The 72,089-nt window shown below is 40.3% G+C and overlaps 2 protein-coding genes across 2 annotated transcripts; one reads left to right on the top strand and one right to left on the bottom strand.

The window, feature by feature from the left end:
- Positions 1-12,468: 12,468 nt before the first annotated feature.
- eve1 (even-skipped-like1) lies at positions 12,469-60,924 on the bottom strand. Its single transcript, XM_039826018.1, is given in 6 exon segments — positions 12,469-14,921; positions 18,139-18,356; positions 18,359-18,380; positions 28,092-28,262; positions 59,317-59,437; positions 60,827-60,924. Coding segments are annotated over 6 exon segments (1,116 nt in total). The 3' UTR covers positions 12,469-14,435.
- Positions 60,925-61,121: 197 nt separating this feature from the next.
- hoxb13a (homeobox B13a) lies at positions 61,122-64,124 on the top strand. The gene is made up of 2 exons (XM_039823895.1): positions 61,122-62,101; positions 63,086-64,124. The coding sequence occupies exons 1-2, from the start codon at positions 61,387-61,389 to the stop codon at positions 63,331-63,333; spliced, it is 963 nt and encodes a 320-aa protein (XP_039679829.1). The 5' UTR covers positions 61,122-61,386; the 3' UTR covers positions 63,334-64,124.
- The last annotated feature ends 7,965 nt before the right edge of the window (positions 64,125-72,089 follow it).

Below are 72,089 nucleotides of genomic sequence, written 5' to 3'. Positions count from 1 at the left end.
TATTGTTCGAGGCTAATGCAGTTCACCACAGGATGTTTTTATGTTGGTTGAGGGCGGTCAGCTCTGGAGTGAACCAGGGACTGTATCTACTAGTATATGTTAGTAGCATACTCACTCACTCTAAAAGGCTGCCTGGCTCCTGATGGCAAGATGGCTAAAGGTTGAGGGTGGAGCATGGCTGTCATAAAGATATCTTGTATCGTAAACAAGTGACAAGTCTGAAAGTTAAACTAAAGCTGCATTTTGTACACAGTATGCAGCTTATATTAGTGGAATGTGGATAAATCAGAAAGTTATAGTACTATGTTTTCAAGTGCCTGGTGGGGGCGGGACTTAACCTTTGTAATGTGTTAGAAAGCTGCACAGATGTTTTGTGTAAATTTTACCTCATAGTTAACTTATTATGTATTCATTTAAATGTAAACACTTAATACTTAAATGTTATTTTTTGGCACCATGGACCTTTGATCTTAAAGTATACCACTCGTTTTTAACTTAAAAACTTAAAAGGTTTAAATTCACTCAATATATTTCCAATAATGAAGACAATGGGTAATTATGTTATCTGACTATAATAGACTAATATTAGAACGCACCTATAAAATTATTTGCATGTGGGTTTTTTTAACTTAATATTATAAACCATAAACCAGTTGTTAGCATCCAGTGTTTTGTCAATCTCCATCTAACAAACACCCTTCCGTGTTTGTCGTCGGATCCTCTCAACAGATGGCAGTATGAACAGCTCAAATGCTGTCTTGATGTCTTGGACATGTGATACAGCATATCTAGTAGGCCCCGGGGTCATACTGATGTCTCAGTTGGTGCTCCATCTTGGGTGTAATAAGGGATCGATGACCATTTTGATTTGTATATCGTTCATGCCACCCCCGTAAAGATGATACTAACTTGTGAGAAAAAAAGTGTTTGTGTGGTAGGGGGGTGTTAACATTCAAATTCATTTTTAATAAAAAAATTATCAATATCCTGCGAGAAAGCCTGTTTTCCCGGTATTTCGGGGTAGGGTGCGTTATGTGTGTGGTTGGGGACCTTTGAGACAAAGCAGCCCACAACCGCCAATATTCTCAGACCTGTAACACCACATATGTTACTTTTTTTTAAAGAGACATTTATAATTTACAACATTTCTCACAATTTTTGTTTTGTTAGAATAGCCATGTCTGAGGATATCATGAAGCCTTGTTCCAATAAAAAAAGTAAATGGTATTTTTAGGATATCTGAATTTGAAAACGGATCAAATTTGACCCTAACACAATATAAGGGAAAATACAAACATTGTAAAATAATGTTGGTCAAAACCCATAATTTTCTACACAAACAACCCCCCCTCCATCTGTACAGTACTTGACGTAAAGTGTTTAAACCATAGCACTTTATCATGGACATTGCATCACATGAACACCAGGAAGCTGACCCCCCTGTCATCCAAAAATTATTAAAAACACTGCTATTTGTGCTACGTTTGTGCCGTAAAAATGATCGTTTGTGCTGTTAAGGGTTTTAAGTAATTAAACTTTACATTTTCACTCCGCCCCCCATACGTTAAAAGAAACATTTGTGCTACTTCGGTTTTTACGTTATCAGGCTTTATTTGTTACATGCGTGACGTCACCCAGCCCCCCGTCAATGTCTAAATCTCACCGAAATGGTTTCAATCGTTTGTGCTATGTTTGTGCTGATTTGTGTTGTTAAAAGAAACATTTGTGCTACTTCGGTTTTTACGTTATCAGGCTTTATTTGTTACACAGCTACTATTTGCGGTGCAAATGGATGTTAAGCGGGGGCGGGGGACGGAGGTTGCAGGGTGGCGTTGGTTTGAGCAGAATACAAACAGTTTTACCAGTCGACCAGTCATGTGCGGGTTGTATTTCCGAAACCAGGGGATAGCCAGAACCAGGGGGTATCTGAGTGCAGTCAATTATGTGCAACTTGATCTTCTCCTAATGAAATCCGGAGTAACACAGGGACAGTCTGATGAGTCGCTCGAGCCAGTAATAATCCGTTAAGGGCCTCAGCCTGCAGTGGACAGTCAAGGGGAACAGTTTCAATGTCCATTTGTTGGGCCAATTCACGAACCAAAAAAGTCTCATCAGCACCAGAATCAATAAGCGCTTATTTCCCTAACTCCGGGACTGCCACTGGAGGGAGGCCTGGAGTTGAATATGGGGGGAAGTGGGAGAACTCGCCTCACCAAAACTTCTCCCATTAAAGGTGCTCTAAGAGATGTGACGCGTTTTTTAGGCTACAACATTTTTTGTCACATACAGCAAACATCTCACTATCTGCTAGTTGCCTGTCCACTGAACACACTGTAAACAAAAATCAGTCTCTGTAGACAGCCCAGGTTCCAAAAAAGGCAACAAAAACAAACTGGCCAACCTGCACCACTAAACATAACAAAGAGTGTTCCAGACAATGTATTAGGATGTATTAGTGCGCGGAAGGGAGGGGGAGGGGATGGGATGAGGAGGAGGGACGGGCAAGCTTGTTTGACAATACTTCAAACGTCAACAAGAAGTAACATCACCCAACATCGCTTAGAGCACCTTTAATGATGAGCCTATTGTTCGATAATAGGCTCATCATTAAAGGTGCTCTTATCGAACAAGCTGGGCAGAAAGAGACAAAATGACCAGCCTCACCACAGTAAAGACAAGATCGAGCATTAATGCGGCGTGCACGCTCTTCATAGGACAATCGTGCACGGTCCACCTCCATGCCTTCAGGTTCGGCAGTCTCAGCCACTTCCGGAGCGAAACGGCGGGGAGGAGTTGATAGGTGACAGACAGGTAACCTGGGGCTGGCTGTCTTCTCATGGCAGCGCTGCTGAATGTGGTTATCCAACCTGATGGCTAGAGACATTTTTAAAAGTTTATCCAGCGTAGCAGATTCATCATGTGACACCAGTTCATCCTTCAAAGTCTCAGACAAAGCATTAATAAACACTCCTTGCAACGCCTCATCATTCCCGGCACTCACCACTGCCAGAGTCCGGAACTCCACCGCCATCTCCACCACGCTGCGTGATCCCTGCCGCAAAGACAACAAACACTTAGCAGCCTCCTTACCCTGTACTGGGTGACTGAAAACCTTCCTCATCTCTGTGGTGAAGGCCAGATAGGAATCGCTCACAGCCAACTGACTCTCCCATATCGCAGATTCACAGGAACGGACGGAACCAATGGTAGAGTTAATCAGGTAAGCGATACGGGATCTATCAGTGGCATAGGAGAGTGGCTGTTGCTCAAAAACTAAAGAACACTGTGTAAGAAAATCACCACAGGTTCCCATGTTACAACCATAACGCTCGGGAGCAAGAACAAAAGGCTCTCTAATTTGCGCTGGCAGAGCAAGCAAAGCAGGCAGACTGGAGGGAGAGAGGGCTTGCATGCCATGAACGGGGGGTGTAGAGTTGACTTGAGTGGTTAGGGCCGATACTTGGTTTATGAGTTGGACCTGATTGAGCAACATCTGACTGTTATCGGAGATAGTTTTGAATAGTGTTGAATCGTGTTGGCCTATTAAAATGCCCTTGTTTGCTGTGGCAGTCCGAATCTGGGTTATTTCAGGGGTGGGCTCTACGTATGGGTCTGCTGGGTTCATTTTGAGGTCAGATCATACTGTTAGGCTTGAATGATAAACAGAATCCAAATGCAGACAGACGCAGAGCCAGGAGCCAGGAGCCGGCTAATGGCGGGGTCCAATGGCAGCTGGAGGCACAAGAAAAGGAAGCAGGACAGGCAAACATAAAGTACAAATAGACTTAAACAGATAGGCAAAGGTTTGTCTGGAGCAAGACTATGATCTGACGCAGAGTGAAGGAATGAAGCAGGGGTATATGAACCGGAGGCTCGCTGGTTCAAGTCCCTGTACGGACAGAAGTATGCCGTGTGGACTGGTAGCTAGAGAGATGCCAGTTCACCACCTGCCACGGTGCTTTTGAGCAAGGCATTGAACACCCTCCACCACTCAGATCGCCTGTTCAGCAGTCGCAGCCCACTCACTCTGACATCTCTCCATTAGTGCATGTAAAGGACCTGAGCATGTGTGTGCGTATTTCAGGCCTGTGTTTAGTGTGTAATAACACTAACCCATTGGGGTTCAATAAAGAGTATAAATTAATTAAATTCATTACAGGTCAAAATACAATCTGACCCAAATACATGAAGTGAACCAAAAACTTTTTACTAGCCTGCAGTTTCAACCTGGCACAATATAATTTAAGTGATGATGACTTTCAGATCCATAAGATGATCTGAGCACACATCGCTGGTTGACTATGTGAGAACACATCATCATATCTCTCTCTCCTTCACTCTCTATCTGTCAGTAGCTGTTTGCCTTTTTCTAACATATATGAAAAATTAAAGCAGAACCAGAAAACCCAACATGTTATAAATTTAGTGCTCCATTATTTCTGACACCAGAAGTGCCGGCGAGTTTCGGATCTTCTGTCCAATGAACAAGTGACCGCCTCGATCGTGTGACGAGTGTTTACAGTTTTTGCTGCGTTTAACAAAATGCAGTGTAAAGGAAACTGAACTGAACCATATAAAAAATGCACCACCGAATCCACCGAACTATAGGTGTGAAAGCGCCCTTACGTTAAGATCTTTCTTTTTTGTATTAAAGTTTTCTGATATATTTATGTTCAAAATGCAAATTATGCATTATCTTACGCAAATAGACAACATGTAGTACACTGTCTTGAACTTTTCGACCTTTTGCCACATTTCAGGCTTCAAACATAAAGATATAAAACTGTAATTTTTTGTGAAGAATCAACAACAAGTGGGACACAATCATGAAGTGGAACGAAATTTATTGGATATTTCAAACTTTTTTAACAAATAAAAAACTGAAAAATTGGGCGTGCAAAATTATTCAGCCCCCTTACTTTCAGTGCAGCAATCTCTCTCCAGAAGTTCAGTGAGGATCTCTGAATGATCCAATGTTGACCTAAATGACTAATGATGATAAATAGAATCCACCTGTGTGTAATCAAGTCTCCTTATAAATGCACCTGCTCTGTGATAGTCTCAGAGGTCCGTTTAAAGCGCACAGAGCATCATGAAGAACAAGGAACACACCAGGCAGTTCCGAGATACTGTTGTGGAGAAGTTTAAAGCTGGATTTGGATACAAAAAGATTTCCCAACTTTAAACATCCCAAGGAGCACTATGCAAGCAATAATATTGAAATGGAAGGAGTATCAGACCACTGCAAATCTACTAAGACCCGGCCGTCCCTCTAAACTTTCAGCTCATACAAGGAGAAGACTGATCAGAGATGCAGCCAAGAGGCCCATGATCACTCTGGATGAACTGCAGAGATCTACAGCTGAGGTGGGAGACTCTGTCCATAGGACAACAATCCTAGTCGTATACTGCACAAATCCTGCCTTTATGGAAGAGTGGCAAGAAGAAAGCCATTTCTTAAAGATATCCATAAAAACTGTTGTTTAAAGTTTGCCACAAGCCACCTGGGAGACACACCAAACATGTGGAAGAAAGTGCTCTGGTCAGATGAAACCAAAATCAAACTTTTTGGCAACAATGCAAAACGTTATGTTTGGCGTAAAAGCAACACAGCTCATCACCCTGAACACACCATCCCCACTGTCAAACATGGTTGTGGCAGCATCATGGTTTGGGCCTGCTTTTCTTCAGGAGGGACAGGGAAGATGGTTAAAATTGATGGGAAGATGGATGGAGCCAAATACAGGACCATTCTGGAAGAAAACCTGATGGAGTCTGCAAAAGACCTGAGACTGGGACGGAGATTTGTCTTCCAACAAGACAATGATCCAAAACATAAAGCAAAATCTACAATGGAATGGTTCACAAATAAACATATCCAGGTATTAGAATGGCAAAGTCAAAGTCCAGACCTGAATCCAATCGAGAATCTGTGGAAAGAACTGAAAACTGCTGTTCACAATCGTTCTCCATCCAACCTCACTGAGCTCGAGCTGTTTTGCAAGGAGGAATGGGCAAAAATGTCAGTCTCTCGATGTGCAAAACTGATAGAGACATACCCCAAGCGACTTACAGCTGTAATCGCAGCAAAAGGTGGCGCTACAGAGTATTAACTTAAGGGGGCTGAATAATTTTGCACGCCCAATTGTTCAGTTTTTTTATTTGTTAAAAAGGTTTGAAATATCCAATAAATTTCGTTCCACTTCATGATTGTGTCCCACTTGTTGATTCTTCACAAAAAATTACAGTTTTATATCTTTGTTTGAAGCCTGAAATGTGGCAAAAGGTCGAAAAGTTCAAGGGGGCCGAATACTTTCGCAAGGCACTGTAAGCAAGGAATTGGGTCCTTTACCACTGCGGCCACATCTCGTAGTTGATTATTCCTCTCTGGACTGCCAAGGAATGAACATTGTATGCATGAATCATATAAGCTAATGATAAAGCACTGACACTAATGCTAAAGCGCTAATGCACTAATGCTAAGTGCTAATGCTTATCCGTGAGTGTAGCGTGTTAAAGATGCAGTAGGTAAGTCTTATAAAACTAACTTTCTGTCATGCTATCTGGTGTTAATGTGGCAGTTTGTATTGATTTGACGATTTTATTGTCATATTGACTCACAATTGTTTCGTGTGAGTCGTTGTTTCGATGGCGTTGGCTCACTGAACATCTGATGTGGTGTGCACATTTAAACACAGGATCCAGTGGTGCCGTTCCAACATGTTATTGTCCTCAAGGCAGATAAATGGTATACCCTTGGTTGCAGGTGGATGATGGATGATTTTGTCTAAACAAATGAATATTTAAAGAAAATGTCAGATCTGAATAGCGTTAAACAATCAATAACTCATCTTGACTTACATCATTAATGCATCCACTATCTGCACTTCATTTTCTCTTTACTTTGAACAGGATTGAACTCTGCAATCCAGCATAAACAAAACAATATACTGTATCAAACTTTCTGGCATAACATTCAATGTGGCCAAAATATAAGTGTTAAACAGGTGAAAAGGTCCATTAGACTCCCATCAATCCTTTTTTCGTTCTGCCTGGTGTGGTTTGGTTTGTAGGCAAAAGAGTATCACAGGCCTGAAGGGCAGAGTAATATAACATTGGAGAGCGGAGTGGTTTTAGTCATTATTGACAGTCCATGGATTATGTAGGTGAGGTAGAGACTGGATATTTAACAGCCGCCCCTATTTGAATTTGCTAAACAAATCCCAAGTTAGTCTTTATGATCAGATTCAACTGGTGAAAGAATGACCAGTCGGGCCACTGGTCTCATAAACCTCTTATCTTTGGATGTGACCTCCACGGTTCAGATCCTTCCATCCTGATCGGGTATGAGGCGTGACACTTCACCTACGGGCCATAGTCTTCTAGGTAGTTGGGGGGGGTTGGGAAAGTAGTTTTTGATGAAGCAGGACTAAAAGCGATCGGCAGGGGTCAGGATCTGCTATGTCAGAGGATGCATATCCAAGTGGTTTGGAATTTAGCAATCTCCACTAGCACTGTGTAAGACTTACTCAAAAACAAGAAACAGTTGTTTTTGAAACAGAAAGGAGCTCATATGGACATCCTTTCGGGCCATAAAATGCCTGAGGGACATAAGGAAACTTTATGAATCAAGACTTTTCAATATTTAAATATGACTGCATCTGATGGTCATACACTTAAACAGTATTGCCCATCATTTCTCTACCGGCACCCCACTTTAATGGTAAGGGGACCAAAGCAGTCCACTCCTGTAGACCAAAAGGGGGGGTTTCCTTAGCCTGACTGATTAGCTAGCTGACTGATTCTTGTTGCAAAGTCTAACTTTGACTACTTTAAGTAATACTTTGGGTGACGTACTCTGTGGGTTCATGTACAACACTCTAGATGCGGTTTTATTTCTATTCACATCATGTAATATGCATAAGTGCTGGCCGTTACATTTGGGGCAAGGTTTTCTCAGAGTGCAATCTGCTGCTTTTTGGGTTCTACATTTCCAACATCTGTTGTGTTCCTTCAACCATTTGACCACTTTACTTTACTTTAGATAGTGGGAGGTCGACTGAGAGTATAAACATGGGTACCTCATCTGGGATTGTGGCTGATGTCCCGATCCAGTATTTCCATTTGCAGACTTTCGTTCTGCAGGGAGTTTACTCAATAACTGCTGAACATGTGAAGCACAGGCAAGTTCTGCAGCACCTTCTCCTGACCTGAGGGACTGTAGCATGCCCACTAATGACCTCACTCTAACTGCAATGTTTTGAAAACCTTCTGCATCTCCATGAGCCAGTTTAGGGAGATTAATGAAGCTCAGCGCAAATTCTTTCAGGAAGACGTCATTAACCCAAGCACTACTCATTCTTAAATCAAATCAGCTGTTTAGAAGTGATGCTTTCAGTTAAACCAATCAGACTTGGCCACAAAATTCTTGGGCCAATCACGCCTTGCAACTCTGCTTTAAATCTGTTCTCTCCCTGTGCTGTCAGCTGTCATTTCAGGCAAAGCGCTCGACCCTCCTCCTCCCCTGACACCTCCGGTCTTCGTGTTTCTCCCGGCTGGCCGCTCTGTTGCCTCTTCGGTCCGGTCTCTTTCTCCGCTGCCGCCAGTGTCTAGGCTCCATCGGGGGTTATGTTCCTGTTCTCTACCCCATTGAAAAATAGTATTGATTCGATGGAGTCTAATCTCCAAAAGACTTTGTACATTTCATATTATACAGTTGTACAATAAATAATTTTTGCATATCTGCAAACGAAGTCTCTCCTGATTGAAATATGGTCTGGATCTCTCTTAGGGTCAATTGATAGGGTTGGCCATATTGCCGCTCCAAGGCTGCCAGTGCCAAAGAGAAAGGTCATGGATTATGGGCATATGAAAGGGCAATATGGCGAGCAGAGGGAAGGTGTAGATGGTCCAGTAGGATATGAAATTTGTATAGTTCAGGTTCATGTTGCAGAAGGTTTGTGAAAGCCATCTTTAACATGACAAACTCATGAGGGTTATTATGAATGAGGCATCTTGACTTACATCATTAATGCAAACACAATCTGCACTGCATCCACAGTTATGTAACCTTGGAAAGGGGAGTGGTTTTAGTCATGATTGACAGTCCATGGATTATGCAGGTGAGGTAGAGACTTAATATATTATTATATATTACATATTTAACATCATCCTACATACTACATTCCTACATGCTACCTTCCTACCTACATAGGAAGCTGTTACTACTGTTCAAACCACTGTACCTGATAGTGAACATCAGTAAAGTTTGAGTGAAATTAAGACCTCTACCCCTGTGTTTACCCCTCTAACTGGAGACCCATTGTAGGGGAGGAGCTAGTCTACAGCTGTTAATAGGTATTCACTATTCAGTCAAATCTTACAATGCCAATCACTCGATAGTGTTGCTGGTGCCTTGATTGGCATGCATGACAGTTTGTCAGCGCATTTGCAGGACGTGGGAAAATGGGCACGCTTAAAGACTTACCAAGAAGCCTTTTTTGAACTTGGCCGTGCTTAGGATGTCTCGGATGAGCTCTTTAAGAAGCTGCAGAAAATCCCATGCCGCATGTATGTACCCTCTACACACACTACAGATGTCAACTTTTTTTAGGTAAGAACTTTTCTGCATCAGACGTGGGGAGGTCGAGTCCAGCCAGCTTCCACCATTTGAGGATTGCCTATTGATGCATTCCATTCATGCTAACTATCAGGCTGCAATCTGGTGATGGTTTCTTTAAGACCAGCCATCTGTACCAAGCCCCAAGGACCAAGGGTGGACTGCAGGTGGTGAGGGGCAGCTGGAAATCTAGTGGATGCGCAGTTTTGCAACACCAGATGCTCTCTTGCAGTTGCTCTCCTGCAAGGTTGTGATGTTGTGTAAATTACCAGAGTTCACATGTTTGAACAGTGGCCTGAAGTGCACCAACCTGTGCAATACACAAACCTGTGCTAACCAATGCAGTGGGGAAAAGCCTGCTACACAGCAGACAGACTCACAGAGAATGCTGTTATTGACCTAGTCGTGGGTGGCAAGATGAGAGATTATTGAGTATGATTGAGTATGAGTGAAAGTGAGTTAGTTTTGTGAACTTTTCTCTCCCCCTGACAGCATCAGCATCAACAGCATCCTTTCTGTGTTCCAGGACTGCTTGATTTGCAAATGAAGGGCTGAATATATCACAAGAAAGGTACCAAACTCATACAGTATTGTAATTAATATAATATATAAACTAATTATTTAATATATTTTGTGATTTTTTTTTTCTCTACAACCATCTGGTGTCCAAGATATTTTAATAAATGAGGTAGCCAAATTTTGTCAACGAATATGATTAAACTAAAAATTGTGGTTTCATGCATATTATTATATCTGTTGCTTTCTTTGCACTTGATTATATATTCATTCATTTGTTTTTGATATATATGAGATAATGCAGACAGATTTGAACTGTGTTGGTTCTTTAATAATTAGATTAATATCTGAAAGTGATGTACATTTCATTCCTTCACATGTCCTGAGACAGTAAAACATAATCTTCCTTCTTCTGTGAGTGAGTGCAAATGGTGTCTGTTCACTTTCAGTCATTAAAAAAAGTGGGAAAGAAACAAAATATGTTGCTGTAATGCTCTCTACAGCAGCAGTTACATTAAACCATTAATGTATAGTCAGAGCCGGAATATAACATAAAATGGCCATTGTAGTCGACAATTTCTTACATATGGACAACTGCTTTAGATGCAAGGTATTTACCCCTGAAAGAAACATTTAAAGAACATTTTGGAATAAAACCCTTTTAATTCAAACATCAATCGACCAAATCAGTGTCACGTCGGTTTAAATTGCGGAGATGTGAATCGGCAAAGTTGTATATTTCTGTTTTAATTTTCAGCCGTAACTGTAACTTTTAAAGATATATAAACACGGTGGTCCAACCTATCTGAAGTTTCTGCTGTGCTTATTTTATAACAGCGACATCTCACAGCTTGTCAGACTGACTGCTACTTTGGGTTGTGTCATTCTATTTAGTCTGTGGCCCAACAGGTAAATTAGGTCTCCAACCTAATGTTAGTAAAAGTGTCGACATATGAAAGCATCAAACATGTATTTTAAATTAAAGAGATGAGAGTATATCCAGTTGTTCCTTGTCCCCATTTGCTTAGCGCAGATAAATTGTATGTACGGGACGCAGGAGTTTTTTACCCGGACGTTATTGTAAACAAACATTGGGATTGAGTCTATTAGACAGCTATTTAGAGACGTGAAAACCATCTAACATTTTAAATAGCCATGCGTCCTTTCAACACAATGTGATCTTTTTTTGCATTGTCTCCGTGGTGCAACCTGGCCAAACATACAAGTTCTGTGTTTGTATCTGTGGCTCTGGCAAGATAAAACCAGCCCTTGTTCTGAAGTTTTATGGCTGTGTAACTTCACCAGGGATCAATTAATATCAGAGTAAAGGTCAGACATTTTTTATTTTTTTTATACCTTCTAGTAATTGTTCTTAAAAATGGTCACATATCCGGATTATTTTACAGTACAAGCGATGACACAGAGTCAAGGGACATCAGGGGCATTTCCCTATGATACAGAACATCTTCCATTTCATTATCTCTAATTAAGAACCAGAGAGTGTACAGGGAAACTTTTAGGGACATTTTATCCACTATAATTCTGTCAGTGAGATGAAAAGATAAATCTCATGTCTTTGTGTTAAGTACAGAGCTGGAGTCAGGATGTGGTTAGCCTAGCTTAGCATAATGACTGGAAACAGGGGGGCACAGCTAGCCTGCCTCCGTCCAAAGTTCAAAAATATTCTCACCAGCAACTGGTTCAATCCAAAAATGAACAGAAATGTAACATATGTCATTTGTGGATTTAGGAGGAGTTATGTGCTGGGACAGTTAGACTAAAACCAAAACCTGTGCTTTATGATATAGCTGGAGAGGATATCCTGTGGAGCGGACGGATAAACGTATTTTCTTCTAAAATTTTAGTTTTTACATTTCTGATAGTATACGTATTAAACAAACGTGAGCTTAAGAAAGCAGCTGTTTCACCCTGCTTCCAGTCTTTATGCTAAGATAAGCTAACCACATCCTGCCTTCAGCTCTGTACTGCCCACACACACCTGATTTATATGAATGATCTCACTCTCACAGGGATAAGCATACCTCTACAGTTACACATCTCCATAGGATTGTATGATAACATATTTAACCCTGATGTTGTCCTCGGGTCAAATTTAACCAATTTTCAATGTGTTTTTTTTATATCAGAAATATAAGTTTCTTTCAACCAAATTACCCAAAAATAACAATAATGCATGGATGTACGTTGTATGTTACCCATACAACATTCTTCGCAGATAAAATTAATGATTACTTCCATTGAATTTTGGGTGTTTTATTCTATTTAATAACATTTAAATTGTATTTAAAATGGTTATTAAAATAGTATCCTGACTAAACTTTGACATAAACCCATCTGTGATTCACTCAACATCCTCCTATCTTAACTATTAGTCACAATAATTCATATCTGCTTTGTTTAAACAAATTTAAATTAGCTTTATTGACCATGAATGTTTTTTAAAAGCTTTGAAAAAAGTGACAAAAACAACAAAAACGTCAGAAAAAGGGCCAAAAGAAGTTTTCAATTTTGACCCGAAGGACAACAAGTTAATGGTCAACGGGAAGACAACACAAGGGTTAAATACACTCTGTGCACTCAGTTCTGTCAATAAATGCATTCTATCATGATCATACAATGCCTGAAACTCTGATGCTCACAACCACTCAGCCTCTAGTTTCCTAGGAATTGAATTAGTTGTCTCTACTTGCCATGAAGTTGCCAAATGTGTCAGTTGTACAAATAAATAAAAACAGTAGTCATTAGTGTTACAGCAGAGAAAACAGTGAAAACCAACTCCAACACCATATTATGTACATTAAGGTCTTCACTTGGTGCAATTGTGCTTTTAGAGACATTGACTTCAAAATGTCCCGTTGTGTTTCTTTTTTCTTCATCTTCTTTCCTCTTCACCTAATCTGAATCCAGTCAAACAGACACACTGCCACAGACTGCTATGTGCACACTTATTGTGGCTATGCACAATTTGTGTCTTTGCACTCCATGCCAGTGGAAAACATTACTGGTTGGTCAACGAATGTCAGAAAACAACAATGCCTGTAGAGAAAAGTGACAAATCTGAGGATTTAGAAGGTGTTTGGTTTACATTAAAGTGCAGAAATGCTCTAACAGCCCATCATTCTAAAGAGCTGACCACCAGGTGTCAGTATGGAAATGGAATCAAAGGCAGTGAGTCAGAAGATGAACGGAAGACAGTTTTCCTTCAAGGCAACACTACTACACCACTAAATGGTAACAATTTGCAGACAGTTGAAAGATCCTGGGATTTACCGGCATTTCTCACTAACATCTACTCCCTTTTCTTGGATAAATAACTGCAGGAATGTTTGCATGTTCTGAAGACTATCAAATTAAGTGAAACAAAGCTATCTTCTCCAAGTGGTAAGATACATGGTGAGAGCATATGCCACAAAAAAACAGAAGCTCAATCAAAAAATTCTACAGAAAAAGAGTATTTTTAAATCATGGAAAAACCTTTAACCATAGTTTAAACTGAATGCTTGTGTACAACGCTGATTATATTGATGTTTGCAGTTAAGTATACTGTAGGCTAAAATTGTAACCTAACACGAGTAAATAGTTTGCGAAGTTAAACCATTGGAGGTCAGCAAAAACAAGATTTTTAGTATTAAGGAGTGGTCAGACTGAATGCAAAGCTTTTCAATGGAAAAGGTGACACAAACTGAATTAAAGTGGCATCCATGGGAGTTGAAAACATTTCAACTGGAGTGAAAACTTTGCTCTTGAAACCTAGGCTGTATGACCTCTCTGTATGAATACACACAAAAGTCTGAGCTGCTAACATTTGCACAGTTGATAGATTTGTTGTTTGGGGCAAATAAACACGGACTGTAGCTACAGTCTAGTGGTCAAAGTCACGAAAATAAAGACAAACATTTGCTCAGTGTTGAATCTGAATGCATCCTTGGGCTGACGTGTGCTTAAAATTAAATTGAATTTGGCATGCCGGCATGCTTCTGAAAAAGCTTGTTTTCAGGCTGACCAACTGAATTTGTTGAAATAATTGCACAGCAATTTGTGTCACCTAATAAACATTTGGCTACAGTTAATCAGCAGTGTGACTGGCATGTTTATGATAAGACCTATGAATTCTGTTTCTAGTTTGTGAAACTCTTTAGCGTATTGTCGTTGCGGCAAGCCACTGAAGTCACAGTGAGTATAAAGTTATTTGCTTGCAGCAGCCATGTGACAGCAGTTTGACAGCCTTGGAGAGTGTGAAAAACTAGATTTAGTTTGATTTATTTTCTGCCTGGTTTGTTTACACCATCTCTTCTCTCCGCTCCAGACCTGCAGGCGGTATGTTGGCCTTGGGACTAAGTGGCTGGCTCAGTCCCAGTGCCTGCCCCCTGGCTTTTAGCAGTTGTTCTGGTCCCCAGTGCAGGCAGAGAGGGCAGGGACATGAGGCGGGATGGTGCACAATGCTGGTGGAGGGGTAGAGGGCTGCTGTGGTTGGAGGCAGCCCCCCTGCTCTGTTGTGGTACTGGGAGAGGCGGAGTGCATCCAGGGTCCTTATGGGTGCACTGTAGCAGCGGTGAGCTGAGGATGCGGGTGAGGAGAGAGCCAGGGGGTAGTGGTGGTGGAGGGGGAGGTGTGGGAGGTGCGGCGGGATGAAGGGGTACGGCAGGGTGGAGGAAGGAGGCGCCCGGCCCATCAGGAGCGCTCCCAGGGGGTCTACAAGAGGGTGAGGCCACGGCAAGGAGTGTCTCTGTCGTTTGTCCTTCATCCTCCTGTTCTGGAACCACACCTGGAGAGAGGGAAGGAAGAAAGGAAGGAAGAAGGAAGAAGGAAAGGAACAGAAAAAGGAGCAGAATAAGGAAAGAAGGAATGAGGGTAACAAAGTTGAGAAAATTTGGACAAAAGCAGAAAAAAGAAGGTCAGGATAAGGTGCGAGAAGACAGGATTGGTTGAAACAAGGAAATATAAAAAGTAAGAGAGAGTGAGACAATGGTAAAGAGATGCAGGAGAAAAAGACATGGAAGGAAGAGTAAATAAAAACAAGACAAGATTAGGTGGAGTCCCAATAGGCCTTCTCCTTGGAGAGAAGGTATTTAAGCATACACAACCTCACACCGCCATCTCTGGATTAACCACTTCAGGTACAGTTGTGTTTATTAGGACGATATGACCTTAAATTTATACGTTAAAAGTTGAAAGCATTGACATTAACATGCTAATATCTACTAATTAGCACCCAACACAAAGTACAGCTGAGGCTGATGGGAATGTCCATCATTTTCCAGGTAGTTGGTCATGAAAAAAGAATCGGACAAATGTAGACCTGACGATGGTGCATGTAGATGCAAAGTCTGGGCATCATCAATGTTATTATGCTTCATCCCACCTATAGCTGCAGCAAATGTAAGAACAATCCATCCAATAGTTGTAGAGATATTGCAAATCAAGCAATCTGATTGGTTGCCGGGATATAATAACCATGTATAACGGCTATGACGTAATTACTTTGCACAAAAAGTATCACTCTGGGTCTGAGAAAAAAAAAACTCACACTAACTGACAGCTGGTGCCACGGAGGGAAGACGTTCATCCGCACACACTGCCATGACACAGAGCTGGTTTAAAATCTTTAGGTGGCCGCTATATGTAGAATATTTTCACCGCTTTACCTTGCTGTCAGACAGCCCTTCAACGTGGGGAACTAAAGCTGTTATCTCTTCAAAGCCACCAGGCCCCTTTGCCAAAAACAATAATTTTACCTTGCAGAACAGGGGAGTTGCTGTTATTTCGCTGCCTCGATCGGTTAGTTTTTTTGTGTAATTGTGCTTTCTTTAGTGTTAAGCAAAATAAATAATCTGTGCTAAATAATCTGTGCTAGGTGCTAGTGTAGGCTAACCTTACCTGTGCTGCGTTCCTTAGTAACTGCCTCGATTTGTGCAGGTAGCCAGCCCAGAAGGGCCCTATTTTATTGTGAACATAATGATTTATTAATAAAAATCTATTTAAAATGAAATGTGACCAAAACTTTTACAGTGCCATACTTGATGACCACTTTATAAGAGCAATAACTCACTTCAGTCTGTCGGGCCGAACAACGCCCCTTAGCTGTGTACCACAGACTGAAGTTAAGTGACTGGCTTAAATATAAGGGATCTAACTGCAGATGTACAAACTATTCTAATAATTGTACTAAATGCATATAAATATTTTAATTGCAATGCTCTCCACCATATTACATTGCCTACATGTTTCACTTGATTTTTTTCTCTAGTTAACTAGAGCACATCTCCATCTTCTTAAAGCTTTAAACCTGAGACCGACAAGTTGTCTGTGTGTCCATCTGTCTAGTCCTCAAGTATTTTACCAGCTCATAGGATCTCGTTGGAAGACTGTGCTTCTAAAACGTCAGGTGGCTGCGTTTACAAGGCCTCGCCTCACATTCCTGCTCTTTCATAAAAGACCCTGCAATAGTTGGCAGAAAGGTGGGTGCATTTACTGCGCATTAAAGCTGCTGCACTGGGCCAGTGGGCCTCTGCGTCAAATGTTAGATACTGCAAACCTGTCAGTACTCAATCTACCATGCTGATTGAAATGACAAGTTAGAGAGTAGATGATTAAAACCTCACATTCATGGGAAATGTCAGAGGTGTTGTCGTTTAGTTGTCGCAGATTTTTTGCTTCCTGTTTCTTTTTACCTACTTGGTTTTATTTTTTGGTTGTGTCTATAAGCATGGACTGAGAACAGATGAGGTAAGACAGCATCATTTCATGAAACCGGAAAATCAGCGAAGGGGGAATATTATTGAGCAAAGAAACTGTTGTTCTGAAAGCTCAGTGTCAGTGCGCTAAGCACTTAGCTTAGCTCAACATGAAAACTAGAAGCAGAAAAAAATACACCTTCCAACCCCTCTCAGGCTCATTGATTGCCCTGTACAGTCAAGAAACTGTTCCAGCACATAACGTCCCCTAAAACCACAGACTGCTGTTTTTTATTGTTCTATTTGATACAAAATATTTAAGGAATAGTTGGACATTTTGAAAAATATGCTTATTTGCTTTCTGGCCGAGAGTTAGATGAGAAGATGATACCACTCTCACATCTGTATGCTAAGGATGTAGCTGGAGCCAGCAGCTGGTTAGCTTAGCTTAGCACAATGATTAGAAACAGGGGGAAATAGCTAGCCCGCCTCTGTCCAAAAGAAGGAAAGCCCAACTACCAATAGACTACATTTAAAACTCATGATATATCTTGTGTGTTCATCTGACCAAACTCCATATGTAAAATGACAATTAGCAGATTTACGGGCCATTATGACTATTTTATTTATTTATGATAAGTCTACTGGTTAGCCAGACTTGCTATATCAATGATGTCATATTGCTTGAAAATATTTGTATCTGAAGGGGTGCCCTGCAGAAAAGGTTTGGAAAGCACATATATATTCTATATATATTCTATTCTATATTCCATCTTACAAAGGGCTCATTGCACACTGTAGGGTTTGCATTTAAAATGACCAAAGAGTTGCGATCACATAGGTCTTCGATGTCTAATTGGAATAATTTCTAGTAAATCTCAGTGAAGTTATACTATTTCTTAGTCAAGTCTTGATTAACCTGCATAGGGTCTTGGGGCAAAAATGAGCTGCTGGGCCCCTATTGACCCCCCAGTTCCTCTCACTCTCTGTGCACATGTAGCTAAAATATTAGCTAAATGGAGCCTAGATAGGTTTTCTGTTTGGTGGAGGCTTGTTGCATGATAAAAACAGCTTCCTGTTTCTATGAAAACATGTCCTGTACGTGCTTTCACATAGGCTGATCAGATAGGTCTGAATGCTCTTAACTGGATTTCACTTTAAGACCTATGTGGTGGCGCTTTAGATGCATCTATGAAATAAATAAGCCTAGCCCAACTGTAGCCTTTAGTATAGGTTATGCTATATAAAATGTGACCGGACCTTTCCCTCATAGACTGCAGGGTTGGTTAAGGCACAGCAGTAGCCTACCTTTATCGTTGTCTCCGGTAAGTTTAGAGCTGTGGCCAGTTCGCAGCGCCGGGGTCTAGAGACGTAGCTCTCCTTGCCATATTCCTGCTCCAGCCGGGACAGCTGCTCGCGCGTGAACGCTGTCCGATGCCGCCGGCTTTGGTCGAGCAGAGCGCTGCGCGGGCACGGCTCCGTCTGCTCCTGTCCGCCGGGACCGTGCTCAACGGCGGCGGCCGCCACAGGCGCCAGTCTGCCCTCCGCCACTGAAATGACGCAAATAGAAGAACGAGCTTTCAGTGAGCACTCGGCACTAAATAAGGTTCTACCTGTAAATGGATGCGCTGTTATTAATTCTGCCCAAATGTGTCAGAGCAGCAAAACAGACTACAGATAGCCTAGGTTTTCATTTGAGAAGTATCACTAGCGATAACAGTGCTGTAGGCTAATACACATTGCAAATGCAATATTGTCACAAAGTTGATCAAGTAAAGGCCTAGTGTTTGGGGTCCTGGAGACCCTCTTTAATATTGTCTGCTCAACATTGTTTCATCAGCATGATACTTAATAACTTCCTAAAGTTATGAGAGTGACTTGTAACTTGATTTTGAATTGATGACATGTTGATGTTTCAGTTCCTTCTGTTTGGGGTGTAAGAGACTCCAGCTGTAAAACCTGGTTAGGGTTTCATAATGCTATATATCATTGCTGTTGACAGTACTGTTTAAACAGCAGTCCTACTACTCCTCCAAAATCCCAAATAATCTGATTAAGACTTTTAGAACAGTTTGTTCAGGAGCTTTAACAGGGGTTTCCACCTCTCTGGGATCTAATAGACCCAAACATAAGTAACATCTCTCTGTGTTGGCTACATCTTTGTCAAGGACTTTTTTGGGAAACAAAAGGAACATATATTTTTCATGTAAAACTAACATATACAACACTTCCTTATTTGGAGTATTAAAAATGGTTATGTTCATTTCTGTAACCTATTTGTCACTTCATCAAATGTCGAAGTCCAGTTTGTGACAAAGGGTAGAGTTACCACCTTAATACTTTATACATGGCCTACTGGGTTTTAATAACTTCAGTAAAGTAAACTATTAAAAGGAACATTTGGTTGATTTCGCAGTTATTAACCTACAGTATATAGGCTACATTACATATGTAATGTTGACAAAACACAAATTGTTTAACCATATGGACATTTTGTGTTCAGGACATTATTTAGGCTACTTTTATTTTGGAATGCATTCTTTGTAAATGTGTCTGTAAAAGAAACGCAGACGGTGATTTTTCAGCAATTTCTGTTCCTGTTTGTAACTTTTTGGAAGCACTTTAAAAAGAAACAAGAACTAGGGTGGTCGCGATGAACAAAGATTGCTCAAAAGAAAGTTTAACATGTAGGCTACTTACGCATCAGGCTGTTTCTTTATTAGACGTGTAAAAATGAAGAAGAAAAAAATCCCTCCTTTGTGTGTTTTCTCGGTAGTTCTGTAGGTTGAATATCGCCCCTCTGCCGGCTGCTCTGCTCCGCTTCAGTAAGGCCCGTGAAGATGATGGCTGCTGTCTGACAAAAACTTATCTCCCTGACACTCACACACACTTCATCCAGGTCTGTTCAGACAGTCAGGGAGAAGATGAGGTGTTTTTGTCCCAACACCCCCCTCCTCCTCCCCCTCCTCCACTACTGTCTGTGTTCCCCGGGGCTGCTCTCCTGTCCTCTGCTGCCCCTATCACAGGCGCTCCAGACGGGCCGTCGTATGCGCGTCGGCCCGGCGCGGCGCCGCGGCCCGGAGAGGTGTTAAGGTGTTTAGGGATAAAGCCTTTGGTCTCCGTCTCGGCCTTTGTACTTTTGTTATGGAGAATTAAAGACGCACAGGCAGAGACAGCATCCAGACTCGCATTGTTCTCCGCCGTTTGATGTTTGCGGGGTTGGAAGTAAATCATTACAGGCCTAATGGCTCCAAAGTGTCCGAGGTGAAGCACGGGGGAGAGTAATTAATAATTAGAATGATAGTTGTCGGTATTATAGCCAATACGTATTTTTTTAATAATGTAGTCTAACACAGACTTTTACAGATTTTCTAAAAACATTTTCTTCTTTTCCGCTTCAATATTCTATGTCCTTTTTGATTTTTAAATTGTGTTCTGTTCCAAGGTGATGGTACAACGAATATAATTACTTGATATATCTTAAAAAAATTAGGCTACTTTACATTTTTTGTCTGGGATGTAGGCCTAATTTAAGTAGGCTAAACTAAATATTTTATGCTTTTAAAATAATACTTGCAACAGATTTTTTCACTAGGTGACTTAAGGAACTTTGTTCGGATCACGCGTTTGAATAATAACCGGTTATGACAATGAGACTCGACAGGGCATATTAATTGAGCTTCATGTAGCGTAATAGCAGGGCAGTATCAATCAAAACGCGATCCTTTAAGTGTATAGCCTCGCCTCCAGTGTAGAGGCTGACCCTTGAACCTGTGTTTTGGAGTTTATTATGGCTATAATCTGCGTTGATTGTTAATCCAGCGGCCAAATGATGATAAAGAGGACAGGCAGAGGGCAGAGACAGACAGACGCCAGGTAGGGTGGAGTCACTTACATGCAGGACATTTATCATTATAAAAACACTCAGGTAGATAGAAAAGAGTCATTGACATTACTTCTTCAATGTTGGGAGTGCAGGGCTCAACATTGCATATGTGTAAAAATTATAGTCATACAATTTTATTTTTCTTTCCTTTTTTATTTTATTAAAATCCAACATATAGACAAGTATTATGTGGTAATCCTTCTGCACAAACTGGGCTGCACATTTGAAGGTGACAAAATATCAAATATGACGTAAAGAAATATGAAAATACAAAAATGAATATGAAATGACCATAAATCATTATTACACCATATAAGGAAATATTTCATGTTTTATATGGTCTGTGCATGGACACGTACAGTGTGTCAAAATGTCATTTCACAGGTAGAACTGTAAGTGAACCTGACGTTAATGTTTGTAAGGCTAAACTGTTAGACCTCTTATGAAAAAGCTTTTATAAAAGTCCACTAATAGAAATCCAGATCAACTTATTTGGAATTTGCTATTGTGTGTAATAAGTCCTGTCAACATAACCACAGATAGAGATCAAATGCAGTTAGCCAGGTTTTACAGCTGAGGAGCTGGCTACAGGGCACTGCCAGGGGCAGGGCTAGAAGGGAGGCAAGGGGTGCCCCCCACATCCACTGGACTAGAGTGCTGAAAATTCTGATACCATGGAACCAGCACTGGAATTGTTTTCTAAAAAATTGGCAGACTGAGCCTACAGAAAATCTGTACTGTATTCTGATATACATTTCAAAATGAAAACAAGTGAAACTAATAAAGAATGTTATATGTTTTATTTAGCAAAATTACATTGCGTTGTTCTATGCCCGGGCCCACCCCCCTGACTAATTATTGGCCACCCCCTGTGACACCCCACTTAAAAAAATCCTGGAATCACCCCTGGGCATTGCGAAATGACGGTCACGTTAGAGGCACCGTGGCAGTTGAGTTTAGCTGACAAAATACCCAAATTCCAAATAAAGTGAAAATTAGAAAAATACTCTGACCTCAGTTTGAGGTCATGGGAATAAAGGTTGGGAGGCGATCTATTAGAGTGATGAAGTGTCCTGTTCTGTGTGAGAGATCAAACACTCACACTGTTTCTTCTTCACTGTATCCACATTTGAGGAACAATGCACATGTTGCATTACTTCTCTATGCAACATGTGTTAAACATATGTAACTAGGCTGCACATGGTGCTGAATGTTTTGAGAACTTAAGGAAAAAAGTGTGTTGTCCCTATGAACACCCACATACTGAATTTGTTAAAACGAAGCGGCAACTTCCGGGCCTAAAAAGTGAAGCCAAAAGTGAAGTTCCTTAAACCTGCAATTCTTGGGGCGGCCTCTAGCTCACCCAGTGGGGTCGTTCGCCCCTGTTGGCTGGATCCTGCAGCGGCGCTGGTTTGAGTCTGACCTGTTGCCCTTTGCTGCGTGTCATCCCCCATCTCTCTCACCCTTTCCAGTCTATCCACTGTCACTGTATATTAAAGGGAAAAGCTCCCATAAATAATCTTTAAAACCTGCAATTTTATCTAATTTCCAACAGGGGGTGACTCCCTACGGAAGAGGATTAGGGCCACTGGTGAAAAATGTATTTGAGTTCAGAATTCTGACTTTATTCTCAGAATTCTGACTTTAAACTCAGAATTCTGACTTTATTCTCAGAATTCTGATTTTATGAATTCTGAAATTAAAGTCAGAATTCTGAGTTTAAAGTCAGAAATTCTGAGAATAAAGTCAGAATTCTGAGATTAAAGTCAGAATTCTGAGAATAAAGTCAGAATTCTGACTTTAAACTCAGAATTCTGAGAATTAAGTCAGAACTCAAATACATTTTTCAACAGTGGCCAATCCTCTTCTGTAACTTCCCCAGTTTATGATGGTCTGTAATTAACTGACAATAGTTTCTATAGAAGTCTATGTCTACCCTACTTCTCACTTGATGTATTACTCTAGTAAACATTTTCATAACAACTTTATGGTATCAATTGCTAGTTTCAAGTCTTCTGCAATACAATACAGTATGGTGTTCATTTTGTAAATTATGTTCCCATTTATTTTAAAATTGACGATAAAGCAGGCGATGCCTAAGGGGGCGTGGCTACACGTCGACCTGTCAATCAGGACAGAAGCTTAGCAATGCTTATCCATGGCACAGTGTGCATTAAAATAGCTGTGGACTTGTGTTTGGGTGTTGTCCATGTTTTTTTCTTAAACTTTGACCCTTTCACTGTGTTTTTACTTCATCAATGATTATTTGAACATTTGCGTCGCCTTAATATGTCTTTTTAGCATTCTGCCAACCATAGCCCTTTTGTCCAAATATGGTCACTTCTGGCTCCAAAATACCTAGATGGCGAGGGCCTAAATGCAAACTCCCTGTTTCAAAACGGCAGTCCACAATGGGTGACGTCAGTGATGCTACATCCATAGTTAAAGTTATAGTCTATAGGTAAAACAAAGAGGTTGTAATAATAAGAGGCAACACATGGTTTTTGCGCAGCCGCAACAAGAGGAGCCATGTGGAGCATTCAGTCCAAAATGTGACTCACAGTCAATATAAAATACTGTTTTCGCAATCGACAGGCTCAGATTATTATTCTAAGTGTCTGAGAAGATTATGGAAAGGATCCCTACAGAGATAAATCTTTTTGTTAAAGAGTAAAATCTTTGTTTAAGCAGAAACAGCTCTGAGATCGCTGTCACTAAACCCACCAGACTGCATTTAAATAATCAATACTTTTAGCGAACATATTTTAACGTTTAAATTGGTAAATTAGGTGTTTATTTTAACCAAACCAGAGTGGTGATTGTTGAAAAAGTGGAAAAACTAACCAATACGGCATTTCATAGTTTTGTTTTGTGTCTGTCAACTTGGAATGAAGTGTATTATCTTTGGTTGAAATGTGAAACAACCTAGCAGGGTTCGTGCAACATATGCTAATTTCTTTGTCTAAAATTCTTAAGTTCTCAAGTATTTTCTTATGGTGTTGGCCCATACCAGTAATGCGTCCTTCAGTAGCAGTGATGATTTGATGCCTCATTGATGCCTTTATTTCTTCAAATGTTTGTCTCATAGGCCTATTGTATACAATGTGTTCACATCTTGTGCCTACATCAGAACTGGATTGTCTGCTAACAATCAAATATAACAGTGTTTTGGTGGAGGATGCTATGAATTAGCTTTTCATTCATATTTCTAATTTCCATCAGCCTCCCTCCTGACAAGAATATTGATTTAAAACACTAATAATGTCCTTAAGCCTTTGGCTACTTCAGTGGTCACTGTAGTTCTGTAAAATTCAGAGAGAACAGTTGTTTCTTCTGTTGAGACTACGCAATCCAATCTGTTTTTGTGCTGATACACTAATGTGGATGAGGTTGAACAAAACCAGCCAGCTTCTGCTCCTACGTTGCTGACCAGCTCCAGAGAGCCGCAAGCTTTGTTAAACAACCATTTACCCAGACCTCTGTCCTCCCCCGAAAAACACTTGCGTAGTTTGTTTGTTCAAGCAGCAATTATGACTCATATTTACATTTATAGTGGTGGCATTTATTGTATAAAAGCGGCAACAAGGGGTGGATCAAACACAGTGCGTTCCATTTGTACTTGGAACTCGGATTTTCCGAGGTTGAAGTCGGAAACACGCCCCCTTACCTCGGATTTCTGAGCTCAGAACTCTGACAACCTCACAGTAGCCCGAGTTCAAAATCCAACATGGCTGCACCCTGTATCAACAGTTGTGAAAGCTGTAGTAACATAAAGTTATAAGCTCTTCTGTCTTATACTACTTATTTGTGTCTCACTAAATCAGTCGTTCACGCAGGCATGTTTAACTTCTATCTGTGGACATGTTGTTACGCTGTTTGTATTCACAAAAAAACGGCGTGATACGTTGATATCAACTAGTATTGCTAACAATGGCTAACCTGGCTAGAGCTAATGAAAACAATGAAAATGCAAGTTAACTACTTTTGGTACCTAAACATAACCAAACTGAGAACATTTCACAACGTGTTTAAAACAACGATCGTTACATTAAAAACCGCAACTTTTACGTACTCTGGTTAAGATATGAGGACCGAAAATGCTCACGTGGGTCATATTAGAGGGTAGGAATAAACAACCTATATCATCATATGGTTTGGAGGTCTTGTCGCCCTAAAGTCACCTTGCGGTGTTGAACACTGTTAGCTACCTACACCCTTCCTTCTGACAGCCATGAGCAACTACAGGTCCTGGTGAGGTAAACATAAGTGGTTTTAGGCAAATGACAAATACCTGACCTGCATTTGTAGTTCTCTAGTTGGAATGGCTTGACTGGGTTTAAAATAGTAGATGGAAAGTTGACTTGCTTTGGGCAGTTGGGGACCACATTGTTTCTCATTGACATCGATCATCCATATTTCATCCAGATCAGATCCCCACCAGCTGTTTTAGTTTCAGCAGCCATAAGCTAACACCTCGCCCCAAAATCAAAGTTTATGATGGTCTGTAATTAACTGACAATAGTGGCAAGTTTTTTTTTGCAAATGTGACGGATCTATTGAGCACACATTTCTACCAAATGAAGAATTAAATTCATTTGTGACTGTGCATACCGATGAGATTTCCTTCTTGGCTTTGATTTCGGCCTTAGCAACAGGACTTTTTAGAGCTGTAATGCTTTCCATTGTTTGCTCACTAACTCTGCCAAACCCTGTTATTCCAAAAGGATTGTCAGTTTTGATCAAAGTACGTATCTGTAAAACATATGGCTGTTGAATTTGCTGCATCACCACACTCTGATATTTTACCCTCCATACTTGTGCTGAGTAACCCAGATTTTGTTCTGTCGCAGTTTTGCCTTGGTGTTGTAAAAGTATGCACTTTCTATCCTACAGCTCTGTCTGCTTTTCCTAAATGATTGATATCCTTTTTGACCAGAATGTTCTTCCACAACCCCTAACGTGAGGCATACTTTGAATTTGAACTTTAACTTCAACTTAAATGACATCACATGGCAAAAAAAGGCACATGAATTTGTTGGTGTGTTGCTACATGCATAGATGTAAGTTTCAGGGGGGACGCAGGGGACATGTCAAAATCAATGGTTGCAATCTTCCATAAAACAGAAAGATGAAGCAGAGAGTGCAGGGAGAGCTTCTGTTGCTGCAGATTTTGGGAATTAGGTCATAATATCAAAAGAAAAATGTTGTGATATTTCGAGAATAAAGTCAAAATAAAATACGTTGCTTTGAGACATATCTGCATGTTTTAGCATTTTCTGATAGTCTGCTGTAGCCTACAGTTATTTTGACTTTCTTCTGAACGGTAGTTCTGTGTCACTGTCTCTTCATCCCCCTCGCTTATAGACACCTTTGCTCTTTTTGGGACTGTCTATCTACTCCATGATTCTTCCAGCAAGTCCTACAAACCTTAAAACCACATTGGCTATTTGTTACTCTAATAAGACCAAGCAGCAACTTCCCGTGCCTGAAAAGTGAAGCCAATGCAGAAGTGCCCTAAACCTGCCTTCTATCTCATTTCTAGCAGGGGGCGACTCTAGTGGCTCCAAAAATAAGTCTGTTTCTACAGAAGTATGTCTATGGTATCAATTGCTAGTTTCAAATTTTCTTCAATACAGCACGATGTTCATTCTGTAAATTCTGGTCCCATTTATTTTAAAATAGACAATAAAGCAGGGGATGCTTTAGGGAAGTGACTACACACCAATGTGTCAGTTATGATAGAGGCTTAGCAATGCGAACCATGGCACTGTGTACATTAAAATAGCCGTGAACTTGTTTTTGGGTGTTGTCCATGTTTTCATCTTAAACTTTGACCCTCTCACTTTTAGTCGCTGGATGACAGGGGTTAAATATCGGCGGCTTTCCCTCTTTTATTGTTTAGCTTAGTGCAGGACCTTTAAAACCATACATAACACTTTCTAACATTCTCCCCAGCTCCGCCCTTTTGTCCAAATATGGTCACTTCTGGCTCCAAAATACCAAGATGGCGGATAAAATGCAAACTCCTGGCTTCAAAACGGCAACACACAAACCAATGGGTGACGTCACTGATGCTACGCCAATTCTTTATATACAGTCTATTAATACGACCCATAGGAGCGTTTCATATATTAGCGCCTCTAATGGTGGCAGGAAATATGACCCACAGGATCGTTTTCCGCCCACATACCTAAATGTACATGAACATAAACAACGTTGTGAAATGGTCGCAGTTTGGTTAGGTTCATGCACAAAAACTACTTAGTTAAGTAAAAGATCATTGTTTGGGGTAAAATGTACATTTGTTACGTTACTTTCCAGTTACCCACGTGGGACATCACGTGACATAGTTCCATGATGTATAGTTCCATGATGTAGTTCCGTGACATTGTTCTGTGTCCGTTAAGTTAAAAAAACGTACTGTTTCCTTTTTATTTTATTTTTATATAACACCCGGTCTCCTGGGTGAAAGTCCTGTTTCTTTGTAGATTTTTTCATGAAATATTATGACTTCATTCTCATTAAATTACAATTTTTATAATATTACAACTTTTTTTCTCAAAATATTCTGACTTTATTCTCAAAATCTCAGAAAATCCAGATATGTGGGACGCAGACATGCGGGGATATGTGTTGAATGTACAGATTTTTTAACATGAGCAGAAATCTTGCTGAAACACATACGAGCTAAGTCCAGGGATTTATAAATGAATAAAATTGAATTGATGTGTTTGCCACATTTTAGGGGTTACTGCCAAAAACAAAAGACCCAAAAGAAGATGAAGAGTAAATCATGCCGACTCAGTAGAACTAACATTAAATGAGAAAAGTTCTTCAGCACCTGGCTAAACATTTGCCAGTACAATTCTTTCTTGTGCGTTTTCAGCCTGCTAAGTGTAGACAGTCTCTGCATCTCTAGCTGAAAGAATGGTGTCTGTATTCAGGCTGTTCTCATAAACCATTCATACATACATATCTCTACGAAAAGTAATGTGCTGTAATTCTTTGCTGTATGCATCACATTGACTGCCGTGTAGCAAGGTGGTCTGGGTGGATGGATGAGTCATAAAGCACAGGGCTTTCAAACGGGTGAGTGGAGACTTTTACCCAGTCTTGTGTTTTATTCTGTGGTGTTGTAGTTCTTTTTTTCGCTAGTGCAAATATAATTCGCTGTATTACGACTACAAATGAGACCAACATGCAACTTAAATTGCAGCCAATCAGCTTTCGTGTTATTTGTGCGAGTTTCTTCCAGATTGGAGCCTAAACAGATTTTATTCTTTAGGTATGTGGAAGTGCCAGTTTTTTTCAATTAAAATGGGAATGTTGGGTGTATGGGCGCTGTAATGTCATGCGGCTCCAGTCCCAGCAGTACCTCCACACTGCCTAGGCGAGACAGCTTCGCAACTCCCGTAAGCGACCTCCGTGTTTGGAACAGAGCGGAGGTGCTCTGGTTTGGGTACCGAAACCCAGATATGTATCTACCAGGCTGAATAGCAATACGGATTTTGGTGCCACTGAAATACCTGCGCTGCTCTCTGGTGCTCTGAAACAGAGACAACAGAAAGTGTGGCAGTATTTCACTGGAAATGATTCCAACACTGGAACATCCAACAGTCTGCAGTTAAAGACTGGAGAAACAACACACACACAACTTAATAGTATGTTCAATTACAGTTGTTAAGTTTTTGTAAAATACCCCTTTGTTGTCTAGTGGTTCTTTTTTTGTCATATAACTGCAATTGACTGGTAAAATAAGTTGTTAAAAATAATATGTTGTAGAGTAATTGTTGTTACATTCTAAATAAATAAAAAATATTTGACCATATGGCCTTAGCAATATACAAGCCACACGCTTTTTTATTTTAAAGTATCGATTCAGGCACCGTTTAGGCACCGACATTTTAAAAGTATTGTTTTAGGACCGGTATCAGAAAAAAAAACAAAAAACGATACCCAACCACTCTGGGTCCTCTACAGGATGACTAGATATCAGTCCTAAAATACGAATGAGGAAATCAGAGAATTGTTTCAGGTGATGTTTCCTGACTCTGACGTTTTTTGTTTTGTTTTGTTGGTTATTAATGTCGTGATATAGGTCTTACATTTCATTCATAATGGTTTTAAAAAGGTCTTAAAAAGTCTTAAGTTTGACTTAGTAAACCGTTAACCATTAACACCAAAGGGAATGCAGTTAACAGCCTGCTTGCATAGCAGTTCTAGCTGTTGCTTGCCTTTTGCTAAAGCTATCATGGAATTGTAATCCATCAAGAACATGTTAAGACAGAGATGACTGTGAGTAACCCCTTAACCCATCCTCACTGATCTGCTCCAGAAGAAAAGATAAGGTGCCTGATTAGGCCTCTAATGCTAATTACATCAGTCAAATCACTGCACTAACACTGGCTGAATTCAATACAACAATGGAACTCATGACCTCTCTCAAGTTGTCTCGTAGAGAACAATCTTCACACAGAAGTGAAGAGAGCAGCTGCCTCTCACTCAACACTGTGCTTCTCATTGCACACATCAGTAAAGATGAGAAGCTGTTCATCTTTCATCTGCTACAGCTGGCTGCTGCAGAATAAACTGCTGCCCAGATGTTATGTACTGTTTGCTCAATAAATCTCTGGGCTTTGTGTTAAGAGTCAGTGAAAGCAGCTGCTGCTAAGAACAACAGCAGGGAATACAGAACTCATTATCTCTCAAAAATGTGAGACTATCACGTAGCAGCATTTTACAACATGTTGGAAATATTTATATCATCACCACCACAACTTTGCTCTGCTCAGCAGGATGAAAGATGTAGATGTTTAGAGAAGTTCGAACAAAAGACGCTATTAATTGTTGAAAATGTGAAAATTGGATTTTTAGAGCTTACTTTATTGGAAAAAACGTCCATGTTCAGACAGAAATTTGCTTTGAAACATTAACAGTATCTGTTCACAGAGATACAAAGCAGTATGCAGCCTCTCTTAAATATGTAGCTCTGTGTGTTGAGCACATCATTTATGTACTCTTTTTAGAATGGACATGTAAGTTTTGAAATGGCCGCCGTAATACTCAGAGGACAGTTGCATAAAGTTAAGCTTTTTTTCTTAACTTTTACATGTTGTGTCGCTGGACGCCTTTCAAATATCTTTAGCTCTGCAAGCGGTGTGGGCTGCAACACCAGGCAGGGATTGGTGATGAAAAATGGCCCCAGACGTTTTGACTCAGACAGGACCACCTAAAATACTAAAATACTTAAACAACAACAACCAAGAGCAGTTATTTCTCCTATCCTGGAATTCATGTGTGGAGGGGCCAGACCTTACTCTGCAGCACTGTGGAGATAGGTCTGGCAATGCGATACTAATTGGTATATAACCCAAGGAATCATGAGAATGACGTGCAGGGCTGCCTCTAAGGAGGAAGTTAGGCAATGTGGTATAAAAATCGACAAAGTCTGCATAGGGAGGAGGTCGGGTTGGATTGATGGGTAAAAAAACACAGGACTTTCACCAAGGGGAACGCTATTTGTAAACGTCCATAAATTTATGTAAGATATACAAACTATTGTAGGTGGATACATTGGTGCCCCTTCTAGCCTGCGTCCTCCTTAGAGCAACAGGTTTCTCTTATTCTATTTTACTTAAAACAATCACAATGGTCTTGGGCGATGCTAAGCCCGGGACACAGCAACAGTGGCTCGGCAAAAGTCTCGGGAAGGAACATTTGCACCTCGCAAAAGAAAGGCCACATACAAAATTAAATGAAGCTAAATGTTCGCACAATACAGTAATGTGAGCTATTTATATTAGCTGAATACATGGTTATACGTAATTTGCTCTTACCAGTGTACCACCATGTGTACTTCATCCACAGCAATCCCACTAATCGGTCCCAAAACGTCCCAGATAGAGAGTTAATGCCGTAAACATAATCTTTGTAATTCCCCGAAAGAACCAAGCAGATTCAAATTGTCCAAATTGTCTTCAAAACTTGCTAGCTCAAAGTTTGTTGTTGTTTCCCAAAATGAATGGAGTTTGAGAACGCAACACACAGAGAGCGAAAGGTGAGGGACATCCGGCGTGTGAGCCATGTACCGTGAGCCAATTATGCTTGAAATGTACCTTCATTGATCCAGACTATATACCAATTAAATGGTGTATTACTTTTTGTCTAAGTATGAATAGTGAATAAGAACAGCCTGGGAGCACATATCGGCACAATGGCACTGGCAGCAGTCTCTAGAACCAGCTAACCAGTAAAATAAATAATACTAGAAACATTTAGTTGGTGTTGGTGGTATTTCCTACCTCAATAAATTAGCGATTTCTGCTTACTTCTCTCAGAATTGCCATCTACAACCAGGGCCATTAAAACAACTTTCTCAATTAGTTATTAGTATAATATTATAACATTCAATAAAATGTATAATGTCAAAGTAGCTATGGGGAACTTTTAAATGTTTGTGAAACTGTGTAATTTTCCATCTGATGATCATAATTGACCTGTAACAGCAACCGAGACTAACAGTGAAAGAACGCCATTTTTAAATAGTTTTTATAAATGCCTTTGCCCGTGTCCGATTATTCCGGCGAAGTCACAGAATGACTTTACGGCAGGCAGACAGGCTCTACAGTAACACATTCTGATGGGTCACAGATTTCGGTAACACCGGAAAAGCCTGTGTTTGACTATCCAGCCAGGCTAGCAGGAGATTTCTTTATATAGGCCTAATTGTATTTTAATTTTATTTTAAAAGGTATCTGTTGTAGTTATGGCTGATACTGGGGCAGGGCCATCACAGAAAAAAGGAAATTAAACGAAAAACAACTAAAAGCTCGAAGGGAGTGACAGATGTCGGTCAGGCTGTCAACAGATGGAGACAATTACGGGATTGGAAAGGATTCAAAACCGACCCTGAATTGGCCCTCTTCCTCCAAGACGGGTATGTAATATCTATGTCTATTTCATTCATGAAATAACTTTACAATGCGAGACGTGATTGTACGTCAGTAGCCTAACGTTACATGAAAGTACGTCCCCTTCCGTTTAGAGCCCAGTTTTTTCTTCTTCTTTTCAGTCCGTGTTTGTGTTAGCCTACTATTTTCTTTTTGTCCCCCTGTAACATTTATGGAAAGTTAATGTGGTTACAGGGTATATACATCTAAGTTATTATTACATTGGTTGCTACAACAAACTCTTAACTCTTGTTAATCTCTTTGGCTCGTGACACAGTGACACCAGCTTAGGATACATCCAAAATATGCTAAGTTTCCGTCAACATTAAAGGTTTTTTATCAAACGTTCCTGTAATGTGATGTGTAAACAAAGGTAGAACATTCTACCTTCAACCAGTGCACAGCTGCACCAACCAGTTCTCACTTAGAACTAGTAAAATACGGACACTTGGGCAGTGGATGTCAGCGTCAGATACGACGCAAAAAGCACCCTTCAGCTTTTGTGTAGAATGCACCAGGCTGAGCAGCAGCTACACAGTGCTTTAAGATGACGTAGTCCCTGTGTCACTTTTCCTAAACCCAACTGTCCCGTTCTTATTTTCTTAACCCCAACTGTCCCGTTCTTGTACCGCGTGTCACAGAAACGTGCCTTTGATAAGCCCCCCCACAACCTTTTCCTTAACCTAACTGCGTTAAAAGTGACGCCAATACTCCCAACCAAGCTGTTGAACATTCTGATGTTTTAGGGATGTTGTTGAGGTAACAGATTATAAAATGTTATTTTATAAAACATTCCCACAATGTTACATAATGACAAAGGAAGAACGTTCTACCTGCAACATTCTGACTATGTTTTGGGGATGATTGTTGAGGTAACAGATTACAAAATGTTCTTTTATAAAACATTCTTACAATGTTATATAAATACAAAGGAAGAACATTGTCAATGAAACATTCTGAAATGGTTTAAGCATGTCACTGAGGCCTTAGGACCGAACGCTTTTCATAAAAACGTTCCTTTAATGTGACATGTTAACAAAGGTAGAACATTCTACCTGCAACCTTCTGCAATCCCTAGAAGATCAGTGTTGGAGAGGCATCTTCTGGCCACAGGGACTTAACTTTGTTTTCATTGTAAAATATGGCATTAAGATTTTAAGAAGGTTATCACCAAACATGCACCTACCCCTGGCATTGCGCACCGCTTGGATTTGTTGCTTTGCGCTGTGCTCAAAGTTCAAATTATTTTGACATAGTTGCCACTGACCTTTCGAAAGCGCAACCAATGAGATGACGGCTGTATGTGATGTAGCCAGAAGCGACACATATATGACTGGCAAAACAGTGAAAGAAAAGCTCATCCTCTGTGTCTTGGAGCTCCCTGAACTGTACAACACCTTTTTTAAGACGTATCACGATCTCAGCAGGACAACTTACGCATGGCGTAATGTCAGCAGTCAGATGGGATTACCAGGCTTGTGAATAGGCATAACGTATATTAACAAACTTGTCGTTACCTAGCAACGGGAAATAGCTTCCTTGCCACTCTCTATGACATGGCCTTTTACCTGCACTGTGCTTGGCTCTCTGCGCTTTGCTCTGCACCCTATTTAGAGAGCAAATCTCTTATCATGTATAGGTGGCTTTACGTTAAATGCACCCACGCAGGAGAGGAGACAATATATGTTATTGGTTAGGCTAGCCTTTAGTAGCTATGTCCATATTAATAAAATAATGTTAGTATTTTCATATATACAATAGTATATACTATATCACTAGTATAATATTATTTCCATTTGGACAATACAGCAGTTTAAGAAATACACAGCCAACTTTTAAAATTTGTGTAGATTTTGTTCCTTCATTAAATCCTTGTGCAAGAAAAATGCTTTACATTGGGAATTAGCCTCTAGTTTGCCAATGCTAAGTACTAATTTATCAATAATCATAAACTCACGCATAACAAATAGTTCAACATTTATAAGGTTTGCTGTATCAATGTTTTATTAAAATCCCATTTCTCACTTTTTGTCTTTTTGAATATGTATCAACAAAGAAGTACTAATTTGATAAAGCTGAAAAAGAAATTGAGGCATTGTAACACATTCATATTGTCCTTATATTTGAACTGTTAGAAAACCCAGGATTTTTTTTTTATAACAGGTCTAACCCACTGCGCAAAGACACGTCCAAACAACGTGTTGTCTACGTCGTTTTTGCACGTCCAATTTTGCTCCCCTGAAGGTGCAGACTGTGACGCCAGATGACGTCTTTTTTCCGACGTCTACCGAACATCCATTATTGACGTCGAAAGGACAGCTGGATAAGGGCTAATTGCAGTCCAACTGTGGTCATTGTGGAAGTCTTTTCTACGTCAAATTCAAACTAATTTCAGACATCTTTTTTAATGCTTCTTAGCTCTGTGCATAACTGTAGTACCATTTCAGAAGGTGGCATACGGTTTCAGTTTATTTTCCTACAGCTTAAAAGCTTGCTTCCATGAAACCGTATATATCTATGCCATGAAACACGCTGAACCGCGCCAAACAGGCGCCAAATGCTTGGTGTGTTGCCTCGGCCAATCAGATTGGCGTTTAATGCTTGGGTCATGATATCGTGCTGCCTCAGCCAGAGTGGTGTTATTTATATGTTAATTATTTAAATTGCATTTCCAAATAAATAAATAAATACATTTACTAATTAATTATTTAAAATAAAATGAAATAAACCAGTAGAGGGAAAACAGGAATATGTAAAATAACAAAATATAATGTACTCAATAAATAAATAATGTATAACAAATAATGTTTAATCACAAATCATCATATTTATATTCATTAATCATATTGTTGACAACAATGTTATTTGTCATAAATAAACAATATTACATTAATAAATGTCAATTTCCCACACATGTTTAAGATGTCCACATGACGTCCAAAAAAGTTACCTAGTCTGACGTTCAAATGTTGAACTGCATATTGACGTCCAAATGGGGTCATTGTTAGACGTTCAAATAGCAGACCTAGTTTGCACGTCGTGTAGACGTCAAGAATTGGTCTGGACCGACGGACGCAATTTAGACATGATCTGCACGTCCATCAGACGTCTAATGTTTAGTGGGAATATGATGAAATTATATATTTGATTTTTTCCACTATGTAGGTATCTGTCCACTATCTGCACACATTTTAGGGCCAGCAGCCTTCCCTATTTTTAATGTCTTAAAGAGAGTTGTGACCCATTCTCGAAAGGTACCCTGATCGAGCCTTTTCTCTTAGCTCAACTCTGCACCAGGCTTTTGTGACTGTTGTGATTCTGTCTCGTCTGCATCAGCACTGTTGCTCGTATTAACACGGTTAGCCACGTAGCGTTAGCATTCACTCTAACCAATGTGACACAAACACCCTACTAGCCACTGAGGCAGAATCTGATATAAACTTAGCTGATGAAGTGGAGGCCGAGGAAGAGCGGACAGCATGCAATACTTTTCCCTTATTCACCTCAACCGGGGAGGAAAGGGCCAAACTTCCCGTACGACCCGAGTGCGGCGCCTCATATTGCTAAAATTATTAGCTGACACAACATGGCTAACAATGCTAACATCTAACCAACCTGAGCAGTTGTTAGCAAGATGGAAAATGGAAAACTTGATAAGGACAATATAGTCAACCATATGAAAAACAATTAATTATTTTGTATTAAACAATATGGCTTCATATCTGGACAGTTCAGCTACTCACAGTTCTTGATAAATGGTCACAAGCTTTGGATAGAGCAGTCAGTTGACTGCGTCTATATGGACTTTCAAAAAGCCTTTGATACAGTTCCTCATAGAAGACTGCTATCAAAGTTAAAATCCTATTGTTTAAGCCCAGTTCAGACCAAGGATTCACGACGAGACAAAACCGTTTTAGAATATCACAGGGAAAAGTTGCAGCGGTCTGAACTGGCCCGTCTCAGCTCGATTCAAGCCAGCTGATGGTTTCGCTGCGACTCAGCTGTTCTAGTCGCAGAGGCTGGTTTTAGAACATAAAGGACATTACCTGTTTCAACAGCCAATAGAGTCAAGTCATCTGGTAAAGTCAGCTACAAACTATAGAAATAAAATTATCCATAATCCATTTTATTTTTATGTTACAAACAGCTGGTCGAAATGAGTTTTAGATGGAGCCCGAAAGCACGGTAAGCACTGGAAATGCATCTGTAGCAAGCATCTCAATACCACTAACATTATCCACATTCATATTTACATAAAACAAATGATATATCCAGCTACAAAAAAAGCCTAAAAGTTGGAATTTAGGACGGAAGTGCAACTTCCGCTTGCTATGGAGATGATACACCGTCTCGCGTCATTGGTGTGAAATGACAGGTTTCAGAACGCTGCAGACCACTCGTTGCAAGAAGTTGCAAGTTTCAACTCGTGTAGTCGAAAATCTGTGGTCTGAACTGGGCTTTAGACAACAGAGATATTTGTTGAAAACCAGATTTTTTGCACCACAGGAAACGGTAGGTGGTGGTGAATGGTGTCACCTCAGATTGGAAGTAGGTGATGTCAGGGGTCCCACAATGATCAGTTTTGGGCCCTGTTCTCTTTGTTATATATATATAAATGATCTGCCAGGTATGATGCAGTCTGACGTATACCTTTTTGATGACAACACTAAATTGGTTAGAATGATAATAATAATAACCATTTTAGACATAGACCGACATTAGCATGAGAAAATGGTGTGGTCAGTGGATATTAACATTAAATCCCGAAAAGTGTAAGCATTTACATATTGGTAGAAACAATGACATTATAGTTAATTAAAGCTGCGAGCAGCGATGGACGGGCCCTCGCGCCTCTGCGCGCGTCGGGGTTACCGGTGGACGCCGCTCCTTGCGACCGTGCATTTGCGCAGCACTCGGACGCCGCAAACCGTCACCAATGAAAAGGGAACTCCCCGCCGAGTTCAACGATACCTCACACAAGACTCTACGTCATACGGTTCATTAGCTGTGAAAGGGGGCGTGGCTAAAGCATAGGGGGCGGGTCCAACCATCACCAATTAAAATGAAGCCTCTGCTGGGATGAATGATACCTCACACAAGACTCTACCTTAAATGGGTCAGCATGTATAAAAGGGGGGGTGGCTTAAACATAGGGGGTGGGCCAAACCATCACCAATGAAGAAGGAAGTCTCTGCTGAGTTCAATGATACCTCACACCAGGGTATACCTTAAACGGTTGAAACGTTATGAAAGGGGCGTGGCTTAAGCCTAGGGGGCGGGCCAAACCATCACCAATGAATAAGGCAGTCTTTGCTGAGTTCAATGACACCTCACACAATACTCTACCTTAAACGGTTCAAATGTTATGAAAGGGGGCGTGGCCTGAGTAAGTGGGCGTGGTCATAGTATAGGGGGCGGCTCAGTATCACATGTAGACCACACATTCTGAGTTTCATGCAAATCGGATGATGTTTGTCATATAAGGCAGATTTGCTGTTGCCAGCGGGGGGCGCTATGACCAAAAGTCAATTTTGGCCTGTAGGTGTCCTCAGGCCTGGACCCTTGTCCATCGTGAAATTTCGGGCAGAATCGACAACGTACACTGAAGTTACAACAACTTCTTTGTTCATCGCTAAACACTCAAAATGGCCGCCACGCCACGCCCACACGTCTGACGAAAAGTTTTTCTTTTAACAACTTTTCATCGATAAGGTGTTGGGATGGTACAGACCAAGTTTGAAGTCCATCGGATGAAATCTCTAGGAGGAGTTCGTTAAAGTACAGCACCTTGACTTTTAGGCCTACTTCCTGTTGCCACTAGGGGGCGCTATGACTTTAAGTAAATATCGGCCTTTATTTGCCCTCAGGGTTGGACTCTTACAAATCCGGAAAAGTTTCGAGGTAATCGCGGACAACGTACACTCGGAGTTACACCCACTTCCTGTTTCGTGCGCACGCACAAAATGGCTGCCCCGCCACGGCCACGCCCTATGACGAAAAGTTTTTCTTTTAACAACTTTTCATCTTTAACATCTTAAGATGGCACAGACCGAGTTTGAAGTTGATCGGATGAAATCTCTAGGAGGAGTTCGTTAAAGTACGACATGTGGAAATGGCCAAAATCGCACTAATTTCGAACTTTGAAATCAAAATGGCGGACTTCCTGTTGGGTTTAGGGTATGGCTCTAATGACGTGTTTTGTACATCCTGACATGTTACATATGTGTACCAAGTTTCCGGCGTCGTATTAAACGCGAGGGGCTGGGTCAATTTTCTTAACTTTCTAGGGGGCGCTAGCGAGCCATTTTTGTGCGCCTATTCCGAAACCCTTAAAATACGTAAATTTTCACCAGACTTGATGCAACCGCCAAATTTGGTGAGTTTATGAATATATTAAGCCCCTCAAAAAGCCAATTCATTTGACGGGAAAATAATAGAAGAAAGAAAGAAAGAAAGAATAATTCCTTCAGTTTCAATAGGGCCTTCGCCGCTTTGGGGGTGTGATGAACAGTGGCACATAATAGTCACATTAAAGATAATGGAACAGTGACTTCGAAGGTCATCGTGGAAGTTCATGTCATGTCGGATGCGGCGGACGCAGCAGGACGCAAGCAGGATGCAGCCAGGAATTGCAGAGAATCGCAGAGCATAGCTCTGCGAAGAAGAAACATAAGGACTCCGGGGAGTAAACCCCCCAGAGCTAGGTTAGTAACAATCATTTCTGGGACAGGATGCATACAAAAGGAAACAAGTAGAGATGAGAGAGCAGCTCAGTGTGTCACAGGAAGGAAGGAACTTCCCCGGCAGTCTAGAATTATAATAGCATAACTAAGAGAGGCAGGTTAAAGAGAGGTGCCTGGTCGGGCTAGAACTCTCCCCAACCGGATCGGGCTGTACTGGCCTGCCTCCCTCTACTCTCGCTATGTTATTGATTATATGATAAATAAAACTGATGACTACGAAGAGAAGCAGGTGGGCCGGTTAGGCGGACGCTGCAACTCCTCACTCCTTAACTATAAGCTTTATCAAAGAGGAGGGTTTTCAGTTTACTCTTAAATGTGGTGACGGTGTCTGCCCCTCGAACCCAGACTGGGAGCTGGTTCCACAGGAGAGGAGCCTGATAGCTGAAGGCTCTGGCCCCCAGTCTACTTTTAGAGACTCTAGGAACCACAAGTAGCTCTGCATTCTGGGAGCGTAGTGCTCTACTAGGACAATAAGGTACTAGGAGCTCTTGTAGGTATGATGGTGCTTGACCATTTAGAGCTTTGTAGGTCAGGAGGAGGATTTTAAATTCGATCCTAGATTTTACAGGAAGCCAGTGCAGAGAAGCCAATACAGGAGAAATATGATCTCTTCTCTTAGTTCTCATCAGAACATGTGCTGCAGCATTCTGGATCAGCTGGAGAGTATGAGAGGGACTTATTTGAGCAACCTGATAGTAAGGAATTGCAGTAGTCTAGTCTAGAAGTAACGAATGCATGGACTAGTTTTTCAGCATCGATTTGAGACAGGATATTCCTAATTTTGGCAATGTTACGAAGATGGAAAAAGGCTGTTCTTGAGGTTTGTTTTAAGTGGGAGTTGAAGGATATATCCTGATCAAAAATAACTCCTACATTTCTGACAGTAGTGCTGGAGGCCAGGGCAATTCCATCCAGAGTAGCGATATCTTTAGATAATGAAGTTCGGAGGTGCGTTGGTCCCATCACAATAACTTCAGTTTTGTTTGAGTTTAACATCAGGAAATTGTGGGTCATCCAGGATTTTATATCTTTAATACACGCTTGAAGTTTAGCTAACTGCCCACTTTCGTCTGGCTTAATTGACAGATATAATTGGGTGTCATCTGCGTAACAGTGAAAGTTAATTGAGTGTTTCCTAATAATATTACCTAGAGGAAGCATATATAAGGAAAATAGAATTGGTCCAAGCACTGAGCCTTGAGGAACGCCATGGCTAACTTTAGCGTGCTTGGAGGGTTTATCGTTAATGTTAACAAATTGGGATCGCTCAGAGAAATAGGACTTAAACCAGCTAAGTGCGATTCCTTTAATGCCAACTAAGTGTTCCAGTCTCTGTAACAGGATGGTATGGTCAATAGTGTCAAATGCAACACTAAGATCTAGTAAAACAAGAATGGAGACAAGTCCTTTGTCTGCAGCAGTTAGAAGGTCGTTAGTAATTTTCACCAGTGCCGCTATGATTCTTTCTAAATCCTGATTGAAAGTCATCGCTATGTAGAAAATCACATAACTGTTTAGCAACTACCTTCTCAAGGATCTTGGATAGAAAGGGAGGGTTAGATATAGGTCTATAGTTTGCTAAGACCTCAGGATCGAGGGTGGGTTTTTTCAGAAGAGGTTTTATCACAGCTATTTTAAATGACTGTGGTACATAACCTGTTAATAAGGACATATTGATCATATCTAGTAATGAAGTGTTAACCAAGGGTAACGCTTCTTTGAGTAGTCTCGTTGGGATGGGGTCTAAGAGACAGGTAGATGGCTTAGCTGAGGATATCTTTAACATTAATTGTTGAAGGTCTATAGGATAAAAGCAGTCTCAGTATATGTCTAGTCGTTCTTTCTAGCGGTCCTGCGTTTAAAGGTGAACCGTTAGAAGTTGAGGGCAAAAGGTGATAGATATTATCTCTAATTGTTATAATTTTATCATTAAAGAAGCTCATGAAGTCATCACTACTCAGAGCTAGAGGAATAGATGGCTCAGTAGAGCTGTGGAATCTCTTCCTTAAATTTAGCTATAGCACTGTCAGATAGGCATCTAGTGTAGAAGCTTTTATCTAATTTAGTATAGTCAGGTAGTAAGAATTCGAAAGTAATTAAAGAATGATCTGATAATACCGAATTCTGCGGAAATATTATTAAATCCTCAATTTCAATACCGTATGCCAGCACAAGGTCAAGAGTGTGGTTAAAACAGTGCGACCGACTGAATCCAATAATGAGTTGAAAGCAGTGCTAAGGCTATCATTGTCAATGTCCACATGGATATTAAAATCACCTACAATAAGTAATTTGTCTGATTTAAGGACTAAACATGATAAAAACTCTGAGAATTCAGATAAAAATTCAGAATACGGACCTGGAGCCCTGTAAATAACAACGGATATAATTGGCTGTAATGTTTTCCATTTTGGATGTTGAAGATTAAGAATAAGACTCTCAAACGAGTTATAATTTAGTTTAGGTTTAGGATTAATTAACAGGCTTGAATCAAAGATGGCTGCAACTCCCCCTCCTCGGCCTGAGCCTCTAGGAATTTGAGTATTAATATGACTGGGAGGAGTGGCTTCATTTAGACTAACATATTCTTCATTGCCCAGCCAGGTTTCAGTAAGACAAAATAAATCAATTTTATTATCTGATATCAAATCGTTTACCAATACTGCTTTAGAAGACAGAGATCTAATATTTAATAGTCCACATCTAATTTTCCTATTTTGTTCTATCGTTGCAGTCGTTTTAATTGTAATTAGGTTGTTAAGTATAGCGCATCTTTTGTTTACTTTTGATTTAACCGATCTGAGTCGGGGGACAGACACCGTGCTTATTAGACTATGAGTGGGCGACTGCTCCAACGGAAGCACAGAGGGGCGCGTAGCACTGCACCTCTGATTACTAATATCAAACTTGGGTTGTCATGGTTTATGACCGATAATAGACTCAGTCAGATTTTTTTATATGAGAGCGGCTCCGTCCCAGGTGGGATGAATGCCGTCTCTCCTAATCAGACCAGGCTTTCCCCAGAACGCCCTCCAGTTATTCACATAGCCCACATCATTAGCTGGGCGCCACCCCGACAACCAGCAGTGGAAGGATGAAGTACGGCTGTACATTTCATCACTGGTCAGGTTTGGCAGGGGTCCATAGAACACTACAGAGTCCGACATTGTCTTTGCATATGCACAAAGTGACTCAACATAGCCAGCAGTTTTAGATGGGATTCTATATCGCCCGCTCTAGCCCCGGGGACACATATGACCACAGCCGCTGGGGCCGCCGGCTTCACATGTCGCAGTATTCACCTTATTCCGCGCGTCAACAAGGGGGGCACCATGTTTGTTCCGTTTTGTCTTGGAACTTCCGGTTGAACAACTCTGTCCATTGCAGTAGCTACATTAGCAAATTAGCTAGCTAGCTATTTCGGAGAATATGTCCAGCATTACGTGTTCGGTGTGGGGCTGTCACAACAACTGGATAAAAAGTCCACGGGAAAACCAGGGAAGAATGTTGTGGGCCAGCTTTTCATCTTTATCCTCCGCCATCCAGCGATGAGGACCGGCGTATGTGGCTGAAGGCGCTAAACCTGAAGAAACCTCAGAAAAAGCCCTACGTCTGTTCCTATCATTTTGTGGACGGCAAACCATCAGACCAACACCCATACCCCGAGAAATGGTTGGGGTATGTTACTCCCCTGACGAAAAAGGCTCGTTGGATACTTGTTAGGCTCCCAGGTAAGATAACATTTTCATTCAGATAACATTTTCATGAGTATGATCAGCAATATCACATCAGTACTTTTTTTTCCAAAACTATGTACAGGTTATGCTGTCTAACATTTTCGTTTGGTGAGGGCTTGTTACGACGTATGGCTTGAAACCTCCTAGTTAAACCGAGCTGAATCCATACCAGTATGCTCGCAAATAGCGATAGCAAATGCTATCGTCTGTTAGCAGTTGTCTGTTGTTAGTGATTGCTACGAGATTTAGTGATACAAGTTCCTAGTTACGTTTCCTCCCAGTTAGTCCCGTAGACACACTGAGAATAGTAGCCTACGAAATTGCACAGAGCATTGTTGTGGGCAGACTGACAATTTCTCCTTAATTGCCTGTTTGTAGGCTTTGGGATGCTGCCGTGGGGAAAATATTCAGAATAAAACTCTCACTTATTCAGATATGCAGACATCATAGGCTACACCCGTAACTATGCCTTGACTTGACCTCAATAAATAAACAGCATTACAACATAGGAGCAGGTCGAGGCTTTATAATTTGATGTCCAGGACTGGTTATGTTGGAAGGCAGCAAAATGATTAACCTTATCATTGGTTACTTACTGATGCTGTGTTATTTCTACAGAAACACCCTCAACCAGCTCTGCAAGCCATTAGACGGATGGGATAAATGAGGACATGACTGATAAGACACACCTTGATGCTACTATACAGTGGGAATGTCTACACATGGAAGATCACGCCTATGCTGTCAGTGACCCACTCCATTGTCCTCAATGACCAGGCAACAAAGTGTCCTGAACGTCTAGTACACACCAAACTTCTCCTTCTCTTCTAACCCTAACCCCATTGTTAAAATTTTGTTTCTATTGTTGTTTCTATTGTTCATTTTTACAAATCTATACAAAACTTGGAACATAGATTTAGTGTTGAAGTACAATGTTGTTTCCATTGTTCATTTTTACAAATCTATACACATTTCAAACAATTGTAAGCATCCACCATAACTTTTGTCGGCTCTTTCTACTTTGTTGATGTGAAAATAACAGCACCTTATGCACACCATGTATGTAAAACTTTCTTCTTCAAAATGATCACCTGAGTATGACTTGTACTGGACTCCGCCTGGACGTTTAAGGCATGTAAGTGTAGGTGCTTACACAGGGATACAACAGCAACAAATATGGATGAGCTCAAGGTTACAGTTTTACCTTTTAATGCAGAAATGTGATGTACATGTTTTGTGAAAAGGAGCATTGCACTAGACTAGAATTAATATTTTTTAGAAGTTTTTCCATGTTTACAACGCTATACAAAACTTGAACTGATACCTGTGTATTGTAATATACAAACATGTCTTTGTTTATTTGTCAATACATGTGACATTTGCAGCATCTGTTATTTTATTTCATGTATGAGTTAATGCTTTGACAGAGTACAAAACAAATTGCATTAAAAATTATAGGTATTAATAATTACAAGTAGTTTTAAGTAGTTAAGTAAGTAGCATAAAGTATTAAAATGTAGGGCTGCAGCTATCAATTATTTTTATAACAGAGTATTCTATCAATTATTACATCGATTAATCGTATAAGAAATACTTATGTTTTATTGAAGAGCAATAATAAACAATAGTATGGTCAGGAGAAGTGGAAGAGAGCGTGTCACGGAGGATAATGGGAGCCATGAGAGTAAAACAGTTGCACTTTTTTTTAATAGTTTAATGAGCTTAAAATTGAAAAGTTATTTATTAATTGTAAATTATTATTGAAATGTAATGCTTAGTGTATTAGTGTAACTTTCATATAAACATATTGCTCAACCTCATAATGCAAAACACGACCGAACTTTCAAATGTGTAGATATTAATGCGCCTCCGCGCTCTTGTAATTTGTCATGGTCGCCTCATCGATAGCACAGAATAATTAAAAATATCCCCATAAGACACCTGAGTCCACCGCCGCATGTCATCTATCCACTCGGTGGAGTTCATTAGCCTAGGGTGGCGAAGTATAATCCCGCCATCCGATCTTTTTATGATGATTTTCGTCTCTTTCCACGTTAGCTTTTCGCTGGGGTTTTCAACGTAGCTAACTAGCCGTAGCTAGCCGACCGGAAGTTTAAAGACAAAGCGGAAGCCAAGACATTTTAAAAATGGGCGGGGCTGAATAAGGTGAATAGAGCTCCCAATAACCAGAATTGGCTTCTCAGCGGGTGTATCACTGAGTAGGGAGAAACTGTTAGAGAGGCGAAGATGATCCGGTTTAGAGCGACCGTCATCATGTGCACTCCCTGGTTTAGATCTAACGCTACGCTTCCCTCGGATAGTCACCCACTCGCCCGGCTGCTCAGGGCCTACCGGGGGACAGCTAGCAGAAGCTACAGAAGCTACAGTATGTTGGCCTGCTTCAGCTACATGGCGCTGGCTAGCTACGGAAGCATATGATTCTGATTCCATGATGCGTAGCCGTGCCTCAAACTCACTAAGCCTTGCCTCCAGAGCAGCGAATATACTACATTTATTACATGTATCGTTATCACTAAAGGAGGCAGAGGAGTAGCTAAACATTTGACACACAGAGCAAGAGAGAGCAGGAGAGGGAGAGGAATTAGCCATTTCTAAATTGCTAAGCTAAAGTAGCTAACAGCGTTTTAACAACTGTAAGATCAGCGAGGTAGTCGCTGTAAGGGAAGCGAAGTATAAGTGCTTGACTAGAACAACTGTAATTCAAATGCAATCCAGGCAAATAGCCGCTAATTTAAACAATAAAGCAGAGTTGAGTAAGTTTTTGCAGTAGCAGCAAACTAGCGTTTGGAACCGAACACGGGAACACCGGAAGTGACAATAGGCTTACCGTACACGTCAGCACGTCAGGTGATCTCAGCACGTAGAACAAACATCAGACGTTTTGTTTTGCAGTATGGTAAAAACATGAATTAAGTAACCTAATATATGGCACATGACAGCCTTGAGTCCTTTGTTGTACAGTATGAAGGCATTCTTAGTCTTTTGTGGCTTTTTTTAACATTTCCTTCTACTTTTGTCCTGGTGTTGGCTCCCCCATCTTGCTGATGTACTTCTCCACGTCCGCGGGTGTATTGTATACAGCTGTGCGCTCCCCGAAGATCATTTTTGGTGTTTAAGGAGTCCTCTGTCACACCGTTTTTTTCTCACGCCACCATACTGCCTTTGCTTTTAATAAACATCTGCTAATAAGTCCAGGAGAAATCTTAGATCTGGATATGCACCTCTCAGCCTCAGCAATGCGGCCTCTGCATTCTTTAACGTTGGTTTGAACATTTTTAATTGCTGTCATTGTTACACTCGCCATCTCAGAGTGAAAATCTTGTTTAAGCCTTTATGATTCAGCGTTGCCGGCACCCTACTGTGCATCGCGTGCAGCCCGTTCCTTGCCGGAGTCAGGTCCTGCCGGCTCGCCCTTTTCATTAGCGAGACCTCCAGCTGTTTAATATTTGTCCTTGGTCACTTTTCTCAGCATATTAACTTGTATTACAACCACTGTCTCAAGTTGTGATACTTTTACTCCAATTGGGAGAGCTGCGTTTGCTCAGCATAACTGAAATTCACACAGTGAGACACTGGTAAGAGCAAATTACAATTAACCATGTATATTTAGCTAATTTATATAGCTCACATTACTGTGTGTGAACAGTTAACTTAATTTAGTATTGTATGTGGCGTTGTCTTTTGCTAGGTGCAAATGTTCCACCTAAACAAGTTCCTTGCCAAGACTATTTTGCAGAGACGCGCAGCTCCACCCGGAGCTTAGCTCTGCCCAAGACGATTGTAATTGGTTTAAAGAAATGCAAACAACCCCTGACTATTTAGTCTCCTATCCAGGAATGTTGTGTGGACTATCCAGACCTTCCTTCGCAGCGCTGTGGAGATAGGTCTATAGCAATGCGAAACTAGTCATGGGGTGACAGTGGCCATTATTATGTTAAACAGATGGCCCCCATTTCCTGGACATTTATTCCACATAAACAAAAATTTTCTTAATTTAAAGTACTAATATGTACCAAAACAATATAACTCAAAACAAACATTCACTTTACTCTCATACCTACAGTCACTCACATAATAACACAAACAGTCCTGCTAACACTCAGTCAACAGCATAATATACACAAAACCTTTCTACAACATTTGTACTTGTCCTACTCTCTCACACACTTGCAGGGCTCAACAGTATAGTACAGGAAATGTTAAACTTGTTTGAATATGGTATCTTTCTCATCACCATTTACTAACTGCCTGAGCTGCCTATTAACAATATTTAGAACAAATTTTCTTATGCTACAGAATGCTGATTTTACAAAACTATTGTGTAAAACTTAAGTTTGTGGAAAGATGATGTGTGAGATTTTCAATGTTAATTAATTTGATCTGATAAGTATAAATGTTTGTTTATTAACTGGCCTTCTGTTATTTTGCAAAAGTCGGCAAAGCTAGTTGAGTATCCCTGCTATGAATAGTGTTAGGGCGCGCTGTTGCTTAGAAGGTTGTTGGTTCGATCCCTGGCCCCTGCAGTCTACATGTCCAAGTGTCCTTGGGCAAGATACTGAACCCCAACTTTCTGAGTGTAAGTGTGAATGTTTATCAATCCTGATGAGCAGGTGGCACCTTGGTAAGTGTTTTGAGTGGTTGCTAAGACTAGAAAAGTGCTATATAAATGCATTCCATTTTACCATTTCAAATAGTTCAATCATAGTTAAAAAAAATGTCTGTTTAATTAAAAAATTTTAATTTTAGCAAGTCTGTCATCTTTCCAGGTCTACATGATATAGAACCCCAAGTCCTCGGCTAGTTGTTTTGGCAGCACCTGGAAATTTTATTTGGTTTTATTGTGCCGTAACAAGCCGTTCTCAATCGGAACGATTAAAATATGGATGCTTGGGCAACAGCAAAAATACGACGCAAAAAGCACCCTTCAGCGTGTGTGTAGAACACACCGGGCAGAGCAGCAGCTACCTGGCGCGTGAAGATGATGTAGTATTAAGAGCTACAACGGTAGTGAGTAGTATGAACGGCCGAAATTAGTGTATGGGTCTCAAACAACGCAGGATTTTCACCCCGGAAACCGGGGTTCGTGTCCCACGTGTCACGTTTCCTAAACCCAACTTTTGCATTCTTCTTTTTCTAAACCCAACTGTCCCGTTCTTGTTCCGCATTTCACGGAAACATACCTTTTATAAGCCCAGCCACAATCTTTTCCTTAACCTAACTATGTCAAAAGTGACGCCAATAATCCCAACTGAGATAGTTACATAAAGCGTGTTTAGATATGGCACTAAAAGAGACTTTTAGCATCAATAACAACGCCAAAGTTACCCGACCAAGCGATGGGAGTGAGAATATGTTGGCTGTAAATAACCTACACACTAATCAATTAAACAATCTTACATTGCTATTTTATATATTTCCAGGCTTTCCAGGTAATATTGTCATTTAGTTTCTCCATATTGTAACTTTACTGTTATTTCTGCCCACTCTACACCATCCTCTGTTAATCTTCCAGAAGTTTCATCCTTTTTATTACCCTTTAAAGTTTAATTTAATTATTTTGTTATTATATTAATTGACTCATTGTGATCTGTTTCTTGGTGTATGAAGCCTCCTCAAAGAAAGAGTGGAGATTTCAACAGTGTAGTGTCACATTGCCAGATCTATCTCCACACAGTGCTGTGGAATAAGTTTTGGTTACACCACAGATACATTCTGGGACAAGAGAAAAAACGCTCTGGGTTGTTTGCATGTCTCCAAACCAATCACAATCGTTTTGGGCGACGGTGCCTCTGCAAAATAGTCTCGCGAAGGAACTTGTTTTGGAGGAGCATTTGTATCCTGAAAAGAAAACACCACAATATTAAATGAAGTTAACTGTTAACTCAATAAAGTAACGCTATTTAAATTAGCTGGATACATGGTTAAACGTAATTTGCTCTTACCAGTGGATAGCCATGTGTACTTCTTCCACAGCAATCCCACCAATCAGTCCCAAAACGTCCCAGTTAGTAAATGCCGTAAACATATTCTTTGTGCTTTACAAGCATCCCCCGAAAGAACCAAGCAGGCCTGCCTTGTTGCTCGATCCAAAACTTACCATTTTCAGCGTGTAGATTTCTAGCTCGAAGTTTATTGTTGTTTCCTGAAGCAATGTATAGTTTGAGAACGGCAACACACAGTGAGCCACGTGTGGGTTGTCAGGCAATTATCCTGGAAATGTACTTCCTTTGATCCAGACTATCAGCAGTGAAATAACTTAAGTAAGTAAGTTAAACAAAAATAGTGAATTACAATGTTGGTTGTTTTAGGTGTTTTAGGTCAATCAAACATATTATGCTCTCAGAATCCATCACAGTTGCTGCAAATACCCAAACATGACGTTTGACCAGGTATTCACAGTAAGAAAAAACATATATGTACACCAGACTGCATAATGGAGACAGATATGCAACTCCTGACAGTTTTTTCATAACAGTGGGTGAATATTTGCATTCTCATATACAGCATGTCTGTGTTATATATATAATACTGTTATATATAACACAGACATCCATAATATGTATAATATCTCAGTGTCTTTGTCCAAACCAGCAGTGAAAGATGCCACCCACAAAGAGCCTGGGTCTGTCTGAGGTTTCTGCCTAAAAGGAAGTTTTTCCTCGCCACTGTTATACCAAATGCTTATTAATGGGAACTTTTTGGGTCTTTATAAATTATAGAGTGCGGTCTAGACCTACTGTATCTGTAAAGTGTCTTGAGATAACTCTTGTTAGGATTTGATACTATAAGTAAAATTGAATGTAATTGAATAGAATGTCTACACATACAAAGGGTATTCTGATTCCTCCATTAGAGTACTTACATGTGTTTGTGTGATCACCTGAGTTGCAGACTGAGGTACAAGGCTCCCTCCTATTGGCCGCTGAGGGAACAGAACATCACACAGAGAGACCTGCCATCCCAGTCCTCATGAACATCATGTCCGTCCTGTCAGCAGAAAAAGCTGTCTCTTACAATGTTAGTGTCCTCACAATAACTGGATCCTGATTGGCTGACAGCAGCAGCTCTTAATTTAATTGAGAGAGTGGAGGCTTAATGCTGCAAACTGACCTGCTAGTAGGGTTTATTGTTAATTTGTAGGAAAGGCAGCAAAACCGATGTATAACTAAAATGATGTTATTTCTAAGCATCTAAAAACCTGTGTGGAAAAAAAGGGTAAACATTTTTAATATATGTTGTATCAGAAACAACAGAATTGTAAACAGTCTGATAAAAACGTGTTTCTTTTGAGATGTGAGCCGAATAACCAAGTGAAATGTCAGTATTTTGTCCTCAACTTGGAAATTTGAGATGTGCTTCACCTTTTTTTGGAACATGCTCAATATAATTTAAGAATAATGGGAATTCTTAAACTTTGTAGGCTGTAGCCTAATGTCATATCTTTCCAGCTGATCTCTCTTCCTGCACTCCAAATCAAACAGAATAATGTAGCTATTAATGAATTCTGTACATTTAAACTTACTGTTGAACCATGGGAAGAAAATAAACAGTCTACAGACAGACTACTATCTCATTTGCATTAGATAAGCTCACTGAGCTCATGTGAATCAGTTGTGTAGCTGCTGAAACTTTTGCCTCTGCTAGTTATAACGTTGATTTACAATTTTAATTAAATTAAATTAAAAATACTAACATAAAAGTATAGGTTTGGATGAACTCTGCTTTACTGTTCAGTTTCTGCTGCTCTGTGACAGGGACTGTCGAGAGTCTGTACAAACTCTTAATATCAACCTATGTTATGTGGACAGTGCATAGCGTGTAGGCTGCTGTGTCTGAGAAACAAAAGACAATATACTATGACTATCTGTATAATAAAGACAAATTTCTATAGAAAACATAGGAACAAGATAGCCTATAATGCGCCTTGTAGGCTACAGTAGGCTGTAAGCTACACATTACAGGGCTGAAGTAACGCGCAAACATTGGTTTCTAAATATAAAAACTGGTTTCGGTCTGGACTTGGAGCCTGGAAGCTTTCATAAATTCACACCGAGTCTGATCATTTCCGTCATATAGTCAGAAACTTGATGGCCTAACTTTATTTCTATATAGGCCTACACTATATAGGTTGCTTGCGAGACCACTCTATCAAAACTTGACACTCTTTACCACTCCGCTATCCGGTTCGCCACAAATGCCGCGTTCACTAAACACCACTGCACCCTGTATCCCTTCACATTGGCCGTAAGATTCACTGGTTCACTTTCATTTACAAGACCCTTACTTATGTCACCTGCTGCAGCCAAAGTCTGTCACATACAATACCCGGTCCTCACTTCATCTTCAATTAAGCATTCCCAAAACCAACTCTGCCTCTGGTCTCGCATCTTTTCAATCTGCCGCCGCTCGCGACTGGAATGCTCTGCAAAAGATTCTCAAACTGGACAAATTAATTTCCATTTCATCCTTCAAAACCATCATATCATGCTTGTTCACGGACATATGCAGTTGCTTCTCTACATCATAATTTTTCCAGCTAAATATTCTTATGGTTTCTCCCTCTCTTACTCCCCCATGTACCTGTGCACTTATCTCGTTATAAGTATTTACTGTTGTCCGTGTAGTGTTTCAAATTGTATTTTAGGTCATTTCTAAACTGTATGTTTTTCTAATGTATTTATTTTCTAGCCCTCTTTCCCTTTTTCCTAAGTGGCTTTGCTCCACTTATCAGGCCGCCATTGTAAATAAGAAGCTGTTCTTAATGACTTAAAAAAATAAAAATTCGCCCTGGAATCCAACAAACGGACAGTGGTAGCCTATTTCATACATTTCTTTGAGTGTTGATTCTGTAAACTGTGGAATCTGTTTCCTATTAGTTAGTGTCATAATTAATCGTTACCTGCATTACATTCACTGTCTCTAATCTGTAAAACTGTGTGTTCCATTTCCAGCTACATCCATCCATCCATCCATCCGTTCTACGGTGCTCAGGCCTATAAATAATTTTTTTTCATAATTCTAGGCATCTACGGTCCTTCTCCAAAATTACTAATTCCTAAATAAGATTGAAAAAAAACTATAGGTCTCGAAAAAAATTATATTTGTGAATTTGGTCTTGCCTCATTAGCTGTGTAATTTCCACCTTGCCATAACGAGCGCAGTCGGCTCAAATCGATCAGATCGTTTCATCTCCACATTAAGGCGATCCACATATTCTGATACTGATCTGTCATTTTAATCTACATGATGACCAACCAGAGGTGTCCACTGCTGGTTCACTCCTTTGCTGTCCAATCTTTACTGTAGTAACTCCTCACACTGATGTGAAGGCATTTGAGCAGATTCATTCATTCAATCATTAAGAGTTCAATGCCTGGATCTATATTTCTGTTATCAATATGTTCTCTATTTCAGTTCAAATCTGACGTTGTATTTCTCAACACATTTATCATTTCACTATTTCATCTCTGCTATCATCTAGGGATGCCACAAACAATTGTTTTAATTAGTGATCAATTAATCGTTTGTCAAGTCAATTTAATAGTCCAAAAACAAATTTGCCTCAAAGGGCTTTACAATCGACGCAAAATATGACACCTTCTTTCCTCTGACTAGAAAAGAAAAAAATAAGAGGACATCTCAGCAAAATATTCATATGCCTTATTTTGTTTTACAGTCCAAAACCCAAAGATATTCAGTTTCCTAGAAGTCGAGGAAAACCAGGAAATATTGACACTGGAGGAGCTGGAAAAGGTGAATATTTGACATTTATCTTAAATAAAAATACTCAAACTGTTAAGCAATTATCAAAATTGCTGCAGATTAATTTCCTGTCTATCGACGACTTGATTAATTGATTAATTGACTAATCGGTTCACACCTTAGAGGACATTACTATTGTGGCTCTCACTATTGATCTTGGATCACTACTGCTCTCTTTTTGCTGAATTAATAATCAGCACTTTCATATTTTGCAGCAGCAGGACAATAAATATATAATAATAAATATTCTTCAACAGCCCAGCAGACTCTGGCTCACTGTGGGCGAACAGCTGAGTTTTTATATGATGAAATGGTGTTTCAGTATTTTGAACAACCGCAGGTACAGATTTTATTTTAATATCAGAGCCACTGTATAAGCAAAATCCTAAATGAGGACACTGCCTTAGGATGCAACGTGACAAATAATTTGATTGATTGATTGATTGATAATAACAAATATTTTAAAATAATTATAATAACAACGTCCAACTGTGAACTAATAATTGGTTCAGTTAAGGACAAGTTAGTTCAAATAGGCTTAATAGTTAGTGACTTTACTCTTTACCAGAAGGGACACACACACACACACACGCGTGCTCCCACGCGTGCACACACACACACATACACTCACTCACACACACACACACACACCGCTCTCCTCTTGTTAAATGCTGCCACTCGGTCAAGTTCAAGGACACAAGACACAATGAATGCTGGGTAAAAGCCTGCCCTCTAACCATAACAATTGCCTATATTTGACTAAGAGCCGGGTGATTTGGTTGAAATGAATATTGATATAGACTATACTGTTTCATGGTATGACAAAAATGTGGAACATGATTATTTTACCCTGCAGTGGCCAACATCAAACAAAAGTTCATGCAGAAAAAAAACTGTAGTTCATAATTACAGTTTAAATGATCATTCTGTGTGGATGTATTGTGTGTCTTTAAAGGCTGCTTTAACAAATGTGATTTAGTCAGCGGATCTTTTGCTGTTGAACCTGTGAAGTTCTGTCCTCATGCTGCGGGTGTCCTCTAAGGCTCATTTACTGAGTCTCCACAGAGAAAGACTCACAAAACAGAAGCTAACTATTCAGCTGTTCAGCTGTTATATCATCATCAATGGCAGCAACCAGTGGTGTAGTGGAGTGTATATGAGGGTATATGGTGTAACCCTATCAGCCAAAAAAAAAATTGGAATATATAACCTACTCATAGTGCACTTCATCAACTACCACTGGTCCACTGATAACAACCGTCCACATGCACAAAACTGTAGGCGCGGGCTGAGTCAGACTTTCTTCTTTAAAGAGGCATACTGTCCTGCAAAAATTGCACATTTATCTGTTTGCCCTGAGATGTCTTAAAGCTGGTCTTCATGTTCACCACCATCAAACACAGAACACGTAGACTGGTCATATTCTGATTTACAGTATATGAGTCTAACAACGTCTGTGCTGTTAAGCATATGGCACTTATTGTATATTATGTGTTCTGTCTCGGCTCGGTTCAGAGATGTTGTATGGGAGTAATGGTGTCAGTGATGATGATGGTGATGACGTTTTTTAATTTTGTGCCATACACCCAAAGCTTAGCAGGCAAAAAAAAAAAAACTCTGCCCCATAGCCCAAGTATAGCCCAGAGATCCTGGCCCCAAAAGCCCCAGAATCACTTTGTGTCCGTGGATTTGCATGTTTGTTCTCCAAATTTTGGAATATGCACCACTAAAGTGCAATATCAACTGAGACACTGTTATTGTTATTATTATTTTTATTATTATTACTATACAGTAAATAGTATTAATTAAGGAGGTATGGGTGTCAATATGGAGGCAGCAGACAATTGTCTTAATCCTCAGAACAGTTTGCCTGTTGTCACCATACTGCCCTTGTCTCTACTGGTGAACATCAAGGAGACCAGAAACAAACAGGCTGCCAAGCTTCAATTTCTTCAGTTTCATGACCTGATTTCACACAGGCGTCAGGTACGGCTGCAAGAAGTTTAATGAGCCGCAGTAATAATGAAGTATGGAGCTGGATGAGAGGCTGGAAGGCTGCTGTGTGCTGCATGGAGGCGGAGCGACAACCATGCTTGCACAATGGCTGCAGGCACAACACACAGGTTTACATGGTGGCGTTTTTACCCATATGTTCCCTCAAAGCTGAGCAAGGTTCAAACGTTTTAGTGGAACTTGCAAAAGAAACTTAAGTACAGATTAAACTGAAAACCCCTGCGACTGAATACACTTCTTTCCTATATGGAGCTCAGGACTGTGGAGAACACTGATGTGAAACCACACGCATGTTAAAACTCAATATATTATATGTTTATTACATTTTTATGTAGTGCTGTGTGTTGAATGTTATAAATTGTGTACAAAACTGTGGAACCTTTCGACAAAAAGACTTAATTCAAGGTCCGCTTGCTAGCCGTTTCGGGTTCTTTCAATCACAGCTCATTGTCTTCCTAAGTGGATGGAGTTTGCTCAGTTGTTACGGAGATGTCTCAGTCATCATCACATGACCTAAGTATGGGGGAAAGAAAACTGACTGTTGCTGGGACAATATGCTATGGAAGACCATGACATGCTGTTGAAGGCTTGAGAAAAAGCTAGGGAGAGGACCTTAGATTTAATTGTATTCAAATGTATATTGTTTCTAAAGATGAAAATTCTGCACATGAGGCTTAGGTTTAAAACTAGAAAACTAAAACTAAAAATTAGAAAGCTAGAAGAGTTCACTTTTAAGTAAAAACAGCAGCTTAAATTCATCAGACTAATGGGGTCAAAGGTCACTTTAGCCTCAGCTCAGTCTGATCAGCATGTACACAGAGACCAATTACAGTTATTGAAAAACGTGTTTAAATACTGTCTTAATGTTTGACATGAGCAATGTTTCATACCAAAATAATTTTGATCATTTTTGTAACATTAAAGGAAAATTCACAGCTTAACTTTCACCTCAGCCATCTGAAAGATGAAGAAGAAGCTGTAAAGAAAAGACTGAGGATTAAAGAAGAAACCTGCAGTTTGTCTAAAATAGAAATGCTGGAAATCTGGGAAGTTCACATCCAACATGACAAAATGAAATACCTCCGCCTCATTTGCTGTGTTTGCACGTCACAACTATTTCACAACAAATTACAAAAACATTTATTTTCTTAATTTTATTTTCATATGAACGTTCCTGCTCCAAATTAGTAGTGAAAGGTCCCCGCTGAAGTACAAGGTGAAGACCTTCAGTCAGATAACAATGTTTTGTAAATGTTTGGTGAGGTGACAACGAATTGCTACGTTCGTCAAATAACTGTGTCGTTAACACAGCTCCTCTATTTGGTTTAGTTCATTTGGTTGAGGTGAGGTGAAAGTTTTGGTCAATGTTTTCCTAAAAAAGGACAGTTTTTCACACACAGCTTTTCATTAAATTAAGTATAATTTCCCCTTTTGCTAGCTCTTGTAAGTGAAAGAGGTTGTTACAAAACAGCCCTGTGGCCCTTTACCTTTCTCCCTTTCACTAATATCCCACTGGTTTACCCTTTGAAATAATTCAGATCACACTAGGGAAAGAAGATGCTCTCTAATGTTCCTTTGCAAGTCTTTACAAAGAAAGCATTCTCTAAAATATTAAACAGTTATTTGTCACATCTTGTAATTTGTTAATTTGCTCGGAGTATTTTTTGTTTTGTTTTAAGTAGTTAGATAACTTCCAGCAGTTCCAATGGTGTTTGCTTAGAGGACACTTTTCAGTCAGGTTTTGGTGTCAGTCTCTCAGAAATCAATCAAGTAGGCACAGAGGCAAATGTCAAGACCTACAGTATGCAGGAAATAGACCAGAATGCAATGCAGTGGCAGGATGGGCTGAGTTTGAAACAAGAATAAAGAAGTATATACAAGCTAAATGTTGACAGCCTGACAGACTGACAGAACAAAAAGGCCAGTTGCTGCACTTCACTTATTGGACGTCATACCAGATAGTTCTGGAGCAATGGGGAGCACGGCTCTGCTGCTGAGCCAACATTTCACCTGTGCTGATGTGTTCAGTGTTGCTGTTTAAAATACCCCCAGCACACAAGACACTCCTGATAGACTGCAACCTCTGACAGGATCCCCCATAACAAATCTTGAGATTGTGATGATGGCAACGTTAACTTCACAAAGAATACTTACTGTAGTTTTAAAAAGACACACACAGATTGCATCTATTTAGGAAGTGAAATTATGTTGGACTTAGTAGGTGAACCCTGGAAATGTATTAAATCTGGTGGTAATATTTGATGTTTAGGAATGAATTGAAATGGCAGAACATTGTAAATACAGCTGATACATTTATAGGAAAGTAGATGCAACCAGACGAGAAATGTTCTTTAAAGGAAACATTTTCCTTTGAACAGCAGTGATGAGTGGCATTTTATGGAAGCATGGATGGTTAAGAATAATATTAATAACCAAGATAAGTCAAACTAAAGCAAGGCTGAGGATGAGCTGAACTCAGGTTTTAATGTCAGGTGTACGAACATCATATTCTGACTACATGTGAATATGCGGGAAGATATTTTAGATTAATTTGCTGAAATTCCCTCACATTACAGTTTTTTTCCAACCCAGGAATGCATTTTTATTCATTTACTGGAGGCAGATTTTCTTGTTATCCGGATTGTTTATTTAAAACAAGTCTATGTTAACTCATGAAATAAAATCGCATACAATGCTCGTCTTTTAATTATTTCCGTCGGCTTTCTGGTCCTGGTACAGTACGCACGTATAGCACCCGCGTGCCGCTGGCATATTGCCGCTTTTTCAGCCACATTTAGCAGGTTAACCTGTAACGTGCTGCTGCGCCTCAGTATTTTGTTAACGCTGTCGATGAAAAGAGGCCGTCTATCCACAAAGCTTGCTGCCACAGCACCTCCCACCTGACACTCTCCACAAATATTATGCTGAATATTACAGGACTAAATGCTGAGGTGCAGGTTATATTTTCTTATAGTCTAGGCCTATATTTAATGTGCTTCACTGATTTACTATGCAGCTTCATTATAGGCAGAAAACTAGGCCTATAATAAAATAACATATCAGATCAGACTCTGTATGGGCAAATGCTCAATATCAAAGGACAAGTGACTTTCCAACAAGAACTGTTAAAAACAGTTACATCAGAGGTTCTGGTGGTATAGGGCCCGGATCGTTGGGCCCCTGGGCCCGGTAGGTCCGGTACTAGGATTCATCACTTAATCACCAGGACTGTGTAGCTATCTTCTATGTTTCTTGGTGTCTCAACATTAGGGTTTAAAAAAGAAGAAAAAAATCTTTCATTGAGCCTTTAATCATTTTGTTTTTAGATTGTGTTGATGTGTGTGGATGAATTGTGTGTATTTGTGTTTGCACGCTCGCTTGCCTCAAATTTGCCCTGGGAAACGAATACAGTATTTTCAGTTGAATTGCACGTGCGATACTTGTATGACAAAAAACAAAACCAAAAAACCCCAATAATAATAGAAATACAATCAACCTAAATCGTTAAAAAATATATGTGCAAATGGCTGCACGAGCGTCAGTGTTAGCTGATTCTGATCAGGGGTAGATATTTATTTAATTAAACATGTCAGAACGGCTGCGACACGTTTGTAAGAATACAATTATAAGCCGGAGTTATTTTAATGCAAAGTGCTGTCAGAATTATAGGCCACAGATACAAAGTAGACTAAGTAAAAATGAGGTAAAAACGAATAAGGGAACAATATTACCAGCACTGCGGTTTAACATTGCGATGATCAATCAGTGCGGTTATTATGATACTGCATGTATGAGCAGTTATTATTATATTAATCATTTGTCTCGATTGGTAACCACGGGTTTTGTAGATAGCCAACTTATAATACTCTTCTTCTATAAACACATTGGTGGGCTACTATTAGGCGATATGTGTGTACATCTCGGCCTGTGCTGTAATTAACGGGCCACTAGTGCTTAAACCAGTGTAAAACTATAGGAGAAAATGCCCAAATATTGCTATTTGATTATCAGTGAGATGACGTGAGGTAAAACACATAATCGGGGCTCATTATTATTCTTATGTGAAGGCGGGAATTTTTGGACCGTGGTTCAGTTCCCGTAAATCTGTATTGAGGCGGATATCTTTTGGTTAATGATTTATGGAGTGGGCAGCGGAGTGAGTCGGGATGTTTGTCTTTATGCCGGTTAGACTGGTTATATTGGACTGTTCTGGTGCCCATCACTGAGACAGCATGGCGTCTTCCGTGTCATCTGCGCAGTAGCACGCACGTACTCTCTCTCTCTCTCTCTCTCTCTCGCGCGCACACACACACACACACACACACACACACACACACACATGCGCACAGAAAGAGAAGAAGCTTCAAGGTGTGCGGTGGCCTTGAACTTGAGCTCATTACATCTGTCTCTCTTTCTGTCTGCCCCCCCCCCCTCCCTTCCCTCTCCCTCTTCCCGTGTTAAACTTGACCTTGACCTCCATGGGCCAGTCTGCCCCCCACACACACACACACCCAACCGACCACACTATGGGAGAGAGAGACTGACTGTCTGGGTGGTTTGTGTGTGCGCGATGTTTGTCCACTGTCGCCCACGCTGCAGGCCCACTGAACACTGCAGAGACAATCAATGCAAAGCTTCTTAAACCATTCAGTTTGGTCTTCAGTGGACGTATGTCCAGGTGTGATTGTGCTGGGATGAAGGAATAGAACACACGGACAGTCACAGCCTGCAATTCCCATGTGAAACTCTTCTCGTAGCTTCACAGTATGACCACTGTTCAATGTGTGTCTGTTATCAACAATGGGACTCCATGTGGCTATGAAGACCCAAACAGCTTCTTAATGAGCCTAATATTATTTGATTATTTAAAATGCATGATTGACAGTAGGCTTTTTTTTGAAAAAACACAAATCAAGACCAAAACATCCCGTGAGGGCTGTAGCTTTCAATCGCATCTTGAGGTGCTCATCAGCGAGTTGAGTCAGCAAAGGTTATTTCCAAAAGTGGACATTCAGTTAAGGTCTTTTTTTTTTTTTACTTCTTTATGTATTATCTTTTTCTTTTATTTGTTTTAAACGATTACATGTTTCCTTAATTGTCAAACGTTAGAAAAATAGCCTATAAATTAAATAAAAGAAGTTCAAATGAATTTATCATTACAGTTATAGTGTATCCTAACTTAAAACTTTAAATCAAAGTTGTGCTGCTGCTTCTGGATGCCAAAGTATAAACGGGTATAGGGTACGTTGTACAATTATTAATTCAGTGTCCACTGATCAAGCCGTGCGTTTAATTCCTGCTGTATGCTCCGGATTGACAAGCTAAATGCGCAGAGGAAGCAACACGGGCAAAAACATCCCCATCTGTGTGTTTACTGTGCCGCTCTCATCCTCAGCAGCTTCCGCCTCTGTCACCTGGAGGGCTTCACACCTGCTCCTTTCTCTGCCTCTGCTGCCTGCCATAGCACAGCGCTGGGCCTGCTTTGTAAAATGAGATCTAATGCAAAAAAATGCATTTATTTTACGGAATCAATTCTACACAAAGCAGCATGGACTTGATCAGTCCCCTGATCCATGAAAAGGAACATAACGTAGGGTAATCACTGCAGTAGTTAGTTGCGGATTCCAACCAAAATAAAATAGGCTAAAGAAAAAGTAAAACAAGAGAAAAGACTGGCCCACCTTTGGCAGTCATTAGCTCAGCCCTGCTGCACTCACTCACTGTACGTTTCAGCATTAAGCTCACGATGCTGTGCGATTACTGGAGATCTCATGGTTTCCACCGATACCACGTAACGTGTAGGCCTATATCTAAAAATCCGTATAAAATAATGCTGCATGCTTCCATTTAAAAGCAAAATGCTACAACATGACGACATATACGCATCACAGACGCTCAATGGAGACTTTATTTTCCTTAGCCTACTGAAGGGATAGGCTATTTGATGAAATCAGGGTTCAATATGTGAATGTAGTTGCCAACACTAACATAATACTATTACGACAATACTGAGTCATGTTACTTATCTGAACACTCGGTTCTTTTTTCCATAATGTTTTCTTTATATAGAAAATGACACTTGTCGTTGTAATAGGCTTCATGTAGAAAGTGACAGTGGGTCCATGAAGGCGAATGTGGGTGCACGAAGAGGTTCGTTCACCTTAAAGCTCTTTGTGCAAGAAAAGCGTCAGAAGAATTCCTTCCAAACAGCACCAGGCGCAGTTAGTGACCCGGTCTCACATAAATTCAAACCAGTAAGCAGCCAGTGAAATGATTGCGCAAATAACGCGGCTCGGAAGTGCCATGAAAACCTTTCTGAAGCGCTTTGAACCAAAGCCATATTTCTCAAATCTTAAAACCTCCAAATCCCTTCCATAAATCCCCTTTACGCTTCCTTCGGTGAGATGGTGCGAGAGCGGACGGACTAAAAGCATCATAAATCCAGGCTGAGAAATATCCAAGCGGGTACAATTAGTTTAATAATTAAATGTTTCTTTTGAAACTCTGGAAATACTCCTGCTATGTTATTATTTTTTAATAATTTTATGACAACGATAAACTTGTTTCATGCATTTGGCAGCGCCGGTTATAAGTCTTTAAATGTGTGTTGGAATATATATATATAGGTAATATCAGGCACAATTAGCATTAATCTTAATTTTTTTTTTCAATGTCAGAAGACTTTTCATTTACTTCATATTTCCATCATTGTCTACTGCACACGTACTGTCAACTAAAGACAATATTTACCTAACATGAAAACATGAAATTTCAGGTTCTGGCAATTCCGTTTGTTTAAGCGCGCGCTCCCCATGCGTCTTTACTCAGGACACTAAACACGTCTGTTCAAAGTGATTTATTTTTCTGTCACAATGATAATATCACTCTTCCTGGCAGCCGCAGATCAGAGACTTGAGTTTGACATAATGCAGCTTCACCAGAAGCGGCACATTCGGGGAGCTGAACCGCTTCACAAAGCTCATGGTCTTCTCGTGCCACAGCTCGAGCCTCATAAAAATATTTTCTTTGACTGACAATCCCCAACAAGTCTCTTCTTCTCCTTTTTTTTCTATTGCCCCATCACGTGATCATCTGGTCTCATCCAATGGACACGCGCCCTCCCTCCTTTCCTAGTCCCGGGGGCTTGTTGCGTCAAGGCTGCGGCTGGGATGTAACCGGAGGTCCGGCCGGTTACCGGGACTCTTTGCCTCCGAGCGAGCACAATCACTAACCGGTGCAAGGCAGCGCACGCGTGCTATGACAGTGCGCGTGACGGTACATGTGTATTACCTGAGCTGTGTGTCAGCAGGAGAGCCAGCGATCAGAGAAGAATAACTGCACCAGTTCACCTCATTCAGCCAATGTAGCAGCTTAGCGCACCGGACCGGACAGAGTCTGAGAGGAAACGGCGACGAACGGAGGCCAGACCGGGAAAAGGAGCGCCTATGACAGCCTCCTTGGTTCTAAACCCTCGCTGGCCAGCGGAAACGGTAATGTTTGTGTATGACAACAACCTGGACGACCTGAACAAGAACATGGAGGGGCTGGTGGGCAGCGGCAACTTCGCCGCAAGCCAGTGCCGCAACATTATGGCGCACTCGGCGGCCGCCGCTGCACTGGGTGGCCACCCGTCCGGCCTGGTGCACTCTTCGGCTGGCTACTCCACAGTGGACGTGTCCGCTTCAGGCTCCAGTGAGACCGGCGCGTCTTCAGGGAAGCAGTGCACTGCCGGGCCGTGTCCGGCGGCCGCCGTGCCGCACCAGAGCTCCTCGGCCGCCACCGCGTTACCATACGGCTACTTTGGTAACGGCTACTATCCGTGCAGGATGGGGCGGGGTTCTCTGAAGTCGTGCACCCAGGCGGCGGGAGCCGCGCTCAGCTCGCAGTATATGGACACGACGGTGAACTCTGACGAATACCCGAACCACCGGGCCAAAGAGTTCGCCTTTTACCACGGCTACCCGAGCCCCTACCAGTCCATGGCCAGCTACCTGGACGTGTCTGTGGTCCAAACGCTGGGCACCGGGGAACCGCGCCATGAAACCCTGCTCCCCATGGACAGCTACCAGCCCTGGGCTCTAACCAATGGCTGGGGGGGACAGATGTACTGCTCCAAGGACCAGGGACAGGCCGGACACCTCTGGAAGTCTGCTCTGGCGGGTAATGCACTGTTTCTATTCTCATTTAAAATATGATGTGTGACATTTCATTATGAAGGAAATGGAAATTGTAGATTTTCAGCCAATTTGGTGACATTGTTAATATGCTCTGATAATCAATCATATGCGTTATGTCTACAATATATATATATATATATATATATATATATATATATATATATATATGAAGCATGCTTCAAGCAGAGACTTGTGGCTGTTAATCAAAGCTCTAACAATCCCATCTGGTCTGACAGCGTTTTGTGGTTTTGTGCAACTGATGCGCGCTTGTCCATTGACTTGTCAGTATGTGATTACTAAAAGAGGTGAATTGTGTATTCTTATCTATTACTGTAGAGGACAGTATCAATATTTAGGAAAAGACATTTATGAATCAAAAGGTCATGTGTTGCCTTGTACTGGAGAGTGATCTGTTAACCTGATAATTAGCTAATTATTGGTTGATTAATGCTCATATTGTTGACAGCATAATAACAATTCGATAGAACTATCTGCACAATAATTGATTAATGGAAAATAAGCTCTCTTCAGATATAGCTTTACTTATTTATCACAAAGTATTTATTCAAAAACTGAAAGTATGCAATGAAATAAAAGCCAATAAAAATAAAGCAATCAATCGAGGTTTTCGGAATAACTGTCCATTTCATGTGTCTACACACACATGCACACTATATTTGACGACAGAAGTTGCAGCATGTCAGCTTGAACCTGCAACCGCATGGTCGAGCTGATGTAGAGAGCAGACATCCACCATGTTGTCTGTCTGTGTGGTAGGGTGGATGTCCAATCAGCTCCAGGCATAACGTCGCTGTCCTCATTTAAACCGCAATCTAAATGCTGCAGCACACATTTGCCTGTATTTTTTGTCTGTATCCTGTATAAGAATTTGCTAGAAACCGAGAAGTGTATCCCGGTGTGTAGCCTACAGATTCAGACAGCCTTCTCTTTGTCCGCTTTTTAACAGATGTGGTGGCGCACCAGCACGACGGCTCGCCTTTCCGCCGGGGTAGGAAGAAGCGGATACCGTACACCAAGCTCCAGCTCAAAGAACTGGAGAAAGAGTACGCCGCTAACAAATTCATTACCAAGGACAAGAGGAGGAAGATCTCGGCCGCGACCAACCTGTCGGAGCGGCAGATCACCATCTGGTTCCAGAACAGGAGGGTGAAGGAGAAGAAGTTTGTGGCCAAAGTGAAAACCAGCGCTCCGTAGCATGCAGGTTCCGGCGCTTTTGGACGATGTAGTGAAGGAACGTGGTGTATTTGCGTGTTATACATTACAAATGAACTGAGAGAAATTGCAAAAAGAATGTGGAAAATAACGACGTGGTACTCCTGACGGACTTTGCAGTACCCGTGTGCGTCAACAAATTGAAGAAAAATACGAATAAAAAGGACATAAAGGACAAAATAAGATTAAAGAAAAGAACCAAAGCCCTCTGATAAACCTTCTCCTCAGAGGCATTCTGTAAATACAGCACCTTCCTGCCTGCTTTGATGTAACTGTCCTGTCTACTGTCTGTGTTTTACTATTTGTCGGTGTTGTCTGTGCCCTGTAGCCTATAGCCCCAAAACACACTATTATGATGCCCATATTGTTTATAACGCCTGTAAACCAGTAATCAAAGTGTAGTGCAACACTTAATAAACCCTTTTAATCCTGATGCAGTCTCCAGTAGGTCTTACATTTGCAAATTCATCAATAAGTTAACTGGCAACTTTGGATTCGTGCGCGTAATTTGTTTTTGGATGTCTCTCAGCCAAACTATGCCCGTAAAATGTGCAAACAAATCCGCATGTAGGTCATATCAAAGGCGGAAAGTTGATACCCGCAAACGTGACAAACAGGAGGATTCAGACTTCTCATGCAGATTAGACGTGTTTATGAGACTGTGAATTCATATGTGGATCAGGCCACCCTCTGGAACATCACCACAGCAATGCTATATATTTCCTTCCATCATTTCACAGGCATGTATAGACCCATGTGAGCAAACCCTCCGACTAACTAAATTGGACCAAGTATTAAACCTTTTAATTCTTTGAGTATTTTACTCAAAAGTGTTTAGCCATGCATTTGAAGTATACTGTAAGGCATCACAGCATGAGCATTAAATTGTATTTCAGTATGAGCCGGGGGAATTACTTTAGGATTTTTTTTTCTTCCTCAGGTTTAGTTTAAGAACTGTATGTTCCTCTAGCTGCTTAGCCTCCATACCTCAGAACAATTCAGGACATTGTTCTGTATTGCGATCATGATGCGAGAAGTAGACTTTAAAAGTTAGTTTTGGAAGGCCGTGGAGTACAGTTTAACACCATGAAATTAATTCCACTTGTTATACTAATTATACTAATTACTTATTACGTAGTTGCTGTCCGTTTGTACTAATTCCAGGGTTTAATTAATGCGAAAAAGGCGGACAGGGTTTTAATTTGTTTGAAGCTGCATTGAATTAGAGTATGCCAAATTGATCGTGGATTTGTTCTTGAAAATGTATTGTCAAAAACACAAAATACAATCAAAGCCAAATATTTCAGAAGGAAAATTGAGAAGAATAATTTTATACACGCGAAATGGGAAAGTGGCAAAAAGCAGAGACTTAACAGGAAATAGAATAATTGCATTGAAACTATAGTTTTAAATGTCTCCATAAGGACGTGCTCATCTTTAAACAACTTAAACAGTAGTAGGCACAATAGGGAATAGAATAGATACTTTCAATTGCGCTATTGTGTGTCTTATGTGCATATTCTTGTAGCCTGCATTGTGTGTATGTGTGTGTGTTTGTGTGTGTGCCTGTGTTTGCGAGAGTGAAGCCCTTGACCTTGAGAATCACGTGACCATCTATGGGCTGCGAACATTTTACGACAGCAGAGCGTGTTGTCTGGTCTGATAGACACCCCTCCCTTTCACCACACACACACACACACACAAACACGCAAACACGCAAACACACACACACACACACATACTGCGGCAGCTTTAGGCATGAACACTCCTCATCGATCCGCTCCTGCGGCGCGTTCACGGCGACAAGAGAGTGACGGTGAGCAGCGGGTACACAATATGTCTGTCTGCATCAGCTTTGTTGAGTGATGGTAGGTCTAGGTCATCATCAGCAGCAGCAGACAGCCTTATACATATTATGTTGACGTCCAAACACAAAGTGAATGTAACAGAAAGCCGTGCGTAATGTTTGGCGCATCACGGTTTTTATAGAATCCTGAGGTTTCAAGCCCGTGTGCTGCATAGAACTAGTTTATTAATTGTAATAATTCCTTGCATGTGGATGATGTCCAAGTCATGGAGCTCATGCTCGTCATAAGGTCTCCCTGGGTCCCGGCTTGTGTTCACTGATTCTGGTGTCATGTGGAACACTTGTCAGCTGAACAAAAATGCGTCCATCTAACTCCTCCGTCAGCTCTAACACCAGAGCAGATTCAAAGTTTGGGTTGAATGCAAAATTACTAAAAACGCTCAGAACTTTGTGCAGCTTCAGCTGAATTCTGGTCTCCACATTCGGCCAACGCAGCATTCATAGTGGGGATCACTCCCCTGAAAAAAAGAAAAAGAAAAGCAGTTTCATTTTTCTTGTTTGGATACATCCACTAGTGACGTCGTTCAAATGTTAACAAATCAGAACCCTGTTTCTACATGTTCAGCACTGCATCACGAAGTCAAATGATTTCTAATGTGAACTGTGTATTAAACCTCTCATTACAAGTTGTTTTTGATACAGTTTTAGGCTTCCTTCTTATTTCTATTTCGCATTAGTGAATGCAAATATTTTTTAAATGTGTCTAATAATTAAATAAATGGTGCATTGAGAGCTATTTGGACCCATGGTGCAGGCCGTCCACTTTCTCTCCAACGCCTCCTCCAAAAGGGACAAACAGACCTGAAAGGCTGCGCCAAAGCAATGCGCAAACTGACATACTGTAGCCTACATTTCACTGTTCATGCTACGGTTTACTTCAAATAGGCTACGTTATAATCAGGAAATTATCAGTTAAGTAAACCACTGTAAGACTTCATTAGCACGTGTCGTGGTGATATCTCCCAGGGCTAACCCAAATATGAATTTATAGTGTCAGGGGACATTTTGCTCTGCATGAGGCTAAATTCTCCCGTTTGTCCAAAAATGAAAATAAAATTTTAAAGTGCAAATTTTTTTAACACTGAATGTCTTCATAGCGCTGCTTTAAGGTAGTTGGTTTTCAGATGAGAACACAGTTCTGTTTCCAAACGTTGTTTGCCTTTTTGCGCATGCTCATTTACCTTTTCAAATCTCAAATAAATTCAGTTACTTTGTTTACCTTTGGTGTTACATTTTCCCAGACGTCGGCACACTGCAAATTTGATCTTTGTCATTTTATGCAGTTCCCGGCCTTCTGAACTTTGATGAAAACAGTAAAATGCCCTTTGGAAACAGTAAATAAGACGGTACATGCATGTGTGAGAGACAGAAGAGAGAGAGAGAGAGAGAGAGAGAGAGAGAGAGAGAGAGAAGAAGACTTACTGTAAATGTTTAGTTAGTAGGCTACTCATTTATGTGGCTGAGAATATAATTTGCTGAAAATATAAATATAGTCTGTTGGCCGTGCTGCGCTAGTTAAAAGGCTTTGACTAAGTAACTTTCAGGTCCTTTTTAGAAGTGAAATCAAACGTTTAAACAGACGCTGGGCAGCAGTGGCTTCAAGCAGGCCGGGAGGAGCAACCAGAACACATGAACAAACCGGTACAGAAAAAAAGGAATAGAGGAGCTGATTTATTGTTTCCATCAGAGAAATATTAATTTAATTTGAACAGGGATATAATTCAAAAAAGAAGCTGGATTCTGTTAATTTAAAATCGACTTTCATTTCCTGTGTGTGCGTGTGTGTGTGTGTGTGTGTGTGTGTGTGTGTGTGTGTGTGTGTGTGTGTTGAGAGTCGGACCGTTAAACATTAACATTGAACTTGACAAACGGCAGTGTGCTCTGCTGGCCTGTTGACTCTCTTTACTGCTCCGTCTCTGTCCTCCTTTAAAACCAACAATACTGACGGAAGCCCTGAAGCTCATAAAGCTCTTTCTCCCCTTTAGTCCAAATACCAGAGAGAGGAGGAGGAGGAGGAGGAAGAAGAAGAAGAAGAAGAAGAGGACCACCCGACTAATGATTTACTTTATTCTAACACAACTAAAAAAAAAACATACGCCAATTCAATCCACGAATATAATTCTGTCATCCTATATGTTTATTTAATATAATATAATATAATATAAATTTACAGTGATAAAGGAAAAACTGATTGATTTGATTTATAATAATATTTTTGTTTTTACACATTAGGTTTTGTCACGATCCCACCTGCTTATATTATATAATTTTTTTTCCGAATAGAAATGAACACATTTACATGTGAAAATAAAGTGTCCATGAAACACTTCACTTTGAAATTATTTAAATAAATTGGCATGTAGGTTATTACATGCTACAGGAGGTAAATCATGGGGAAAATATCTATAATCAAGCTTCTCATCGCACTATTAAATACAAACACAATTATAAAATGTATTTTAGTATAAATAAAAAAATAAAAAAACTATAGTAACTAGGTTTAAAGTAGATTTAAAAATTTGAATTTCGTTCATAGGCTTTGGGCGGTGGTAGAGTGCCACTCTACATACAGTACAAGTACATACAGTATACTCAAGTACTGTACTTTAGTACAACTTTGAGGTAGGCCTATTTGTAGCCTATAATACTTAGTGTTTCTGTTATACTTTTACTCCAATTCTGAAATATAAAAAACACGTTTTACTGCAATACATTTATCCGACATGTATCTATAGACAAGGTTTATTGTTTTAAGATTTTAAATACAAAATATATGATCAGCAAAAAAAAAAAAGATACATTGTTACTGATAAAAACAAATATATGAAGACCTTAAATGATCTTTGGCCATCTATAACATACACAATGCTGCATACACATAAAGGCATCAGTAATAATGATCCAATATTATACTACATAGGCTAATTTAATCTCAAAGGGGTCATTCACCATGAGGAATACTTTTGATAATTTTGTGCTGATAATATGTAATTTTATTGAAGTATACATTCTGAATACTTCTTGCAGCAGTTCAAATATCAAAAATGTCAAGATAATTTTAGCGTCCAAAGCTACGATTATATTGTAATACTAACAAGGAAATACATTCATATAGTAAATAGGGAGACAATCACAATGTGAAAAAAAATGCTACAATTTGGTGGCAATGAAGAGGTTTATTGGGTGTCAGAGAGGAAATGAGAGAGAAATGGTAAAGAGGCTTTATAATTAGAATCCAGTTATAGAAAGACAATGTTTTTGAGTTGTTTATCAGAGACACTATTAAACATATACTTAAATATGATATTATATTTAAAGAACATTTTGTTCATGAGTGAAATGAGACCCATACAGACTCTACTGAGGACAGCTGCAGCACAATCAGCTACCAACTGCAGTTAGGCTGCACAGACAGCACCAAGCTACACTAAAAAGGATCAAAGAGGGCCAAAGGTCAGGCCTCACTGCACCCTGATAATCCATGGGACAAATATTCACATGACACTGAATATAAGATGGTAGAGAAAGGAAATAATGATTAAAAAAATCAATCAGTAGATGTTTCTTTTTCCCCTCTTCAAATGTTGAGTGATTTTTTCACTCTTGAAGAAAACAAATCCCAGATTTGTCTTTTATTTCAGTAGAATGGAGCAGAAATGTTGGTGTAAGTGATGCATGGTCTGACCTGCTGTGGTAGTAAAAATGAAATGAATAGACACAGAGCACTTTACATTCCTGCCTCCAGACAGCTGCACTCTCAGAGGGGAACTGTGGAGAGTCAGTTGAGCTGGAAGATTGAGATCTAATGTCACATTTTAGGTAAGTTTGTGGTTTTTGCAGTAACCTGTAGTGGAGAAAGTTTTCAGATCCTTTAGCGAAGTAGACGTATCAACATTTCATTGTATTAAAATGTTTCATCAATTCACAGTAAGTAGTCAAATTCACAGAAATGGTCCCTGTGAGTGTTATACTACATGATATTGTTGGATTATTATGACGCTATGATGCGTTAATGTGTAAGCAGAATTTTACTGTTGCAGTTGGTCAAGGTGTGGCTAGTTTGAACTATTATATATACTGTGTGATCTACAACAGTGCATCATATTTTATAAGCTCATGTGCTTTGTATGTAAAATATTATTATATTTGCAGCTGTCATATAAATGTAGTGTAGTAAAAAGTGGAATATATAGAAGTATAAAATAGGACATGAGTAAATGTATCACTGACTGAAATACACAATGCTTTCTCAAGGAAAAGGACAGGAGCTTTATGTTCCAGTCCCTCATATATTTCCTTAATGTCACGATGAAGTTAGGGAAGACTGATCGTAGGAAAAGGGACATCATAGCATTTGGATGCAGCCCTTGTTTTCCCTGAAAGCAGCCAGTGCTTCCTGTCTGTCAAAGCTGCAGGGCCTGCCTAGCCAGGAGCAGCTGGGGGGCGTTCACGCTCTTCGGGATCAGGGTCACAATAATGACCATCATGATGTTTTGCAGGTAAATGTAGTTAAAAGTTGAATAAATATGCAGCACACATGCTCACACAGGGCAGTGATTGGCTGACATCTCAGTTGGATGGTTTTCAGTCATCCACCCAGCTGAGATGACAGTTAGCATGAAAGTGCCTGGAAAAAGGACGAAGTTTGGAAAACAATACAAGTACAATCATTTTATACCATCGTTGAAGTATTTTGAGCATTTTATTATTTTTTTTTTTTTACATGTTGTGACCGTAGTTATACAAGGCAAAAATGAATAATTCACATACTACTATTCTATTCTTTTTAGTTTTGCTTTATATATTTAAATAAAAGCTTATATCTGTCCCCAACATCATTCTTTAATAAGGTTCCATTTGCAAAGCACCAATCAGTGTTCAGAATATACACAGAAGAACCAATCAAGTTCTGCCCCTGTGTTGTCTTGCTGCTCATTGCCTGGGGTTAAAGGAGCTAAAACGATCAGGAAATTGTGAAGTTAGAAGTTTTGAAATGTACAAATGATTTGGAAGATATTGTGAACGACACATTACAAACGATTGATGAAAATCATGATAAAAAGTCATTTTTTAGCTTGTTTGAACTTGGTGAAAAGCTGATTTTCATGCTATGTATGAATCTGAGATACAGGTTTCACGTTGGCTCTCTGAGGAACATTTTAGCCATCTGATGCTAACTGAAAGTATATGTGTTTTGTGTAGCAGACATGCCGTAATGGCAGTGAAGGCAGTCCAGGCTCTACACTAATGTAATGACTTGTCCAGTTAAAATAAAAGCAAATTTGAAAAAAGCAGAAAAGAACTCAAACAGAAAAATGAAAGAAAGTGCTATCATAAACTCGTTGAAAAACAGCATTGTTGGTTGTTTTTTTTTGCATTGTTTTTTTTTTGCATTGGTAATAAAACCATATATTCAGTCAGTAAAATATGTGATATAATTATAGCATGTTGCTAAATTGCTCACACATCTCCCTTTAATTATGAACACATGTATTCTATTGGAGCAAACTATTTCTGTTCTGTCATGCTTTAGCAGATCAAACCTTATAATTCCAAACAGAACATGAGTTATATCTAACAGTCAGAAGGTTCCATCAAAAAATCCACCTGTTATACAAAACCCCATTTAACTTGATAGGATTTGGATATTATATTTAGAGAACTTGTTGACTTTAAAAACTTTCAACTTTCATCGTTTTTTTAACCATATAATTTCAAGGTGACGATATATGAAGGAAAGCTTTATTCCCAGAGTAGACCACTTTGCATAATATCTGTTTTTAGGAACTGTAATAGGGCAGAAAGTCTGTCTCCTCCATGTTGGTGTAAAACATAAAAGAGGGTCTGGCTGTCATCTGTCAGTGAACAGACAGACAGAGGGCTGCAGTGATAGTTCCACCTTAAATCCTATTTCCCTCCTGTCCAACATCATCACTATTTTATCCTTTGTTTTAACACTATTATGTTCTATAGTTGATCTATTCTATACTATTCAATTCTATTCTATTCTACAGCGGTTTATGGGTCAGCGGGAGAGGAGTTGAGGACCCACCCCCTGACACACACACACACACACACACACACACACACACACACACACACACACACACACACACACACACACACACACACACACACACACACACACACACACACACACACACACACACAGCTCCCAAGAGTATACTTTATGCTTAAGACCAGGAATGCAGGACTAAGGCTCGTTTTTCTTTCTCAAGTTCATGTCCAACAGACCCCCTCACACACACACACACACACACACACACACACACACACGCACGCACGCACATTTCCTACCACCTTCTCTCTCCACCCCTCCACCTCCTCCTCTGTCTGCATTGGGGATTGTCTTTTTGTTTCCCAGGTTGGACTTTGCAGTTGAACTTGAGACAGACAGACAGCTTGTAAACAGTTAGTAGTCTGGCCCCTGTCTGGTCTGGAATGGCCTGGAATGGCCTGGGGGGGGGGCAGAGAAATGGACACAAGACTGAACAATCCTGTTTCAACACAAACACCTTCAAATGAATTTTAGAGAGAATTTTGCATCTTTAAACACGTCCAATTAAACAATTGGAGGGGGCGGGGGGGCGCCCCAACCCCCAAACACCTCCCCCCCTTTGGGGCCCCCGGGCCCCCAAACCCTATTTTCCCCCCCCACCAAAACCTACTTTTCTCAGCAAAACCTACTCAACTCTGCTTTATTGTTTAATTTAGCGGCTAATTACCTGGATGGATAGCTACTTTTGCATAGCCATTAGCAATGGCTAATTCCTCTCCCTCTCCCGCTCTCCCTTGCGGTGAGAGTTAGTGAGTTTGAGGCAAGGATTCGCATGTCGGACTCAGTAGTTTT

The sequence above is a fragment of the Perca fluviatilis genome, chromosome 15 (assembly GCF_010015445.1).
Source record: "Perca fluviatilis chromosome 15, GENO_Pfluv_1.0, whole genome shotgun sequence".
Classification (NCBI taxonomy): domain Eukaryota; kingdom Metazoa; phylum Chordata; class Actinopteri; order Perciformes; family Percidae; genus Perca; species Perca fluviatilis.
The sequence above is the reverse complement of the archived record's forward strand: the minus strand, read 5'-3'. Positions and strand labels throughout refer to the sequence as shown.

Coding starts and splice junctions, on each gene's coding strand:
- hoxb13a (XM_039823895.1), top strand. CDS start 61,387: ATGACAGCCTCCTTGGTTCTAAACCCTCGCTGGCCAGCGGAAACGGTA. Junction 62,102..63,085: donor CTGGAAGTCTGCTCTGGCGG/GTAATGCACTGT, acceptor GCTTTTTAACAG/ATGTGGTGGCGCACCAGCAC.